Source organism: Trachypithecus francoisi, unplaced genomic scaffold (assembly GCF_009764315.1).
Source record: "Trachypithecus francoisi isolate TF-2019V2 unplaced genomic scaffold, Tfra_2.0 Lachesis_group4, whole genome shotgun sequence".
Lineage (NCBI taxonomy): Eukaryota > Metazoa > Chordata > Mammalia > Primates > Cercopithecidae > Trachypithecus > Trachypithecus francoisi.
In genome coordinates this window covers 9,351,460-9,418,200 of record NW_022681469.1, presented here as the reverse complement: position 1 = coordinate 9,418,200, position 66,741 = coordinate 9,351,460, and the positions used below count along the sequence as shown (strand labels likewise).

General features: G+C 48.3%; 2 long non-coding RNA genes, 3 other non-coding genes and 1 pseudogene across 5 annotated transcripts; 2 read left to right on the top strand and 4 right to left on the bottom strand.

Annotated features, from left to right (window-relative positions):
• The first annotated feature begins 22,365 nt into the window (after window positions 1–22,365).
• Window positions 22,366–22,437, top strand: TRNAC-GCA. The gene has a single exon. It is a non-coding gene; the product is annotated as a tRNA-Cys (tRNA).
• Window positions 22,438–26,251: 3,814 nt separating this feature from the next.
• On the bottom strand, window positions 26,252–50,652 carry LOC117072843 (annotated as a pseudogene).
• LOC117072844 lies at window positions 28,190–39,891 on the bottom strand. Its single transcript, XR_004432970.1, has 2 exons — window positions 38,377–39,891; window positions 28,190–31,878 (listed from the first exon to the last, which is right to left on the bottom strand). It is a non-coding gene; the product is annotated as an uncharacterized LOC117072844 (long non-coding RNA).
• LOC117072846 lies at window positions 32,381–36,022 on the bottom strand. The gene is made up of 2 exons (XR_004432972.1): window positions 35,474–36,022; window positions 32,381–35,153 (listed from the first exon to the last, which is right to left on the bottom strand). It is a non-coding gene; the product is annotated as an uncharacterized LOC117072846 (long non-coding RNA).
• On the bottom strand, window positions 37,802–37,873 carry TRNAC-GCA. The gene has a single exon. It is a non-coding gene; the product is annotated as a tRNA-Cys (tRNA).
• An 11,124-nt stretch (window positions 50,653–61,776) lies between the features above and the next one.
• Window positions 61,777–61,848, top strand: TRNAC-GCA. The gene has a single exon. It is a non-coding gene; the product is annotated as a tRNA-Cys (tRNA).
• The last annotated feature ends 4,893 nt before the right edge of the window (window positions 61,849–66,741 follow it).

The following is a 66,741-nucleotide window of genomic DNA, read 5'->3' as shown; positions in this document are numbered from 1 at the left end:
TGTTGGCCCCAAACCATTAGCTCAGCACAACTAGCAGAGCCAGGACTAGGCACGAAATCTATTTGAACCCTGAAGCTCAGGCCTCCAGTATCCTGAATTAGGACCAGGATCTCTCCCCCATCAGGTTGGCAGAAATGTAATTATAGAAACTGGGCAAAGACGTAAGGAAACAGGTTCTTCATAGCTGCTGCTGGGAGCACCCAGTGGCCCTGGGGTACACCTGGGGACAGCAATATGGCAACAGCAGAAACGAAATCAAGACAGCCTATGATGTGGTGAGGCCACTGCTGGGTCTGTTTCCTGGAGCAGCATCCCCACAGGGGCATAAAGAGGCAGGCCCAAGAACGCTCACTACAGTATCGCTTGTGAGCATGAAAAATCAGAAAAAGCTTAAGTGTCAATCAGTGGAGGAATGGAAAATAAGTTACAATATAGTTGCTTCTGGAATATTAAGCATCTGTTAAAAAGAATGAACTTGATCTACATGCATGGATAAGTCTGAAATACACAACAATGAGTGACAAATATAATGATATCTCTGTAATTTTTCAAAACACAAAAAACCATATAATACATTGTTTACAACTAAGAATGCACATGGCAGATGTTTTAAAATGTGGATAGAGGCTGGGTGCAGTGGCTCATGCCTGTAATCCAGCACTCTGGGAGGCTGATGCAGGCAGATCATGAGGTTAGGAGATCGAGACCATCCTGGCTAACACGGTGAAACCCCATCTGTACTAAAAATACAAAAATTAGCCAGTCGTGGTGGCACACGCCTATAGTCCCAGCTACTCAGGAGGCTGAGCCAGGAGGATCGCTTGAACACGGGAGGCAGAGGTTGAGGTTGAGCCGAGATCACGCCAATGCACTCCAGCCTGGGTGACAGAGGGGGAGACTCTATGTCAAAAAAAAAAAAAAAAAAAAAGTGGACAGAAAGAATAACCATAGACAATTCAGGACAAGTGGTTACTCTAGGGAGGCATGGGAGACCTAAAAAGAGATTTAAATGGTATCAGAAATTCATTATTTCACACACACACATCACACACACTTTTTAAATTACCAAGCATGGCATACATTCAGCAAATAGTTATTGAATTCCTAGTCTGTGCTAGGCAATATTCTAGGTGCCTAGAATGATTATATGAAGAAAATAGATTTAAAATTTTTGTACTTTTGAAACTGACATTCTCATGGGGAAGACCTCACATACGATGAATCTATAAATAGGAAACATATATATACATGATGCTGTCTGACAGGCAAGACCCAAAGCAGGAACGCAGGCCCAGTGTCCTGGGTGACGAGAAGAGAGGGAAAGTCTACAGAAGCAGCAAAAAGACGAGGCCTGAGACCCAAAGGCAGGGTCTCTAGAGAGGGAGTGAGGCTGGCAGAAGCGCAATCATGAGGGGCGAGGACCCTGTCCTGGGTGGGCCTGGGCTCAGAGGGAGGCAGGGAAGAGGATGACAAGCACTCAGAGGGCTGCAGTCCCCTGGAGCTCAGTCCGAGCAGGGAACCCTCAGGACCTGGCGGGTCTGCTGAGCCCTGAGTCCCACAAGGCTCGGTGGAGGGATGTGCAGGAGGTGAGGTGAGGTCTCACGGAGGGACAGGCCAGGCCAAATGTGGCAACAGATGAGCTGGGAGTCCTGGCTTCTCAGACAAAGGGGAGAGAGATAAAGGCCACACAGGATCCCTGCCAACAGGCTCAAAGTGGACAGTGCAGTTTGTGTCTACTCATCTTGTCTAATGGTGGGTAGAGGCCAAGGATGCTGCTGAACATCGTACGATGCAGACAGCGAGTGCTGTGGAGTCTTACTGTCTACTACCAAATTTCCAGACCCCTCTTTACTCTCGTTTAACGATGGTGTGAATGCAAGGGAAGCCTCCACACACAATGTAAATACAATGAAACCCAGTCACCCAGAACTTCCCACCCAGCCTAGGAAGCTGAACGCGCCTGGATTATAACCTTCTATTACAGCCCAAAAGTATCTGTTTTCGGCCATCTTTATGCCCTCTGGTGCTCAGCACTGTCTTTGACACCTAGAAGATTCTCAAAATGCATCTGTGGAACTAAACTGTCAATGTTCTGATGACGACTGGGAAAGCGGTCAGCTCGGAACATGCATCTGCCCTTAGGAAAGTGCAAATCTGACTGACATGAGATGATGATCATGGGAGATGCATTTAGTTTCACACAAGTGGAGCACAGGAAGGCCTCTGCGGAACACCACCTTTTTAAGTGTCAGACGAAAGCGAAAACCAAGGCGGGTGGGACGGTCAAGGGCGGGTCTTCTGGAGGAATCAAGTATTGAGCCTGTAAAAGATGTGGCCTCTGTGGTCAAATGACCCAGCAGGTCTTCACTTTAGGAATTTGGTTTTTCTCCTGTGTCCACCTGTCCTTCCCTTAACTTTCAAAGGTGCTGACTGGCTCCAGGGAAATCTGAGACACTGATATCTGGTAACCAGATTCACCTTAAATAAATGTGTGCTTCTAGTAGGGGTGTATGTTCCACACTGCTACAGGTTTAAATTAAGGTTAAGGCCAGCCGCAGTGGCTCACACCTGTAATCCCAGCACTTCAGGTGGCTGAGGCGGGAGGATGGCCTGAGGTCAGGAGTTGAAATCTAGCCTGGCCAACACGGTGAAACCTCATCTCTATAAAAATAAAAAACTCAGCTGGGCATGATGGCGGGTACCCGTAATCCCAGCTACTGAGGAAGCTGAGGCAGGAGAATAACTTGAACTTGGGAGGTGAAGGTTGCAGTGAGCCGATAACACGTCACTACACTCCAGCCTGGATGACAGAGTGAGACTCTCTCTCAAATTAATTAACTAATTAACATTAGTTATCAGAGGCAAGCCGGACTCTTTGCAAAGCTTTGAATTAACTTTGTCTTCAAGACACAGCTGTCCCTTGAACACCATGGGTTTGAACTATGCAGACCCACTTATAAGTGAATTTCCTTCTCCTCTGCCATTTGAGAGAGCAAGAACAATCCCTTATCCTCCTCCTCAGTCTACTCAATGTGAATGATGAGGATGATGACCTTTATGATGACCCACTTCCACTTAAAGAGTAATAAACATATTTTCTTTTCCTCATGATTTTCCTAGTAAAAAGTTTTCTCTAGCTTACTGTAAGTATACAATATATAATACATAGAGCATACAAAATATATGTTACTGACCATTCATATCGTCAATAAGGCTTCTAGTCAATAGGAGACTATCAGTAGTTAACTTTTTTGGAGAGTAAAGTTAGATGTAGATCTCCGACTGCTTGGGATTGGGGGCTGGCGCCCCTGGCCCCTGCGTTGTTCAAGGGTCCACTATGCTCCTGCCTTCCCTCTCAGTGCCCTCCTCTCCCTCCCCTCATCCTGTGCCCTGCCTCTGTCTCTTCCTAAAAGATCAGGTTTTCCACCTGTTTCCCTGATAGGAGGTGTTCGTTTCTGGAGCATTAGCTGAATAAGTTAGAGATTAAAACTCAACTATAAAAAACGCAGACATAAAACATGTAAGCTTCATGTTTCTCCTTGGCTCTCTCTGGAAAGATCACACCCTTCCTGGCCTTTCTGTCTCTGTTTCCCTTACATCACCTGATGCCTCCCTGGCCTTCTCCCAGCCCTTACCTGGACTCGGGTCCACAGGAACATCTGGAATCTTGGGGCCAGGGCGGCGCCAGTTGCAGGGCTCCTTCCCTTGTTCAATCTGGGAGAGGACCTCGGGCTTGGAGATGGCGTAGTCTGAGGAAAGACAGAAGGTTAGTTTTTGTCACATTCCAGTCAGAGCTGGGGACACTCAGCTTGGAAAACCAACAATGGTTTAGAAATGAAATCTCTTGATTGTCATAGAGCAGGAACTTTCAAACACAGGCAATTTGGCTCCGCAGGGGCATTTGGCAAAGTCTGGAGACAGTTCTGGTTGTCGTGCCCAGGGCTGGGGGAAAGGTGATTGGCATCTGGACGGCAGCGGCCAGGAAATGCTGCTGAGCATCCTATGATGCAGAGGATGGCCCCCGACACACAGAATCACCTGGTCCCAAATGTCAACAGTGCCGGGGTGAAGAAACTGCTGCAGAGCACGCACGTTAAACAGCAGTGCACTTGTGCTGACAAAACATAACCTCACATCTGCACCTGCTCCTGTCCTCTCTAACAGGCCTCGCTGCCCTCGGCTCCAGGGTCACACAGAAACCATCGGGAAGAGGAAATCAGCCCAGGAAGAAACAGAGTGCAGGCCCTTCCTGGGCAGGATCATATAAGGAGAGCAGCAGTAGCCCCAGGGGCTGACGGAAGCAAGGTTCTGAGACATGAAGAAAATGTCTGCTGCAAGCAGCACCGTCTGCCCATGTTCTCCACTGACCTCGAGGCACGTCGCCATAGGAGCCACGCATGTCTGCAGGAGAAGACTGAAAGAAAGAGTCTTTCTCTAACGTGAGTCGATTACATACTGGATCTGAGAGCAGAAGGGGCCTTCCTGCTCCAAGTCAGCACCAATAGAAAGGTCCACATCCCAGGCCTGTGTAGGAGGGAAGTCACTGCCATTCCCAGCCTGGTATTCTGGGACCCTGCGCACAGGCAAAGGGAGCTTTTAACTCCATCACCCAGGGCTCATCTTTCACAGGAGGCAACAACTTTCAAGGTCAACGTTTCTGGTGATTTACATATCACTGTCATGAAAACAACCATGTGGAGAGAGAAGTACAGGGACTTCCAAAATCCCATAATGAGTGTCAGGCCTTACCCAGGGAGACCAGAGTCTCACAGCTGCCCCTCACCACATGCCTGTAGAGCTCCTTCTGCCAGTCCTCCAGCTTGCCCCACTCCTGCTCAGAGAACTACACAGCCACATCATCGAAGGCCACGGGCACCTGAAACCACAAGTATCACACTCGCTCACCCACATGCTCACAGTCTCGGCCCCGTGGCGTCCCCAACCCCAGGGCTCCCCAGGGCGACCTTGGGGGACTCCCCCTTGCTGACCGGGGGCAGCCGCAGAATGCAGAAGTTCCTGGTGCACAGCAGGTTCTCCACATTCTCCAGCTGCCTCTCTGCAGCAGCCCGTACTCCTGCAGCAGAGTCCCCAGCACGGCCCATTTGTCCTCCAGCTGGTTCCTGAACTCCTCGGCTGTCTTCTCACAGTCGCCAGCTTCTTCTTGGCCATGCCTGTTTGACCTTCTAGGGAGAGCAGGCGAGCAACCTGCCATTCAGTCTTCCTCTCCATTGCATGCATGTTGGTTGCCATTGTCCACGGAGAAATCTTTCAAAAACAAGAGAGAAACCGGCATCATTCATTCCATCCATTGTCTTCACTGAGCCCCTCTCTCCCTAGGCATGGGGGAGCTGGGCTGGGAGCCCATATGTGTGGACAAGTGGGGCTATCCTGTACCACATGCCAGACCTCAGGCTGGCAATCACCTGTTTGGGTATGTTAGGTCTATGTCTGGGTAGATGCCTTTATTCCAGGCCTCTGCAGCACAGTGCAGACCCTTATCATGGCACTTTCCACTCTACAATTTCCTACCCATGCCTACACTGTGGTCTCTCTGAACATGGTATTGCATCTTTTCACACCACAGTCCTTGACACATGCCAGGCACTTGGTGCAGTCTTGCTATGTAAAAGTGACTTATCATTGCTAGGGCATTTTAGTGGAGAAATGGTAAAACACATTTGCTAGAGCCCAGTCTGGACCTCCCATCATGATTACACAGGAACTGTCTACAGATGATGACACAGCAAAAAAACAAGCTGGTTCACCGAAACGGCACAAACAAGAGCATGGCTCAATTTCTTTTTTTTTTTTTTAAACAAAAAGCATCTTATGTCCCCTTTTAATGAACATAAAAATCAGGCCGGGCACCGTGGTTCATGCCTGTAATCCCAGCACTTTGGAGGGCTGAGGCAGGTGGATCATGAGGTCAGGAGTTTGAGACCAGCCTGGCCAACATGGTGAAACCCCATCTCTACTAAAGATACAAAAAATTAGCTGGGCGTGGTGGCACATGCCTGTAATCCCAGCTACTCGGGAGGCTGGGGCAGGAAAATTGCTTGATCCCATGAGGCGGAGGTTGCAGTGAGCCAAGATCATGCGACCATGCTCCAGCCTGGGCAACAGGGTGAGACTCTGTCAAAAAAAAATAATAATAAAATAAAAACATTAAAAAAAAAACAAACATAAAAATCGACCAGGCACAATAGCTCACACCTGTAATCCCATCACTTTGGGAGGCCAAGGTGGGCGGATCACGAAGTCAGGAGTTTGAGACCAGCCTGGCCAACACAGTGAAACCCCGTCTCTATAAAAATACAAAAAATTAGCCGGGCATGGTGGCCCATGCCTGTAATCCCAGCTACTCAGGAGGCTGATGCAGGAGAATCGCTTGAACCTGGGAGGCGGAGGTTGCAGTGAGCTGAAGGTTGTAGTGAGCCGAGACCGTGCCACAGCACACTAGCCCCGCCAACAGAGCAAGACTCTGTCTCAAAAAAAAAAAAAAAAGTTAAAACTAAATAAATAAACATAAAAATCTAATAGCCAGTTCCTCTTTCCCCAGGATAGTCTCATTTTGTCCTCTTCCCATCTGCCCCTCCACACTAGCTAAAATCCCCATGACTGCAAATCTCCATCAGTCCAGAGTTTTTTGACACTGCATGAGCCATACAAGATTCTTTCTCTTTCCCAGTTCCCACCCGCTCAAGGTAAAAATGATGGTCTCGATCATTTTTGTAGCTGTACCAGGAGCAGTGACATACCCTGCAGTCTGGTCAGGAAAACAGACATATGCCACAAAGTTAGACTTGTATATGCGCAGCAACCATTTAATTAGAGACGAGGGGCTTCCCTGCCATTGGGCCTATCAGTGACTGGCAGCTGGGGATAAGAATGAGCACATTTTGCCTTGGTGGAGAGCTGGACTGCTTGAGCCACCCACATCTGAAAGTGGGATCTACAGGGCAGAGAGGAGCTCCCAGTATCTGTGCCCAAGAATCAATGCCTCTTTACAACAATATGCAAAATAATGCCTGAACAAAAGGTTGGTGACTACTAGAAACCAGTGTGGATTCACTTAGAGAAAGTCACTGAGAACTAGAATGTGCATGGACACCTCAAAAAATAGAGACAAAAGGAGAGTTTGAGCAGAGGCAGAAAAAAACTTGTCCAGGACAGTGCTGAAGAGATTGTCTGGCTGTTTGGTGGGAAGCAGGACCCAAAGAAGGTTGGACTCTAAGGGGTCTTTAAGGCTGGGAGGTTCTGGACAAGGTGAACCGTTTCCAGGTGAAAACCCCAATATGGGTGGGAGTCTTGCTCTCAAGGAGTAGGTGGTCCTGAGGGTACCTGGGTGAACCGGCTTGGTTCTGGGCTTGAGTCCATCCTCCACCTAGGGCCACTGTTCCTTCCCTCACCTCTCCTTTCTCAGATCAATCCCTGCCACGTGATCCCAGATGCCAAGAGTTTACTCCAGAAGCATCCTTGCACCTCGTCACCAGCTCCCCATCCACCAAAATCCTGCCCACCCTCCACGTGCATTATTACGGTCTTGGTATGAAAGGTACTACCTGTATAAAATATTAGTCTTTTAATATGGACAACAGGGTGCACGGTTTTCTTACAATTCTGATGGGGCCAGGAAGCCCTGTGCAAGGCCTTCACACTATGTGGTGGGAGGTGGCGACTGTGCGCTGCCCATTCCAGCCCAGCTTCTTACTGTCTGGTGGCTGGAATATGCAGGGCTGTCCTTAGACTCCTGCCAGGGGAGCCGAAACTCTGCTTGAGAGGAGTTGATGGTAAGAAGAGCGGGATCCCTCACCCACTGCCCACCTGCAGGATGAAGTCCAGCCATGCAGGCTCCTTCCTAGTCTGTCTGCAGACTCCTTTCCCACTGCCTCCAAACCAAAACCATCTTCTCCAGGTTCATGGACTCCTTTCTGTTCCCGAACACGCCCTGCACTGTCCCGTCTCTCTGCGCCTTTGCCCAGGCACTCCTCCCTCCCCGAAAGCACCACGGGTCTAGCTGGGCCTGAAATCCTAGCCTTCCCTAAAAGCCGGGCTCAAATCACAGAGGCGCAGAACAGTGGTACCAGGTGGACCCCTGACGCTCCTCCCCCTGGAGCCCACCACAAGCTTCCACCTGGGCGCCAGCACTCACCCCTGTTTTACACGATTATTGCCCACGTACCTCTGTTTGGTCCTTGAACACACGGAGTCATTGTGTGTCTTTTCGCACTTTCCACCAAGGTAATCTCTAGGCCCTGGGTTTTTCTTTTGTATGACAGAGGTTAACACCAGTTATCTCTTCCAGGAGGAAGCGCGGCCGCACATCCCCGCCCGCAGCCTGCAGGCCGGGAGGCGAACCCACCCGCACAGGCTTGCTGTGAGGACAGACTAACGCCTCAACAGGGCTTGGCGCAGTGTCTGCCTCTACACTCGGGAGCGCCTCTCTTTTGCCCTGACCACAGGGAGGTGGGCACGTAGTGGGTGTCGGTGTAAAAGGATTTGAAGCCAGCCACTCCCGAGGTGCCACCAGGCCACTGTGGTATCCTGGGGGAGGGGCCCACAGGCCGAACGTCAGGCAGAGAAAGGAGCGCGGGTGGGGGGCTTGCAGATGGAGGGGACAGTGGCTGGGGAGGGGCCAGGGAGTCCCAAGGAACGCAACGTGCTGCGGCTCCCGGCGTGCGGACAACCGTTCAGCCAGCGCTCGGGCTCCGCTCGGAGTAGGGGGCCCGGCCGTCGGGCGCCGTAGGGTCCCCGCGGACCCCACGCCCCGTTCGCCGGAGCCTCAGACCCGGTGGTCCGGCCTGGCCCCCCGGAACCACTCTCCAGGGCTTGCGGCACCGTGTGCCGGGGTCCAGGCCGCGAGTCTGTGCGCGCGAGGAGTCGCCCTTATGGGAGCTGCGACCGCCTCGGCCGAGGCCCTGCTGTCCCGCCCGGCCGGAAGACGTCGCTGCTGTCGGGCCCGGCCGTCCGGTGCTCTCCGCAGGCGGCACCCGCCCGGCCCTGCCTCCACTGCCGATACTCCCTGGTTGCCCATGCCCAGCATTACCTGCAGTGGCAGGCGGGGCCTCCGTCAGTGCCCCGCCGGTCCACACTGCATCCTGGGAGCAGGTGCCGCGGCTCGGCCAACTGAGGCCCGTGAGGCTTCCAGGAGGAAGCGCGGGCCGCACAGCCCCACCTGCAGGCCGGGAGGCGAACCGCAGGCGCGGCGCCTGCCAGCCCGCGACCTGGACGCGCACCACGAACCGGAGCTGACCCCGTGACCCCGGCCCCCACGGCCAAACACGCTCACGCAGTCACTGCGCTGGCCCCGCAGCCCGGCCCGAGGGACTCAGTTACCGAAAGGGTCCCCTTCATGGAACCAGCCTGGCCGCGCCCGCGTGGGAGCAGGGGCCTCTGAGCAGGACGCCCCCAAGGTGACGGTGGCCAGGGCGGCGCCCTCGCCCCGCGGGGCCTGGCGCGCCCTGGTTGGCACTTCTGTAGCCTGAGGTCCTTAGCCTAGAGGTTTGGGCTATTTTCGGAGGGCCACTGTAACTCACGCCCATCTGTGTTTGAAATGGAATTAAAACTTCCAACAATAAGAATATAGTTCGATAAACCCGGTTAGGCAGCCACTTAGCATTTTCTATAATGTGTTTGTTACAGTTAATATATGTTAATGGAATGAGCATGGAACGCAATGCACTCAATGAAAATTATTTTGGGGAAGAACTTGGTATGGACAGATGTTCATGATATTTTAAGAGAAAAAGCATGTCCAGAACGACATGCTTTTGTTAATTTTAAAACAATCTGACAATGTACGTAGCGTTATATTCTGTCTGCGTGTGTAATGCACTGTGTACGTCACATATATGACATATGTAGCATTATATACTGTGTACGTGTATAATTATAGGTCTGAAAAATTTGGAAGCATATATATCAACATGACCTAAGAAGTTTTCTTTAATAGACCAGGGGCTGTTAACACATTTTTCTAACTTTTTCCAATTCATCTTATTTTTCAGTAACAAGGATAGTATTATTAAACAAGGAGAGAAAAAAAAAAAATTTAAATGTCCTGAAGAGGTGAACCAAAGCAGGGGAAGGAGGGCGCCTTGGATGGGACCCCCCACATTACAGAGGCACATTGCCTTTCAGATTCCTGGGCTGAGTGGGGCTCTTTCCAGCTGGGGAAGCTGCTCCACGTGGTGCGGAGTCTATGGGGCTTGCCAGGCCTAGGGACCAGGATCTGAACATTTTCCCCTAGTTTCTCTTCATCAGCGTGGGCTGAACATACATCTCGGGCATCATCCGGGTTGCATTCTTGTTTATGTATAAAAATGGAATTGCCCCAGGAGTCTTGTGGGGGAAGACCTTACTCATAGTGTTGCCAATGCTCCTGCATCTGACTTCCTTCTTCAGGTCACAGGCACAACCTACCTGTTCTATGATGCCTCTCATCTCTGGGCGATTGTCCCTCAAATGCGGGGTTTAGAGATTTCCTGCCTGGAGCCCTTGGCATCGTTTGGTCTTTTGGAGTAAATCCTGCAAAAGGTAAAATCACCCTACTCATCCCATCAGCTGTAGGAGAATGTCCCCGGACCTGCACCCAGGGTTTTTCCTGTTTTTTCCCTTCAGCTCTTCCACGTGATTCCTTCCCCTCTCAAGTAACACATCTCCTCTGCTAGGGGCGGACCCACGTTTTATGGGTCTGAAGCTTGTGTAATCTGGGAGAACATTATTAACAAAAAGCCTCATAAAATTACAAATGTAGAAGGAGGCACAGAGGTGGTGCAGGGGAGGCACTCTGAAGCTTCCTTAGCTTCACTGTAATGTCCTGGATTAAAAAAAAAAAAAAAAAGCCAGCAGGGACATCAAACATACCCAAGTCTTGTCTAGGCTGGGGCATGTGCACCAGGGATGTTGTAGGGGGAACTGGGATTCAGGAGACCTGTCAGTTCTGTCATTAACCAGTCGAGATCCTTGGGCAAGTCAGTCAGCCCTTGCCTCATATGTAAAGTGAGGAGATTGGCCTAGATCATTCTGCAAATGTCCCTGAGTCCAGCCTTCCTTTCACCACTTGATACAGGACCCAACAGAAGACCACTGCTTCCACTCTCACTGTGGCCTATTTGCCACATGCACTCTGCATGATAATTTACTTCTATTATCAAGGCCACCATGTGTTGATCAGTCCCTATCATGGTGCCTGGAAGAGCTACTCCCGGACGGCCTTTGAAAAGGGGGTTTATCCCTATTTGAGGACACTGAGGTGTTATCTCCATGGCAATATGGCCCCTAGGGGAACTAGTGCTTTCATGGTATGTCAGAGGACATGAGCAGTGGGGCAAATGGCAGTCTGGACTTAAGTGACCATCTCTGTGTCCCTTGAAAGAATTTAATGTCGTCATAGAAATCACTGGGTAAGTCAATGTTTTCCAAGGCTCTCGGGCCAGGACCAGAGAGGGGTGGCTCACTGCTGGCTGCCTTCTGAGGTTGCCAAGGCTACCAGGTGAAGGCTTCTAGGTAAAGGAGAAAATTCCAGTAGGGGGCAAACACAGTTTGCAGAACAAACAGTTTACCAGCTCTGAGAAAACAGCAAAGGTGGATCCTTGGCACAGCCGAGGAGGTGAGAAGGGGCTAACCCAAGTGTTACTTTAAGAAGTGTTCCTTCTAAATGGAACAGGGCTCTGCTCGCCATCACAAAAGGTCAAGTGGGAGGCTGGACATAGTGGTTCATGCCTGTCATCCCAGCACTTTGGGAGGCCAAGGCAGGAGGATTGCTTGAGGCCAGGAATGTGAGGCCAGCCTCGGCAACATAGTGAGATATCTTCTCTACAAAAAATAAAATAAAATAAAATATTAGCTGGGTATGGTGACACACACCTGTGGTCCCAACTACTTGGGAAGCTGAGATGGGAGGATTGCTTGAGCCCAGGATTTGGAGGCTGCAGTGAGCTACAATTGTTTCACTGCACTCCCAGCCTGGGCAACAGAACAATACCCTATCACTTAAAAAAAAAAAAAAAAAAAAAAGAAGAAGAAGAAGAAAGAGTCAAGTGGGGTTGATCTTTGAAACTATATTAACATTGGCCATTTTAATGCTTTTGGGGATTCCACAACCTACCAGCTACCCACTTCTCACTATTCCTTGGAGTTGTTCCTGCTTCATCATTCTCTATTTATATTAATTAAAGAAGTGGAGTTGGAAAAATCATCTTTTGTCCTAGATTGTAGTTGTGTTGAATGTGCCCTGAATGGAATACTGAACCAGGAGAGCCAGACCCAACTCTGTCAAAAAGTGTGTTAGAACAGACACCTCAGTCACACAGTTTCCCTTGTATGTGCCCACCATAAAAGGCACTGGAAGTCGACTCTGAAAGCCATTCTAGAAGCCCGTAGCAGTGCTTTCCCAGGCTGCTGCCCTCAACCAAGCACTCAAGGCAGGGAAGACACAGGCTCTGGGGTATTTGAGGAGGGGGGGCACTGCCTCTTGTTATGGACAAGGCCAATGAATTTTCACTGAGGTAGGCCCGGCAGCTCCTAGGAGCTTCCACTGTGAAGTGGCAACTCATAGGTTACTGGTCATCTGGGTGACTGTAGAAGTCAAAGATATTAATTGACCCCCACAACAGCAGGAGGGGGTATAGCTCAGGGATACAGCACTGGACTGCAGAGCAAGAGGCCCCCAGTTCAATTCCAGATATCCCCTCCACAGCTTCAATTTTGACATTTTAGATAGGTGCCTACATTTTAACTTCTTCCTTATTACACACTAGGGTAAATATTTCACTTTTTCTGGAACCAACAAACGGTGAGGCTAGAATGTGTTGGTTCTTAACCCCAGATGTAATTTAAAATCACTTAAGAGTCCATAAAATTGCAATTTCCCAGGCCCCACCCCAGACCAATTAAATCAGAACATCTGGGCTGGGGCCCAGGCAAGGTAAAGCACCTCCGAGGGGGCTCTAGTCTGTAACTAAGGGCAAGACCCCGCTTCAGCAGAGCTTCCAAGAAGCCTCCTTAGCCCAAGGCTGCCTTATTCCCACTCTGCCTCTGCTTATTCATCCGCATGTGAAGCCTGAATATCCGAAACAGGTCTCAGTTAATTTACAAAGTGCATTTTGCCAAGGTTGAGGATGTGCACATCCTCAGGAGGCCTCAAAGACTAAAAGATGTGATGACGTTGTATGCTTTGGAGAACAAACAGCTTTTTTGGTATGAAATCTCAAAATTCATGAAGTTCAGCTATACAGCATAGAATTCAGAAATACAATTCATGATTTTTAGTACCCCTTACACTAATCATCTTTTATGAACCTTTTTCAAAATTACCTAAAATACATTGAATAATTCTCCAGATTTATACAAACAACAGAAGTTTCTACTTTAGATAGATTAAAAATAGGTTCTTGTAATAAAACTGTGTGACAGCAAGAAAGTCTTAATGTCTTTATGTTGAATGGCAGGAAAACAAAACAGAAATAGTCATTGAAGATAAGGGCTGGTCAAGTGTAGTCTCACTCGAGGCTCTAATTTGATCATTTAGCAAATGGTGCTTTGCTCTACTCCCGGAGTTGAAAAAATTCTGTATCCTCTGACCTTTCTTTTTAGTATAAGATGTAGGGGCTGAACTGGTTACCCGATTTATGAAAAAGGTGGCGCTAACAGGTGGGGAAAGACTGGTCTTTTTCTTTTTTTTTTGAGACAAGAGTCTCGCTCTGTCGCCCAGGCTGGAGTGCAGTGGTGCGATCTCGGCTCACTGCAAGCTCCGCCTCCCGGGTTTATGCCATTCTCCTGCCTCAGTCTCCCGAGTAGCTGGACCACCACACCCAGCTAATTTTTTGTATTTTTAGTAGAGACGGGTTTCACCGTGTTAGCCAGGATGGTCTCGATCTCCTGACCTCATGATCTACCCACCTCAGCCTCTGAAAGCACTGGGAAGAATGGTTTTTTAAAATAAATGATTCTGGGTCCACTGGATACCCATATTTTAAAAAAATTAACCTATTTCAGACCACATGCAACAATCACTTCCAGATGGTTTCATATCTAAAATTTGGAAGATAAATAATAATGCTTTCAGAAGAAACCATCTTCATGACCTTGAACCATGGGCGCAGGCAGTCATTTCTTATGGGAAATCAGACAGTACTAAGATTCATAATTTCTGCTCTTGACCGGAATCACTAAAAAGAGAAAGACAGAAAATACCATGTGTGGCGGCGTGGATATGGAGCGACTGGGTGATGGTAGTATAAACTTGAACAGTCACTCTGGAAAACTCCCGGGATTTCCTAAAGCTCAATGTGTACAAACTGTATTACCCAGCAAATTCTCTTCTAAAAATGCCTACATATTATATATGTTTACCAAAAGAAACATACAAAATGTTCATAGCTGCACCACTTGTAACATTCTCAAACTAGAATCTGCACTCACACACACAAGCTGTGAATTGGATCAATTGTGGTATATTCACAGGACAGAATATGAAACAGGAATGGGAATAGACATGCTACAACTACAGGCAGCAACGAGGATGAAAGGGAAAGGATCAAGATCAATGAAGACTATTTTTAAAAGAAAAACAAAGGCGATGACTTCCACTGTCAGGTAACAAGCCTTATCAAAAAGCTACAGAAGTTAAGACTTTGGGCTACTGGCACAAGAACAAACATATAATCCAATGGACCCAAACACAGACCCAAACTTATTTAAGCATATATTTATATAAGTTTCAATTGTGGTATATTCATATCATAGAACACTAGACAGCAATGGAAAAGAATGGGCTACAGCTACACACCAAGCTATGGAGAAACTTCTCAGACTCCATGTTGAGTAAAAGATTCCAGACACAAAGGTTACAAACAAATATCTCTTAATGGTAAAATGGGATAAGCAAATTGTGATTTGTACAATGAAATATGATAGAATAAAAATGAACAAAACATAGTTAAACACAACCAAATGATGACGCTCACAGAGATTATGTTGAGCAAGAGAAAAGTTGCAGAAGAATCCCTACAGTAAGATCCCTTTTGCATCAAGGTTTAAAACCAGCATACCTAAATGACAGTGTTTAGAGCTGCATTACACACGTGGTAAAATTATTAATAAAAGCCAGTAGACACTTTGCACAGAAATCAAGATAGAGCCAAGAAGGAAAGATGTTGTGATAAGGAAGGGAGCACTCAGGGATCCTGGGGCTGGGATGGCAATGTTCAATTTTTGACCTAGGCAAATTTTGCCTAGGTCAAATTTTAATTTAGGTGGTTAATTAAATTGCACATATATGTACATATATTCTATTCTGTATGTGTATCTCATAAGTAAAAATTCCACTGGTTGGTACTTTCACACACTACTGGTGGAAGTGCACACCCATGTGGCTTTTCTGGAGACAGATTTGGCAATAGAGACGCTCAAAATATGCATACACATAAATTCCATGTCTAGCAAATTATGCTAAAAGTAAAACCAGATGACAGACAGATGCATTTTTAGTAAGGTCCTTTGCAGCATTGTAAGAGTAGAAATTAGAAACTGCACAGATGTCTTACAATGGAACACTGGCTAAATAAAACTGTAGTGCCAGCCATACAGAGGAAAACAATGCAGCCATGAAGAAAGCTTTCCTAAATTTAGTTTTGCAAGAAAAAATAATCCAGACTTTAAAAAATGTTAAAATAGGCCAGGTGCAGTGGCTCATGTCTGTAATCTTAGCACTTTAGGAGGCCGAGGAGGGAGAATTGCTTGAGCCCAGGAGTTTAAAACCAGCTTGGCCAACACAGGGAGACCGCATTTCTATTTTTTTAAAAAAGTTGAAATTATCATAAACAAGAATAATTTCACTTTTGTAAGTTACATATGTTGTATACATAAATTCTCCCTAAAATGATCTATTTGCTTTTCTCTAAATATATTAGTTTTGTTATTAAAAGAAGCAACAATTCCAGTTCTGTTAAACAAGAGATACCTTTATCTGAAAAGAAACTGATTCAAACAGGAATCATAATGGGTCAGTGAAGGCAGGTCCCGACTGTCAGAATTCCATCTGCTCTCTTCCTGAGGACCCAGCATCCAGGCTGGTGGGTTCACAGAACAGTGACATCTACATTCTGCATCTCTCTTTGGCAACCCCAACGGCTTTATTATTTGGGAGTGTTTTAGCATTTCTGCAGAAGTAAATAGGGGTTACTCACAAAAAGCTACCATCCCTCATCCACAGGTCAGTGAAAATACATTGCTCTTCTAGTTACTGACATGTAAAAAGAGACTGAAGGTAGCTGTATCCGTTTGTGTTTTTCAACAAACTGCTGAAAAAGACTGCTTAATTTAAGAAGAGAATTTATTGGAAGAAGTGTTAGGAGGCAGAGAAGAAGGCTTCCTAAATGCAGGGCTAAATTAGCCTCAGAGATTCTGAGGGCGCAGCAGTGATCTCACCATGAGGCCAGGATGGTCCAGGATGGCATTTGCCTGATCCAGAGCCAACCATTCTGGGAAACTTGTCCCTTGTCCAAGGTGCTCAAGATCCAAGAAGAGGGCATGTGTATAACCCAGCTAACATTGGGGCATGTCCCCCCTCAAGTTGATAGAAGGTCCTGCATTCTAGTTTCCTCAGACTGTACACAAGGGAACCAGGATATTTATTATTAGGAAGGGGAAACGGATCTTGGGCAGCCAAGAAACCTCCCACATGTCCACTACATCAGTATCTTTGAGACATTTGCATCAAGAAATGTTGCCTCAAGGAATGGTTGCTGTGCTGACAATACAAACATTGTTCCTGTCACAGCCAGACATGTGAGACAACAGGCAATTTAAAAGCACATTGCTTTCCTGTTCTTTTTCTTTGGCTGTGGCATCTGCCAAATATCCTTTTGAACTTAGTGCCAAAGATGTTTCTCTTATCACAAAGTTCCACTTAGCTTTAGATTAAAAAAAAAGAATAGGCCACCATAGACACTCAAAATAAGAAATGTCAAATGTGTATGTGCACATAACTGTTAGAAAAAAGTTCTGGATCATTAGAAATATAGAAATATATATATACAGGTAGGTAGAATCTGGCAAGTAGAACCCATTCCCTAGTGTTCTAGGGAGACCCATTCAACCTAAGCATTTTCTCCTCCCTGGCACCATGACCTCAGGAACAGAAACATATCCCAATAAAGGCTAATGTGCGAGTACAGCGTAGCAACTTCTCTCAAGTTTGAGTTCTCCTGACATCTTCCAAAAATGCCCTGCAGCTATCACTGATGTAGCAAGTCATAACACTAGAGATGGGGAAACTGAAACCACCCAGAATTGCAGATCGGCAATTCTGCCTTTTCATTTTTCAGCAATCTCAGTTATTCAGCAGCAAGAGCTGAGTGTTTTGGTGTAGTCGTGGAGACATCTGCACATTCCATCTGTGTCTGGAGAAGGCGTTGTAGACATCTGAGCTTTCCATTGTATGTCTTTGAGCTTCCCAATGCTGTCAGACTCAGCTGGGCCCTTCATAATGCTCTGTAACAACAGCTGGTCCCTACAAGTTTTGTCCTTCAGTGGGAACTTTATTCCAAGAAGTGACACTTGATATATTTAACCATAGCTACAGCACAGACACTGACCAATCAGAATGAAGGCCAGCCATAAGCAGCCACTGAATGCCTACCAAGTGAATAAGCAGCCTTGAATCTGGTGATCAACTGAATCCAGGTGATCAAGTTCTCAGTTACTTTACCCCTGAGACCCTTGGGCTCCCAGATTGTCAACCCTGAACAATCAACTGGATTTCGGCCGGGCGCGGTGGCTCAAGCCTGTAATCCCAGCACTTTGGGAGGCCGAGACGGGCGGATCACGAGGTCAGGAGATCGAGACCATCCTGGCTAACATGGTGAAACCCCGTCTCTACTAAAAAATACAAAAAAACTAGCCGGGCGACATGGCAGGCGCCTGTAGTCCCAGCTGCTTGGGAGGCTGAGGCAGGAGAATGGCATAAACCCAGGAGGCGGAGCTTGCAGTGAGCTGAGACCCGGCCACTGCACTCCAGCCTGGGCGGCAGAGCAAGACTCCGTCTCAAAAAAAAAAAAAAAAAAAAAAAAAAAAAAAAAAATCAACTGGATTTCTACTTTCTGCAATCCCCATCATGACAAAGTCCATCCTACACTTACCCCATTTGCTTTGGGATCTTTTGGCTGCAACCCTCTCCAATTGTGGTAGCTGCATAGGTACATCGTTACAGAAACTGGTTCTGTCCAGTGAAAGAGATGAGACTGTCACTGTCCCTGTGTCAAGGAGCTCGAGCTTCTGAAACGGGGTGGATCCAGGCCACCCAGGTAGTCCGGCTCTCGGGAAGTCACACTGGTTAGGGAGCTGCTGGATGGTGCCTGAGCTCTGCCAGCCCGGGAATGAATGCTAAGCTGTCTCTGCCTCTACAAGTCACTCACTCTGCATGCATAGTATCACTCAGGGCCACGTGAGTGGCTAGAAGTGCCAGGAAGACAAAGAGAAAGTGGCTTTTTCCTTCAGCTTCGGGGGCTGCAAGCAGAGCCATGTCTTCCACTATGCCTCACACAACTGGGGATCCTCAAAATGTGGACAGAGGGTTCACAGGGTGGGGAAGAATAGGAAGAAAAACAAGAAAACACAAGAGAAATGCTCACCAAAGAAAAGCAAGATAAGACTGATCAGGCCTGCAGAGCAGAGCTGGGCAGGTCACATGGGGCAGCAGGAAAGTAGAGAGTAGCATGGGACAAACAGACCTCCTCCTTACCCTCTCATCCTCCTTGCAGGAAGAGTCAGCTGCAGGGGCCTCAGGAGGTGAAAGGAAACTGTGTTTGAATACCCTGGTCAGTATGGGAAGAAATTAGTGTAGTTAGGGAACATATGAATTTGAGTCAGGGACCTGTGGATCATCAATCAAATGCTTTACTCAAAAACAACTAGTGTTGCTTTGAGCATGCTTCAATTCTGAACTTTAATGCAGGGAGTTGAGTAATCACTCATGGCCTGCCACCACCCCTAGCTGACTGTGCCACTGCAATTGGTCACCCTCCTATCATGTCCACAGCTTCATTCTGATTTCCCCTACCTTTCCCACACTCTCCCACCTCTACACCCCTGGCCACTGCTTATGCCTGCAGCTCAGCACGCCACATGCCCTCAGTGATGGACTGAAGGCAGGCACTAGCTTGAATGTCATTGATGCTTCCCACCGGGATGTTGTGTAGAATGACAAGTTGTTGTAGGTTCCAAAAAAATTTTCCAGCTGTTTAGAATTATTGGATGTTAGAACAGGTATTAAGAGGGGATTATGCTCCAAACGACCCTCAAAAGTAGAAGTTCTCTGATTCCTCCTCAGTTCTACTACACTGGAATTTCTAGGGAGTAATCTGTATTTTTGATATGTTCTGTCAGTAATGCTGATGCAAAGTCAGACTACGTAACCGGTGATTCAGCCTGTCCTGCCATAATATAAACTTCAAAGAAGAGCAGCTGGTTAGAACTTTTGAAACACACACAAATTATTACTGACTTGACCATGACTTGTGCCAGAAAAATGAAGTCACAAGAAAACTGACACAAGATATAGGAAGGACAGTGGTGAAGATGACTAGCAAGCTCAACATCAGGAAAAGAGGACCTACAGCTAAGTGGCAGCAGGAGGCACCTGGATTTGAACGAGGGACCTCTTGATCTGCAGTCAAACACTCTACCCCTGAACTAAACCCCACTGCTTGGTAGATACTCCTCCTTACATATGTCACCTGTGTCGCCACACCCAAGGATGCTATGGTGCACTGTAAATTGTATTCATTCCCAGCCAGCTTATGGAAATTAGCAACTCTACCACAACTGACTAGAGACTGCTCTTCTGGTCATGAGTTCACCTCTCCATTTCCCAGAGACCCTTCACTGGTCTAATGGTACTTTTCTACCCTGAAGCCACAACCTGAACTCCTTCAACTGTCTCCTCCCATTCCCTCACTCAGTACCTGATGGGCATAGGGGATGGGGGTTGGGGGAGAGGCAGGGGTAAGAATCAGGGCTGTATTAGTCAGGTATTTCCACAACAATGTGTCACAACAAATCATCCCAGAATTCGGCCGTATGAAACCATAAGCATGTACTCTCGTGCTCATAGGTCAGTAGCATGGATGCCAATCAGCTGATGTAGGCTGGGCTTGACCTGGTGTCTGCTTCAAGCTGTGGCTCCATCTGTGCTTGGTTTCTGTCTGAGCTGGGCTCAAGTCTGCCCATGTGTGTTCCTTCTACAATCCCAGCTGGAGGAGTAGCAGCTAGCAAGGGGACATTCTTCTTGTGACAGCAGAAATGCAAAGGGGGAGGCCCAACTATGCAAGCAGCTTTCAAGCCTCTGTTTGCATCACATGTGCTAACATCTCATTGATCAAAGCAAGTCAGCCCTAACTCAAGAGCAGGGAAGCAGGTTCCGCCTCTAGTGGGAAGATCTGCAAAGTCTCATGGTGAAGGTCACAGATGCAAAAATAAGGGAAGCTCCAGGGCCACTTCCAAGTGGTTCACTTGTGCCTTGTAACCCCCGAACCCCCAAGGCAGGTTGTTTCCTGCCTGCTTTGAAACGGGGGGATTGATTTGATCAGACCCACCTGCCCTGCTTGCTTTTTGTTGCTTGCTTCTTGTTATTATTTTCCTTTTTCCATGAAGCTGAAGGCCGCTGTACCTGAAAGCCTCAATGCTGAATGCAGAAACTTAACTTTCACAGGAGGCTGTATAGATAACGTTCATAGGTCACATGGTGATGGTCACTTCAGTTGTTTTTCAGGCACTTGGGCCAGCTCCTGTCCAGCTAAAACTGGTTGAGACAACTGACTCTTCAACTGGGTCTGTGCAAGTGCCTGAGGTGGCCTTTTGACATCAGAGGCCCAAAAACCTCACCCTCAAATCATGCTAATGCCACCATTTTCTGCGCATATGTCCTGTGAAATGTCATGAGCCTAGGTGTGATGGTATGTACCTGGAGTCCCAGCTAGAGAGCAGGCTAAGGTGGGATGGCTTGAGACTGTAGTGAGCTATGATCATGCCACTGCACTTCAGCCTGCATGACAGAGCAACACCTTGTCTCAAAAGAAGAAAAAAAAAGGAGAGAAGAGAAGGAAGAAGGGAAGGAGGGAGGGAGTGAAGGAAAGGAAAGACAGAGCAATAGAGAAATGCCTTTGGTCTTTGATGTTGGTGACCTTCGGATGGGGTTTTTGCATGGTCGTCCTTTTTGTTTATGTTGATGCTATTGCTTTGTTTGTTAGTTTTCCTTCTAACAGGCCCCTCTTCAGCAGGTCTGCTAAGAGTTTGCTGGTGGTCCACTCCAGATGCTGTTTTCCTGGGTATCACCAGCAGAGGCTGCAGAACAGCAGACTGCTGACTGCTCCTTCCTCTGGAATCTTCATCCCAGAGGAGCACATGCCAGATGCCAGCCGGAGGTCTCCTGTATGAGGTGTCTCCCCATCAGGAGGCACGGGGGTCAGGGACCCACTTGAGGAGGCAGTCTGTCCCTTAGCAGAGCTTGAGCACTGTGCTGGGAGATCTACTGCTCTCTTCAGAGCCGGCAGGCAAAAAAGTTTAAGTCTGCTGAAGCTGTACCCACAGCCACCCCTTTCCCCAGGTACTCTGTCCAAGGGAGATGGGAGTTTTACCTACAAGGCCCTGAATGAGGCTACTGCCTTTCTTACAGAGATACTCTGCCCAGAGGAGGAATCTAGAAAGGCAGTCTGGCTGCGGAGGCTTTGTGGCACTGTGGTGGGCTCCAACCAGTCAAAACTTCCCATAAATTATAAAAATATATGTAACATTAAAAACAGTCATGCACCGGGAATGGAGGTATAGTTCAGGGTAGAGTTTTCCACCCTAGCACAGGAGTTTTCTGGCCAAAACCTGGAGGAGCTGTGTGGTCCTCATGCTATGCTGTCTCCATGATGCTTCCCAGGACTACTCTCCGATCCATGTCAGGGCCGGGGAACTTCCCCAACTGTTTCATGAACTGGATTTAATGCAAAGATCCCAGACTAAGAGATATCTTTATGTGTCAGTATTGCATGTGTCTCAATTTGTGTCTCCAAACTGCTATTTTGTAAACAAGAAGAAATGAGACATGCAGACCTAAAGGCTGTTCCAGCAGTAAACGGGAACACTCCTCCCAGCTGCTCCCGTCACCACAGACTGAGGGAAAGCGGGGAGATGTGCAGGTATGTGAGCAGGGGCTAGGGTTTGGGAATTGGGGATGGACTTTTCTGGGGTGAGTTTGTGGTAAAATCCGCTGCTGGTCTTACTCTCTAAAAGCAAGCAGGAACTTTCAATGTGCTGTAGGACTGCGGGGTGTGATTACCAACATGAAAGGTGCTTATTAAACACTCATGACAAGTAGGGGGTATAGCTCAGGGGTAGAGCATTTGACTGCAGATCAAGAGGTCCCCAGTTCAAATCTGGGTGCCCCCTACTGCACTTTTTCTATTCATACAAGCTGTTATGTTCTTCACAGAAGCTGTTGGTCATATTCCAGTTTCTTTTCATCCATTCCACCTATGATTTTCCCTGGAACGGGAAGCTATAGATCAGGCCTACTCAGCTGCACCTTAGCTGGATAACTTCTCATCTCGTCTAGCACCAGTTCCATGGGTACCCCTCATATTCTTGGTATCCAGCTCCCTGCTCCCCCTATACATGTAATTTCTCCAGCTGTCATGCAGAATGCCTCTGGGTTTTTCCAGGGCAGACCAGAGAGTAGTACTACAGCAGGTTTCCCAGAAACAGACAGGGAATGGTATCCCAAGTTATCACCCTCCTGGCTCCTTCCCACAGCAACAGTTTGTGCACTGGAGTGGTGGCCAGACCTGGGGAGACACATCACAGCACGCAGCGTTCCCATATAGGGCAGATATTTTCCCCTGGAGAATTGGTTTCTCCCACGCCAGAGCTCACTCACACCCTTGCTTCAACCTTGTAGGCCAAAAGCCTGGCTCAGCGACTCTAACAAGGGAGATAGAGGTTCTGCAGTGCTGCCCCTGCAGACCCAACTCCTGTAGCTCTGCGGCTGCAGTTGAATTTCAGCCCACTCTGTGACTGTGGCCCAAGGCTTGGAGGTAGGGGATTAGACTCAAGAGTCTGTTCGTATGAGATGATTTGGAATTCCAACTTTGTTCTGTGGGCCACAGGGAGTCCTGTGTGCTGCAATGAAGAACCAGGTCAAGTCCTTTGTCTAAGGAGGTCATTTAGGAGACATAACAGATACTGGTTTGGGGGTTTGCCAAAAGACAAGGACAGGAACTGGTGTTACTTTTTGAACGCTTACTATGCACTACTATGTGCTAATATCATGCTAGGCAGTTTATCATCAGTTATATTTGTCCACTCTGTCTTCACTGCCGGAAAAAGGGAGCTAGGCTGGGAGCTTGGGTCAGAGTCTGTGGAGTGTTTTGGAGACCAGTCGCCAGCTCTTGGGTTAACCCCAAAAAACAATGGGAAATGACTGGGGGTTCTGCAGGCAGCTTCCATCCTTTTCTCCTGTTCATGGCTCCACCCAGGGACAGGCCTGGTGAGCGGCAGAGCTGAGGGAAGGTGTCCAGCTGTGAATCAGATCTGGCAGCTTCCAGAAAGTCAGTCCTGGAGGGAAGCCATCATTTAATTTCACAAAGCTGAGTGCTCCCATACTGATAAATATATTAACTAGTTAACCTCAGTGTGCCATGGGGGCATAGCTCAGGGCTACGGCTTTTGACTGTAGAGCAAGGGGTCCCTGATTCAGATCCAGGTTCTCCATTCTTTTCTTTATGTTCAATTTTGGTAGCTAACTTTATCCACATACATCTTAGATTGGCATGGGCCACACAGAGGATGGGGTCACCTTCTCAGCCTCATTCTCCACATTGCCTCCAAACCCCAACTCCTCCTCCACCATCCCTCCATTCTTCTGCTCTCTCAAAGCCATCTCCTTTCACCACTCTCTCCTCTCACCATTCATGTCTTCTCTGATATACGGGACTCCACAAACAGTGGACACTTTCAGAACCAGGCTAATAATCCTATTTTCCTCACCTCCCTCTCCTTCTGTCCTCAGGAATGTCAGACACCATGGCAATGTGCTTCCAATGCTAAGGCCTCCCGAGATTTCCATCCTGCTGCCTCTACAAATGTTCACAAACTCCACTCACTGTGGCTCTCAAGGAGTGTGGTGAGGCAGAGTCAGCGTTTTCCACCAGTGTCTTTTACCTTGCTTCTTGAGGCAGGAGAATCGCTTGAACCCAGGAGGCGGAGGTTGCAGTAAGCCAAGATCTCGCCATTGCACTCCAGCCAGGACAACGAGAGCAAAACTCCGTCCCCGACGCAAAAACAACAAACAAACAAAAAAAACCTTTCTCTTACTACAACTTCCTCAAACATAGTTTACTATGACATCTGTATTCCCATTGCCAATGCTCATTCCCTAAATAAGTTACATTGCTTTTCAGAGAGCTTCTCTCTGCCTGTTATTTAGATTGACACCACCTTTTACTGGTTTCTTTGCTTTCTCTGTCTGACTTCCCACTCCCCACTGGTGTTTCCTGAACTTATCTTCCAAATTAACTACTTGTTCTTACATTTTAGTTTCAGAGTCTCTTTCTAAGAAATCTAAACTAAGACAACAGATTAAAGGAGAAAAATCACGTCATTCAAGTAGATGAAGAAAAACATCCAATCAAATCCAACATACCTTCATGATTTTAAAAAAATTCTTGGCAAGCGAGGACAAATATTCTACCTCCTTAATATGCTACTAGCTGCCTACCTAACATATAAAAAGAAATATTATTAAATGGTGGGGTGATGAAAGCTTTGAATTGAAAACTGAAAGACAAAAATGTTCTTAAATAAAAGGGAAATGGAAACTGAATTGAGGAGCAAAAGACTCTAAAAAAATCACCAAATATGTTTTTTAAATGAATCAACTAAGACACTCCAGAAATGAAAAAAAGTATCAACATCTTCCTTTTTATTTACTTTAACCTGAAATATAACTTACATAAGGTACAGAAATCTTTAACGTACAGCTCAATTAATCTGTACACATACACACAAATGTACCCACCTCCTAAATCAAGATATAGAAGATTGAAAGGAATGTTGCTATGAACAAGAATCTTGCACGTACATAGACACTCTTTAATCTCTGTATCTAGGAATACAATTGTCGAGGAAGTGGGTGTTTCTATTTTTGGCTTTAGCCAATAAGGTCAGACGGTTTTCTAAAGTGGATAGAGCAAATGACACTATCACCACTAGCAGGGGATGAGAGTTACTATGGCTCCACATATCATCACTGAGTAACATCAGTCTCTTTCATTTAAACCATCCTAGCACCAATTCCAGCGATAGTTCACTGTGGTTTAACTCGCACCTTTCTTTCCTTTTTGTTTTGAGATGGAGTTTTGCTCTTGTTGCCCAGGCTGGAGTGCAGTGGCGCAATCTCGGCTCACCACAACCTCCGCTTCTTGGGTTCAAACAATGCTCCTACCTCAGCCTCCTGAGTGGCTGGGATTACAGGCATGTGCCACCAAGCCTAGCTAATTTTGTATTTTTAGTAGAGAGGGTTTCTCCATGTTGGTCAGGCTGGTCTTGAACTCCCGACCTCAGGTGATCCAGCCTCCTCGGCCTTCCAAAGTGCTGGGATTACAGGCGTGAGCCACCACGCCCAGCCTAATTTGCACCTTTCTAGACTCATGAGGTTTGAGCATCTTTTCATAGGCTTATTGGTCACTTGGATGTCCTCTTCTGTGAAGTGACTGCTCAAGTCTCTTCTTCCTTTTTTATCTTCATTAAGATAACTTATCTATTTTTTAACTGTCTTGTGCAATGCTTTATGTATTTTGGGAATAAACCCTTCATCAGTTATGTGCAATAGATACCTTCTCCTGCCATGTGGGTTTTTATTCTCTTGTGTTTATTGGCTCTCATGAATGTTACCTGATTTCCCTCTGAGCTTTTTATCTGTTCAGCAAAACGGTATACAGAATTTACTACGTGCCAGTACTGTTTTATGTGCTTTACCCAGCTTAGCTCATTCAATCTACACAACAATCCATGAAATATACACTTTTTTTTTTTTTGAGACAGAATTTATCTGTCGCCCAGGCTGGAGTGCAGCAGTGCGATCTGAACTCACTGCAACCTCCGCCTTCCCGTTTCAAGAGATTCTCCTGCCTCAGCCTCCTGAGTAGCTGAGATTACAGGTGCCCGCCACCACGCCCAGCGAATTTTTGTATTTTTAGTAGAGATGGGGCTTCACCACATTGGCCAGGCTGGTCTCCAACTCCTGACCTGGTGATCCGCCCACCTCAGCCACCCAAAGTGCTGGGATTACAGGTGTGAACCACCGCGCCCGGCCATTGCTTAGCCCTTCTTGTATCTGCCTTTGTGCAAGGCTGTCTCCTTCCTGATTCCTCATCACGGGTGGGGCATAAGACTTCCTCCTGGAAATGCCCATTCATCATTGTACTACTGACATCTGGGCCTCCAGCATCCAGCGATATCCAGGGTCTCCTGCGACTTTCTGGACTTTGTTCTTGTTGCCCAGGCTGGAGTGCAATGGCATGATCTTGGCTCACCGCAACATCCGCCTCGCAGGTTCAAGCAATTCTCCTGCCTCAGCCTCCCGAGTAGCTGGGATCACAGGCAAGAGTCACCACGCCCGGCTAATTTTGCATTTTTAGTAGAGATGGGGTTTCTCCATGTTGGTCAGGCTGGTCTCAAACTCCCAACCTCAGGTGATTCGCCCACCAGGCTGCTGCCCAGGCCCTGCCAGTGGGGAATGCTGTGCTCTTGCAGGCTCATCAATCCTCCTCATCTTCCTTGGCAGTCCACCCTACTGCAGAAAAGGGAAAGCCAGAGGATTTTAACATTATCATAGAAATCACTGCGGAAGTCAGTGTTTCCTGAGGTTGTTGGGCCAGGAGCGGAGAGGAGTGGCTGGCTGCTGGCTGCCTTCTGAGAAGGTGCCCAGGACTACAAGGCAAAGGCCTGTGGGTAAAGGAGAAAATTCCAGTAGGAAAGAAAGGCAGTTTGAAGAGACAGTTTACCAGCTCCTGTGACAAGAGCCTTAGCAGGGCCTTAGCACAGCTGAGGAGGTGAAAAGGAGCTAACCCAAGTATTACTCCAAGTGTTCCTTCTAGAAGGGACAGGGCTCTGCCTGCCATCAGAAAGGTCACGTGGGAGGCTGGACACACTGGCTCATGTCTCTCATCCCAGCACTTTGAGAGGCCAAGGCAGGAGGATCGCTTGAGGCCAGGAGTTTAAGACCAGCCTGGGCAAAAGAGTGAGACTTCACCTCCACAAAAAAATAAAAAATATTAGCGGGGTATGATGGTACACACCTGTGGTCCCACCTACTTGGGAGGCTGAAGTGAGCTATAATTGCTTCACCGCACTCCAGCCTGGACGACAGGAAAATACCCTGTCACTTAAAGACAAAAATGAGTCAAGTGGGGTTGTTCTCTAGCAACATATTTTAGTCCTTGAAACTGTGTTAATGTTGGCCCTCTTAACGCTTTTGGGGATTCTGAAATCTACTCTGCTACCGACTTCTCACTATTTCTTGGAGTCGCTCCTTCTCTATCATTCGCCATTAAATTAATTGAAGAAGTGAAAGTTGGAAGAATCACCTTCTGTCCTAGATTGTAGTTGTGTTGGAACACTGGACCAGGAGAGCCAGGCCCAACTCTGTCACTAAGTGTGTTAGAACAGACACCTCTGTCACACAGAGTTTCTCTTGTACGTGCCCACCATAAGAGGTAATGGAGGTTGACTCTCAAGGGCATTCTAGCAGCCACTGGCAGTGCTTTTCCAGGGTACTGCCCGCAACCAAGGACCCAAGGCAGGGAAGACACAGGCACGGGGGTATTTGAGGAGGGGGAACTGCCTCTTGTTATGCACAAGGTCAATGAGCTTTCACTGAGGTAGGCCTGACAGCTCCTAGGAGCTTCCATTATGAAGTAGCAACGCATAGGTAACTGGTCATCTGGGTGTGACTGCACAAGTCAAAGACATTAACTGACCCCCACAACAGCAGGAGGGGGTGTAGCTCAGGGTTAGAGCATTGGACTGCAGACCAAGAGGCCGTCAGTTCGATTCCAGACACCCCCTCCGCATTTTTAATTTTGACATTTTTACATAGGTGCCCACATTTTAACTTCTTCCTTATTAGACACTAGAATAAACATTTCTTTCTTTCTTTCTTTCTTTCTTTTTTTCCTGAAACCAGCAAATGGTGAGGCTAGAATGTGGTGGTTCTTACCCCAGGTATAAACTAGAATCACTTGAAGAGTCCGTAAAAGTGCCATTTCCCGTGCCCCACCCCAGACCAATTAAATCAGAACATCTAGAGTGGGGCCCAGACATGGTGAAAGCTTCTCAGGGGGCTCTAGACTGTAGCGAAGGGCAAGACCCCACTTTAGCAGAGCTTCCAAGAAGTCTCCTTAGCCCAAGACTGCATTGTTCCCACTCTGCCTCTTCTTATTCATCCTTAGGTGAACCCCAAATATCTAGAGAAGGGTCTCAGTTAATTAGGATTAGTTAATCAGTTAATTTTTCCAAGGCTGCGGGTGCACGTCTGTGACACCGCCTCAGGCGAGTCCTGACAACCTGTGCCCAAGGTGGTTGGGGCACAGCTTGGTTTTATACATTTTAGGGACACATGAGCTATCAATCAATATGTGTAAGATGTACACTCGTTCTGTACGGAAAGGTGGGACAATGCCAGGCGCAGGTGGGACAACTGGAAGCTGGGAGGGGGCTCCCAGGTCATAGGTAGAGAAGAGACAAACGGTTGCATTCTTTTGCATTTCTGATGAGCCTCTCTAAAACAGGCAATCTGATACAGATTTATCTCATAAGCAGAGGGGTGACTTTGAGTAAAATGGGAGGCAGGTTGACCCTAAGCAGTTCCCAGCTGGACTTTTCCCTTTAGCTGGGTGATTTGGGGGACCCAAGATTGATTTTCATGTCACACTTATGTGGACAGCACTTAAAACTGGACCAGAACAGCATCTCTCAGGAACAAAGGCTCTTTCAGCATTTCCTAGTTGTCTTAATTTTACCCCTTCTGGATCCAGTCATTCTGCCTGGGATGGGGTGGTATTGGTCTTCTATTTACAAAACAAACCACCAAGATCTGTCACTCAATGAGTAAACCCTTAGAAGGCCAAGACGGTTTGCAGAGGATTAAATGTCAACATGTTGAAGTATAAGGAAAGTGCTATATTGTGTTCAGATGTTCCAACTATCAGAGGCAATTTTTGTCATAGTTAAGCTTTAAAAGCAAACTTCTGCAGAAGGGATCACTGAATTATATCAACCATCTCAAAAACTAGAGGATGTCATGGCATCCTATGCTTTAGACAACAAACAGCTTTTTTGACACAAATCTCAACATTCATGCAGGTTCAGCTATACAGCATAGAATTCAGAAGCACCAATTCATGATTTTTAGTATTCCTTATACTAATCATGTTTTATGAACCTTTTCAAAAAGTACCTAAAATACATTTAATAATTCTTCAGATTTCTGTACACAACAGTAGTTTATATTTTAGATAGATTAAAAAAATGTTCCTGTAATAAAACTATCTGAAAGCAAGAAAGTCTTACTATCTTTACACTGAATGGCTGGAAAACACAACAGAGAAGCAGGCACTGAAGAGAGAGCCTGGCCAAGTGTAGTGTCACTTGAGGCTCTAATTTGATCATTTAGCAAATGGTGCTTTGCTGTACTCCCCTGAGTTGAAAATATTCTGTATCCTGTGACTCTCCTTATTAATGTAAGATGTAGTGGCCTGAAAAACAGAGCTTCTTTTATTTTCAATGATGCGCTTCATAATTTCCTATTCATTAAAGTAGATTCCTTTTGTTAACAAGATATGTGAACTTTTTATTTAGTACTTTTTTCCGCCCCCCTAAAAAGTGGCATTGGTAACTCAGAGGATAAATGCTAGAGGGGATGGATACCCCATTCCCCATGGTGAGCTTATTTCACATTGCATGTCTGTTTCACAACAGTTCATACACCCCGTAAATATATATGCCCACTAGATACCCACAAAATCTTAAGGATTTTAAGAAGCAGCTTTTGCTGTTCCAGTTTTACAAACACTTAGAGCTTTGGCCTAGAACTTGGGTACTTGCCCCTTTCGCGTCCCTGCCGTCCAATGCCTTCTGTTAGTGTAAATGGTCTCTCGGGATAGTCTCCTTCCTGTATCCCCACTACTGTTTCAGCCCCTCCACCCAAGCCCGCCAGCCCTCCAGTTACTCTGTAAACAGTCTCCTTCCTCCTTAGCCTTTCTCTGCAAGTCTGCCTTTTTATCCATCCTTGTACACCTGAAGGCCAGCTTTCCCCTGAAGCCATCCCTCCCCTTCAACCTCTGGAATGGACAGGGTGGGGTCACCTTCTCAGTCTCATTCTCCACATTGCCCCCCAAACCCCAGCTCCTCCACCATCTCTCCCTGCTTCTCCTCTCTCAAAGCTATCTCCTTCCACCACTCTCTCCTCTCACCATTCATGTCTTCTCTGATATACGGGACTCCACAAACGAGATCTTTTTAGAACCAGGCTAATAATCTTATTTTCCTCACCTGCCTCTCCTTCTGTCCTCAGGAATGTCAAACACTATGGCAATGTGCTTCCAATGCTAAGGCCTCCCGAGATTTCCATCCTACTGCCTCTACGAACGTACACAAACTCCACTCACTGCTGCTCTCAACGGGTGTGGTGAGGCATAGATTCAGCATTTTCCAGTAGTATCTTCTACTCTGCTTCTTGGTTATCAGCTGGGCACATGGCTTCCCAGAAGGAAATCTGCATTTCCCAGACCCTCTTGGAGCTGTAAGGCCACAGGCATAAGGCTGGTCAATGAGATGCAGGTGAAAGTGATGGGTGTCCCTACAGCAAAGACTTGTCTTTTCCATCTCCTGCTGCCTGGGAGGTCGATGAGATGCTAATATGGCTGATGGCATGCTGGGATGAAAGCCAAGCCAGACAGTCAGTCAGAAAGGAGAACTCGGATTCTTGACCCTATGAAAAGTCATGCCCGGACCACCTAGCTGTGGACTTTTACGTGGTAGCTTTTAAGCTTCTGGTTTGGTTGCTTCTTTCCATTTTGCTTTAATCCTTTGTTATTTTGGTTGTTCAGCATTCATAGCCAAACTTGATCATCACTTATTCTCTTTCGGGATCTTAGAATCAGAAAACTCCTTCAATGACACCTCTTCTGATGTTTACTTGTCCTTACTGTTACAGAAAATGGTTCATTATCCTCATTTTGACCTTAATCTTGTCTACCTCTCTCTGTTCCCATGACCCCAGAGACACCTTGGGGTTCAGCTATCTGCCTGCCTATTATGAACCCCATGTTTGGCCTCTCAGTCATGATTCCGGCTCCTCTGAGGGCTTGGCCTGTGGTCTGTCTACCTCCCTCATGAGCCCTTCTGCTTCCGCGGACACACTCGCCATTGGCCTTTCCCATCTTTGCTCTGGGGGAGCCAGTCTTTGCTGGAGTAAATTGTACAGCCAGACAAATGGTCCCACTGCAAATCTATGCCAGTCTGACCTCAACCAGTGCCTCTCTCCTAATGAGTAATGATTCCATTCCTTTCTAATTCACCTCTTCTCCATTTCCCACCATGCCTGGTTCACACTTTGCCCTTCTTCCCAAGTAATGATTCCCACCTTACCTCCTCGATTCTCTTTGGATGACTTGTTTTCTACCTGACTCAGAAGACCAAGGTATAGAGTCCCCTCAGCATCCTCTGCTTCTCTGCATCTCCACCTTCTCCTCATCCCCTCCAGGGCAGAAGACAAAGCCTGGTTTTATCCAGTTCCCTGCCAATGGATATTTAGATGGTCTCCAGTGTTTGCTGTGAGGAATTTAAAAACCGCTGTCCACGAATCTCCACATATATGTGTCTTCATGCAATTATAGGAATATTTTTGAAGGATAAATTCCTACAAATGGTACACTGTAGACATTTTTTTTTTCCTAACTTTATTTTAGGTTCAGGGGTACATGTGAAGGTTTGTCGCATAGGTAAACTCATGTCACGGAGGTTTGATGTACAGATGATTTCGTCAGCCATGTACTATGCATATGTATTTTTTCTGATCTTTTCTCCTTTCACCCTCAAGTAAGTGCAAGTGTGTAGTGTCCCCTTCTGTGTCCATGTGTTCTCATCATTTAGCTTCCACTTGTGAGAACATGCAGTATTTGGTTTTCTGTTCTTGTGTTAGTTTGCAAAGGATAATGCCCTGCAGCTCCATCCATGTTGCTCCAAAGGACATGATATCATTCTTTATTATGGCTGCATAGTATTCCATGGTGGATATGTGCCACATTTTTAAAAGACTTATTGTTTGAGTATCTTTTTTTTCTTTTTTTTTAATTTGCTTTTCACTTAACAAATTAACACGAACAGTATTCTATGTCAAATACAAGTCTCCAGACACAACCACTGGGTCTCCTTTCAGGGCAGGGAAAGGTGGTGTCACCTAGTTACAGTTCTGTCCCCAGCCTAGCACACCTCACATGATGCTCAACAATTGCTACTAAGAGAATTCTCTGGATGACTTGAAGGGTCTCTCCATTTATAAAGGTCAATGAGGACACCAGGGTGTCCTCAGCCAGGTGCACACAGAAGTGATGATGGAGAAACAAGTATTAGTGACAGGAGGGCGCCGGAGTTCAAAGAAACAGAACTGGCCTGGACATCCAAACTGGCAGAGCTTGGCCTTGCTCTTGGTGTGTCAACACATGAAAATGGTGTTAATTACACTACCCTCCTGTGACTGGAGGTATGGTTCCGGGGCAGAGCATCTGACTACAGATCAAGAGGTTCCTGGTTCAAATCCAGGTGCCCCCTACCCTGTTTTGCTTTTAATCACCAAAGTTGATCCTGGGTCATAAGCCCCACCCAATCCACCCACTTGGGGGAAAAATGACACAGCCTATCTAATCCCTGACCCATAGCATCTCTGAAGTGCAGACTCAACAGTCCTCAAATGATTTTACAGACTTTACAGTTTGTAAGGCACAGACCCCTGCCTCCTCCAGCCCTCTGGGTACCACTCCAGCACTTTTGCAGAGTTCTCCAGAATCTCCCCAGGCACATCCATGTGATCCCCAAGAGAAAGCTGGCCATGTCCCTAAGTCCTGCTGTATTCTCCACAGAACCCAGCTTCCACTGTGGCACGGGAGTACATGAACCAGCCACAGTCTCATGCCCGCCTTCAATGGGCATGAGAAATCTAATGGGCTTAGATTTTTGAGCTTAGAGTGCCGCACCCTGGACTTTAGCTCTGTGTCCTCAGGTTCGGGATTTCCCATCTGGGGCTGCTGCAGACTCACACCCTGGCCTACCCAGACCATGGATTGAGGAAAAGCAGGATTCTGGGAGGCTCTGTGAGACTACGGGCAGGGAGCGAGATGATGGAGGAAGTCAGCTGGGACTTCCCAGAGGACTGACCTGATCCCATCAGCCTCTTCTCTCTCCTCCATGCAGACACATACAGATCATGGGCTCCAGCAAGGGAAAGGAAGCTGGAGTCAGATTCCAAAATCAGTAAATAAAAATAAGAATAGGTAAAGGGTAAACTGTTTGGAAACTTTTGGTCTGTCCTCTAAGGCTCATCTCATTATTATGTGATGAAAACCTTGCAGTCTGTAGTCTTTTGCATGGGAGCAGCACACCACAGGTAGTAACTGTGGTCTCTCGAGCCACCTCTGATGGTGGTAGCTAAATAAAGCAAGATGCAGGATGTGGTCTTTTCTGGGATGTTCTGATGTTACCCAAATTACTGGATCTCCAGAAGCTTCACAGATGCAGCAGAGCCACCAATAATCCAAAATTAGGTGGATATTTCCCACTTCCCCATGTAGTTTCCAGGCAAATGACTGAAAGGCCTAATATGGGAAATCGGGCGGAAGGATTCACTGTCCATGACTGGGTATTTTGGCAGAGTCCTTTTCTCAAGCTTGGCTTCCCCATCAAGGGAGGCAGGTTCTTTGAGCAGATTCAGACCTGGGGAATGGGTCAGAGGTAAGGAACCTCCATTGTGCCGGCTATGGTGGTAGCTCAGATCTATCTACACGTCCAGGGGACCACGATGGGCTCCCCATTCTCAGGCCTAAAATCCTCACCACTGATGAGTCACAGCCAAGACCTGTATGGCACAGACCAGAGAATAACACCCAAACTTCACTTCGGGCTAAAGTATCACACTGCTTGGACTCTGACACCCCAGGATCCTCCTAGCCCCACTGAAATCAGGGGCTCCCTTTCCGCTATCATCCCTCCCACCAGCATCTCTGTCCACAGAGAACAGCTACCAGAATTCTTTTTACGAATGTAGAAGCTCCACACATCTACGTATTTTCTAAGCCAGGGTAAGTTGTATGTGATAAATCCCCTCTAACTTACCTACCACCTGAAGCCTATGGATTCTTCCTGCATTATAGCAAGAAATCCCTAGTATCTCAAATGCATTTAGAATTGGCTTCCTGTGAATCCAGGCTTAGGTCCACCCACGGAGCAAACAGTTTTATCCCATCTGCTCCAGCTATGGTATCTTAAATAGAATTTTAATTGGGTATATGCTTAATAAAAAATTCAGACTCATTTAAAATTAGTCTTTCTACTTTATGAAATACTCCAGTAATCTGTATCCACCCACGGTCTTGAAGTTTTGCTGACATACATTAACCAGTTGGAAATGATTTTGGTATCCGAGTCTTCACCTCCCAGCAACTGGTGCCCAGGCTCAACTAAGACCTTACTCTCACTGTAGGTCAAGGGACAATGGGCAGTGGGGAAACCAATCTCTTGCAGTGAAAATCCTTCCGTCTGGGCTGGTCGGCTTTCAGGCAGGAAGAAGGGGCAGGCTTGGAGATTAGGTAGAGTTGGTGATTTGGGATAAATCAAGTTTTCCAAATGCTCCCATAAATCCATCTTAGAATTCCTGAAGTTCCACCCTCTTAATCGCTGACCTATGTTCAGCTGGGAGACTGGGGGAAGCTGCAGATTCCATGGACATCAAAGTTTGGCAAGCCACGGGGATCAGCCCTGGCTCTCATTTTCAGCTAGTTCAGTTATTTGGTGGCAGGAGATCAGAGAGTTTTGTTATACAGTCAGAAAAAGACCTGAGTTTCTTTTTTTTTTTTTTTTTTTTTTTGAGACGGAGTCTCGCTCTGTCGCCCAGGCTGGAGTGCAGTGGCCGGATCTCAGCTCACTGCAAGCTCCGCCTCCCGGGTTTACGCCATTCTCCTGCCTCAGCCTCCCGAGTAGCTGGGACTATAGGCGCCCACCACCTCACCCGGCTAGTTTTTTGTATTTTTTAGTAGAGACGGGGTTTCACCGTGTTAGCCAGGATGGTCTCGATCTCCTGACCTCGTGATTTGCCCGTCTCGGCCTCCCAAAGTGCTGGGATTATAGGCTTGAGCCACCGTGCCCGGCCTAAGACCTGAGTTTCACCCACGTAGGACAGATCATATAGGGTAACACGTGAGCTATTTGCTTTCTTTAAACTGGTAGGACCAGCCATCCTGCACAGAGGCCATTTATAATCTGGGAACTACAAATGGGTCCTGATGGAACTGCAGGCAAAAGTTACTCAACTTTTCTACAGTCTGACGTGAGCTTCTGGATTTCTATCCCCCCAAACTACTTAGATTGTCATTACCTTCAAGTTTAATGGTGCCAGATTCCCAATCCACATTCCCTTCACGTTTCTGTAATCACTTGTTACACATCCCTAGTACCGGTAAGGGTACTTTAATTAAAGACGTCATCTAAGGTTACTGTAGACACAGGGGGCAATCGCTCACAGGATGGCAAGAAGCTCATGTACCTCAGAGAAGCCTGCAGAGCCAGGCTTATCAAACACGCAGGACCGGCTGGGCACAGTGGCTCACGCCTGTAATCCCAGTACTTTGAGGGGCTGATGAGGGTGGATCACGAGGTCAGGTGTTTGAGAGCAGCCTGGCCAAGATGGCATAACCCCGTCTCTACTAAAAATACAAAACTTAGCTGGGTGTGGTGGTGGGTGTCTGTAGTCCCAACTACTTGGGAGGCTGAGACACAAGCATCACTTGAACCCCAGAAGCGGAGGTTGCAGTGAGCCAAGGTCGTGCCACTGTACTGCATCCTGGGCAAGAGACAGAGACTCTGTCTCAAAACAAACAAACAGAAACAAACCAGGCAGGACCTCAGCCCACCCTGGCCTGGAAGCCGTCACTGCCACCACAACAGACACTGGCTGCAGCCTCTGGCCCTACTGCCATTGCCAGAGCTCTGCCATCTCCACAATGAATTCCAAATTCACCCTGCCTCTATGTAGGATTTATTCAACATTCATAGTCTTGTTTAGGGGAATATAGTTGGCCAAACTGAAGCCATTCCCAAGTGTGCTGGTTAGGTTTATGTGTCAGCAGGGAACAGTGGCTCATGCCTGTAATTCCAGCAGTTTGGTAGGCTCAGGCATGTGGATCACTTGAGCTCAGAAGTCTGAGACCAGCCTGGACAACATGGTGAAACTCCATCTCTACAAAAAACACAAAAATTAGCTGGGCGTGGTAGTGCACACGTGTGGCCCCAACTACTTGGGAGGCTGTGAACCCAGGAGATGGAGACTGCAGTGAGTGGAGATCACTGCACTCTAGCTTGGGTGACAGAGGGAGACCCTGCCTGTCTCAAAAAAACATTTTTTTTTTCCTTGAATGTGTCAACTTGGCTAGGCCGTGGTGGCCAGATGTTTGTCCATAGCAATCTGGATGCTGCTGTGGAAGTATGCTTTAGATGTGATTAACATTCGATCTACAGACTTCGAGTAAAGCAGATTACCCTCCAAAATGTGGGTGGGCCTCATCCGATCAGATGAAAACCTTATGAGGAAAGGTCTGCTGTCCCCTTAGGAAGGAATTTTGCCTCCACGCTGTCTTCAGGCTGGAGCTGCAACCTCAACTCTTCCCTGTTTCTCCAGATTGCTGCCATGCCCTGGAGACACGACACTTGCCAGCCCCCACAATGGCATGATCCAATTCCTTAAAATCTCTGACACACACACACACACACACACACACACAGCCCCTATTGGTTCTGTTTTCTCTGAGGAACCCTCATTTACAAAACCAACAGTCAGGGAGAGGACATTATCTGACCTTGTTTTTTCCTTAACCAGAGACAGGATCCTGTCTTCCACCAAGACTTACACAATTGTGAATTCCCCAAATGAAGAGGCTTGGGATGTGCAAAAAAAAAAAGAGTTCTCGCCAGACCTGGCACTGATTTAGCCTTCAAGAAATTGGGTTTCTCTAGAGCTTCTAGGGTCAGGGGAGGCTTTCTAGTGAAGACCTGACCTGCTTCCTATCTCTCCTCCTTTGCAGAATGAATCCATGTGCTGAAGAAAAGCTAAGAGTAGAACATCCTATTGTGATCAGCAAGTGAAAAGATATTGGGAGAAAAGCCGAGTGTTAGGAGAGAAGCTGAGGCAGGGCTTGCATGTCTGGCTAGACTTGCTGGCTCCTTGCTTCTAGCACTCCATTATCCTGTTTCTCTTCACTTGATACACTGTTTCCTTTCCACCCCCACATCCTCACCACCTGTTTGTTTGAGCACCAATAAATAGCATGGGCTCCCAGAGTTCTGGGCTTTCCCAGCCTCCACACTAGCGATGGCCCCCAGAGTCCCACTTTCTCTCTCCAACTGTCTTTTTCTCATTCCTTTGACTCTGCCGGACTTTGCCGACCCCACGACCTGGTGCTGGGTCTGATCACCCCATAAGAAAGTAGGGAGGGGGCACCTGGATTTGAACCAGGGACCTCTTGATCTGCAGTCAAATGCTCTACCCCTGAGCTATACCCCCAGTTAATTGCCTGTCTCCAGTAAGAACTATAAACCTGTATGGCCACACCCTGACTGCCACCATCATGAGATGTGTACTTCCTTTGTCACGATACACCCCCTTCCTACTCCACACCTGCTTGCCAGCTCTACTTAACAACCAGCTTCCTTCCTCCTCCAGTGTCTGACTGAAGGCAGGGACATTAAAATCACTGAGGTTTTGCAGCCAGGACATCCTTCAAACTTGCCGAGAAGGGCAGGACTCAAAGAACTGGTTGCTCAACAGACCCTTTAAAGGTGAGGCTGGGCTGGGCAGAGCTGGGTAAAAGCCAACGTTCTTGAGCTTCACTTGAGGACTCCTAAGCCAGACTCTCTGGGAAAGGACCTAGGGACAATGTGTGCTTCTAACCAACTCCCTGCAGCATTCTGACTCATGGTTTGGAGCTACTGGTTTAATGTGCTCCCCTACATGGTACAGATCTAGAAAAATGACAGTATTTAAAATCATGCCCAAACAAAACACACCTGATTAATGACCAAGTCATGACTAGAATCCACGTTCATGATAAAGGGCCTCTTTGCACTCAACACTCTGAGGTAGGAGTTGAACTGCCTTTTCCTTTCCTCTTCTTTCCTCTTATCCTCCATTCGCTGAATCCCACGATGTGTCAGATAAAAGTTAGTAACCAGAAGACAGGATCCAATCCATGGAAAAGTGCTGAAGTGGAGAATCTGAGAAATCTGGGGTCACTGGTACATGACACGGGACGGAGTGATTGAAAACATGTGGGCACAGTGAAAGGAAGGGGCAACAAGTGTCACCGTCTTGAACCAGGGACTACTTGACATGCAGCCAGATGCTCTGCCCCCAAAATGTGCCCTCTTATCTGTTTAGACCTTCCTGACTGACACTGTTTCACCTATGTTCCCAGGCCCAAGGATCTAATATACACTGTAATTTCTCATCATTTTCAGTGAACCACTGGCAACTGACTTCATCCAGACAGACCTCTATCTGGCTTTGAACTTACCCTGTCCTTCCCCATGGACCTATCAGAGGAGTTCTAGAAATCTTTCCTGCCTAGAATCCTGCAGCCTCCTCCTCAGTCTCTGTGTGGGGCAACAATTTGGAGAATTGCTGTTTACAGCTGGAAGCTTCCTCTCTCCTTCTCTCCTACTTCAGTTTTATCTTCTCTAACCTACTTCCCATACTCTCTCCACTTCACTTTCACCCTCTGCACAGTGGGGTTACTTTGGGCCTTGTCCTACATTTTTTCAACTGTCTTCTCTTCGTCCCTCTCCTCACTTATTAGTCCTTGCCTTTAAAAGGGAGACACCTTAGCAGAGGGGACCCAGTCCATGTTGGCCCCAAACCATTAGCTCAGCACAACTAGCAGAGCCAGGACCAGGCACGAAATCTATTTGAGCCCTGAAGCTCAGGCCTCCAGTATCCTGAATTAGGACCAGGATCTCTCCCCCATCAGGTTGGCAGAAATGTAATTATAGAAACTGGGCAAAGACGTAAGGAAACAGGTTCTTCATAGCTGCTGCTGGGAGCACCCAGTGGCCCTGGGGTACACCTGGGGACAGCAATATGGCAACAGCAGAAACGAAATCAATACAGCCTATGATGTGGTGAGGCCACTGCTGGGTCTGTTTCCTGGAGCAGCATCCCCACAGGGGCATAAAGAGGCAGGCCCAAGAACGCTCACTACAGTATCGCTTGTGAGCTTAAAAATCAGAAAAAGCTTAAGTGCCAATCAGTGGAGGAATGGAAAATAAGTTACAATATAGTTGCTTCTGGAATATTAAGCATCTGTTAAAAGGAATGAACTTGATCTACATGTATCATGGATGCGTCTGAAATAAGAATGAGTGATAAATGTAACGACATCTATGTAATGTTTCAAAACACAAAAATCCATAGATTGTTCACAACTACCAATGCACACAGTAGATGTTTTAAAATGTGGATAGAGGGTGGGCGCGGTGGCTCACGCCTCTAATCCAGCACTTTGGGAGGCCAAGGCGGGTGGATCACGAGGTTAGGAGATCAAGACCATCCTGGCTCACACGGTGAAACCCTGTCACTACAAAAAGTACAAAAAACTGGCCGGGCGTGGTGGCGGCGCCTGTGGTCCCAGCTGCTCCAAAGGCTGAGGCAGCAGGATCGCTTGAATCTAAGAGGCAGAGATTGCAGTGAGCCAAGATCGTGCCACTGCACTCCAGCCTGGGCAACAAAGCGAGACTCTGGCTCAAAAAAAAAAAAAAAGTGGATAGAAAGGATAAACACTGACAATTCAGGACAAGTGGCTGCCCTAGGGAGGCCTGGGGGACCAAAATGGTATCAAAAATCCATTATTTCACAAACTTACATCACACACATACACACACACACACACACGTTTTAAATGACGAAGCATGGCATACATCCAGCAAGTAGTTACTGAATTCCTACTCTATGCTGGGCAATATTCCAGGTGCCTAGAATGAATATATGAAGAAAACAGTTAAAAAGTTTTTGTACTTTTGAAACTGACATTCTAATGAGGGAGACCTAAGATAAATGTATAAATAGGAAACATATATATTACACGACGCTGTCTGACATGGAAGACCCAAAGCAGAAAAGGAGGCCCGGAGTCCTGTGTGGGGAGGGGCTGCAGTACTGATGACAGGAAAGGCCTGAAGGTGGGATTTGCCTGAGGAGCACTCCCAGCAGAGGGCACTGCGAAGGCCCTGGCACAGGGCGCAAGGGACAGCAAGGGGGATGGTGCAGCTGGGCAGAGTGTGAGAGAAAAGCGGAGGTGAGCCAATGGTGCGGGTCAGATGGAAAGCCAGGATTGGGTCTAAAAGGGATCACTCTGCTGGGCTGAGATGAGACTCGGGGATCAGGGCAGGAGCAGAAGGGCTGGTGACAACCTCAGCAAGAGACAATAAGCCTGGGCGTCAGAGTGGAGGGGACGAGGCGTGGACAGACTCTGAGCAAACCTGGCAGGGAGGGCCAATAGGGTTTCTGGTGGAGTGGATGGGGGTGTGGAGGAGGAGGTCAGAGAGGACTTCTCAGGTTTTCACTGCAAATGGAAGGATGGAGCTGCCATTTACTGGGATGGGGAGAATGTGGGAAGAGCAGGCTATTCAGAGAAGACAGGAGCTCAGCTCTGGGAATGTTTAGGGGGAAGTCTATGAGACACTCAGGTAGAGATGCAGGCCAAGCAGCTAGATGTGTGGAATCTGGGGCAAAAATCCAGGTTCGAGGCACACATTCCTAGACAGTACGTGTGGCCCCAAGACCCTGGGAGACAATGGGAGTGAGGAAATGCAAGGAGTAGAGAGGGGGTGTGAGAACCAAGGGCGCTCTGGGGCTGAGAGGCTCCACAGGGCAACAGGAACCAGGGAAGAAAGAGTAGTGAAGGTGGGTGGCAGGTGCAAGGAAAGTGAGCAACATGGCAAGTGTTATCAACAGGCCAAGTAAGAAGACAGACCATTCAGCACCACGGAGGGCCCTGGTAACCGAGGTTGGAGAGGTTTTGGTGGAAGGGGTAAAAGAGTGGGAGGGAAGGGGCAGGAGACAGCAAGCGCAGATGTCCCCGAGGTCAAGACAGGATTGCTTGTGTTGCCCTTGAGGAGGCACGGGATGGGATGTAGCGCCAGGTGGAAGGGGGGCTTTGGCTGGAGAGTTGACAGTTTAGCAGTCAGAGGAATGAAGGCAGAGAAGGGGGCACAGGTGCAGGCAGACGGCATGGGGAGGGCTGTGCAAGTGAGTGGCGTATTTCTCTTTAATTAAAAAAAAGCGGGTTAAAACATAAAACCATTCTCAGCTGTGGGACATACAGAAACAGATGTGGTAAATTTGGCCCTCAGCCACAGTTGGCCGGCCCCTGGGCTAGGGAAACACAGTGTAATCGCGTGGCAGAGCACCCACTGAAGTCACTGGTCATGGATGTCATGTGACACCAGCAGCCAGCTTACCCGGTTCTCTGCAGTCACGTGCAGCTGCTTGGCTGCAGGTGCAGAATACTGATAGATTTCATCAGGTGGATACAATGAACAAAACAGGGGCAAGGGCACTGACGCTGTGTGCAAAGGGGGACCACAATGGTGGACATGGAGGGGAATGAGGGGTGAGGGCAGTGAAAAGGCAGCAGGGTCGATGGCTTGCAGGTCTTGAAAGACTGGAAACTGCTGAAATCAGGACACAAGACAGGGAATTGAAGGGACGGCAGGAAGCGGCCGGGGAGTGGTGTGCTGGAGATGGAGATGGAGGTGTGGTGCAGTCACTGTCATCACAGTCATGGATGGCCATGGGATGGGTGGAGGGGCACAGGACCATCCGCAAGTAGGCTGCCACGGCCAAGAGTAAGGGCAGGGAGTGACGAGAAGAGAGGGAAAGTCTGCAGAAACAGCAAAAAAGACGAGGCCTGAGACCCAAAGGTGGGGTCTCTAGAGAGGGAGTGAGGCTGGGGGAGATGCAATCATGAGAGGCGAGGACCCTGTCCCTGGTGGGCCTGGGCTCAGAGGGAGGTAGGGAAGAGAATGACAAGCACTCAGAGGGCTGCAGTCCCCTGGAGCTCAGTCCAAGCAGGGAACACTCAGGACCTGGCGGGTCTGCTGAGCCCTGAGTCCCACAAGGCTTGGTGGAGGGATGTGCAAGAGGTGAGGTCTTATAAGGGGATGGGCCAGGCCAAATGTGGCGAGGGATGAGCTGTGATTCCCAGCTCCTTGGATAAACGGGACAGGGATAAAGGCCACACAGGATCCCTGCCGACAGGCTCAAGGTGGACAGTGGAGTTTGTCTCCTCATCTTGTCTACTGGTTGGTAGAGGCCACGGATGCTGCTGAACATCTGATGTAGCCAAAGAGTGTTACGGGGTCTTACCAGCAACCAGCATATTTCCAGACCCCTCTTTACTCTCGTTTAATGATGCTGTGGAAGTGAGGGAAGCCTCCACACACGGTGTGAATACAACGAAACCCACCCACCCAGAACCTCCCACCCAGGCTAGGAAGCTGGACGCCCATGGGTTGTAACCCTCTTTTCCAGCCCAATAGTATGTGTTCTCAGCCGTCTTTCTGTTCTCTAGCGTTCAGCACTGTCCATGACACCTAGAAGATTCTCAAATTGCACCTGTGGAACTAAACTGTTGTTGCGGGAAGTCAGGGACCACAAACGGAGGGACCAGCTGAAGCCACGGCAGAAGAACATAAATTGTAAAGATTTCATGGACATTTATTAGTTCCCCAAATTAATACTTTTATAATTTCTTACGCCTGTCTCTACTGCAATCTCTGAACATAAATTGTGAAGATTTCATGGATACTTATCACTTCCCCAATCAATACCCTTGTGATTTCCTATGCCTGTCTTTAATCTCTTAATCCCTTCATCTTCATAAGCTGAGGAGGATGTATGTCACCTCAGGACCCTGTGATGATTGTGTTAACTGCACAAATTGCTTGTAGAGCATGTGTGTTTGAACAATATGAAATCTGGGCACCTTGAAAAAGGAACAGCATAACAGCAATGTTCAGGGAACAAAGGAGATGGCCTTGGACTCTGACTGCCGGTGAGCCGGACGGAACAGAGCCATATTTCTCTTCTTTCAAAAACAAATAGAAATATCACTGAATTCTTTTTCTCAGCAAGGAACATCTCTGAGAAAGAGAATGCACCCTAAGGGTAGGTCTATAAATGGCCCCGTTGGAGGCTGCCATCTTTTATGGTCGAAGCCCAAGCCGAAAGCGCTCCCAGGCTTATTAAGACAGGAAATTCCCGCCTAATAAATTTTGGTCAGACAGGTTGTCTGCTCTCAAACCCTGTCTCCTGATAAGATGTTATCAATGACAATGTGTGCCGACACTTCATTAGCAATTTTAATTTTGCCCCATCCTGTGGTCCTGTGATCTTGCCCTGCCTCCACTTGCTTTGTGATACTTTATTACCTTGTGAAGCATGTGATCTCTGTGACCCACACTCTATTCGTGCACTCCCTCCCCTTTTGAAAACTGCTAATAAAAACTGGCTGGTTTTATGGCTCAGGGAGCTTCACGGAACTTGTCGACATATGATGTCTCCTTCGAACATCCAGCTTTAAAATTTCTCTCTTTTGTACTCTTTCCCTTTATTTCTCAGACCAGCCAAGACACTTGGGGAAATAGAAAAGAACCCATATTAACTATCGGGGGTGGGTTCCCCTGAGAAACTGTGAATGTCCTGATGACGACTGGCAAGCGGCCAGCTCGGAACATGCTTCTGCCCTTAGGAAAGTGCAAATCTGACTGACATGAGATGACGAACATGGGGGATGCGTTTAATCTCACACAAGTGCAGTACAGGAGGGCCTCTGCGGAACACCACCTTTCTCAGTGTCAGACGAAAGGTAAAACCAAGGCGGGTGGGACGGTCAAGGGCGGGTCTTCTGGAGGAATCAGGGGTCGAGCCTTGCAGAGATGTGGTCTCCATGGTCAAATAACCCAGCAGGTCTTCATTTTAGGAATTTGGTTTTTCTCCTGTGCCCACCTGTCCTTCCTTAACTTTCAAAGGTGCTGACTGGCTCCAGGGAAATCTGAGACACTGATTTCTGGTAATCAGATTCACCTTAAATAATGTGTGCTTCTAATCATACCAAACCATAAGGCTGACCAAGGGGTGTATGTTCTACAACTGCTACTGGCTTAAATTAAGGCTGAGGTCGGATGCAGTGGCTCATATCTGCAATCCCAGCACTTTGGGTGGCAGAGGTGGGCAGATGACCTAAAGTCAGGAGTTCAAGACCTGCCTGGCCAACATTGGGGGTGAGACCCTGTCTCTACAAAAATACAAAAATTAGCTGGGCATGATGGCGGGTACCCATAATCCCAGTTACTCGGGAAGCTGAGGCAGAAGAAATGCCTGAATCCAGGAGGTAGAGGTTATAGTGAGCTGAGATCGTGCCACTGCACACCAGGCTGGGAGACAAGAGCAGGATTCCCTCTCAAAAATAAATAATAAATAAATAAATTAGACGTTGGTTCTCAGAAGCAATGCCGACTCTTTGCAAAGCTTTGAATTAATCTTGTTTTCAATACACAGTTGCCCCTTGAACAACATGGGTTTGAACTACGCAGGCCCATTTATAAGTTAATTTTCTTCTGCCTCTGCCACGCCTGGGACAGCAAGACCAACCCCTCCTCTTCCTCCAGTCTACTCAATCTGAAGATGACAATGAGGAGGATGACCTTTATGATGCTCCACTTCCACTTAATGAGTAGTAAATATATTTTCTTTTCCTTATGATTTTCCTAATAACATTTTTTCTCTAGCTTACAGTAAGTATATAATACACAATACAAGAGCATACATAATATGTGCTATTCCCTGTTCATAGTATCAAGACTTCTGGTCAATAGGAGACTATCATTAGTTAACTTTTTGGAGATTAAAGTTAGATGTAGATCTTCGGCTGCTTGGGACTGGGGGCTGGTGCCCCTGGCCCCTGCATTGTTCAAGGGTCCACTATGCTCCTGCCTTCCCTCTTAGTGTCCTCCTCTCCCTCCCCTCATCCTGTGCCCTGCCTCTGTCTCTTCCTAAAAGATTAGGTTTGCCACCTGTTTCCCTGATAGAAAGTATTCGTTTCTGGAGCATTAGTTGAATAAATTAGAGGTTAAAACTCAACTATAAAAAACTCAGACATAAAACATGTAAATTTTATGTGTCTCCTCGGCTCTCTCTGGAAAGATCACACACTTTCTGGCCTTCCCATCTCTGTTTCCCTTACATCACCTGATGTCTCCCTGGCCTTCTCCCAGCCCTTACCTGGACTCGGGTCCACAGGAACATCTGGAATCTTGGGGCCAGGGCGGCGCCAGTTGCAGGGCTCCTTCCCTTGTTCAATCTGGGAGAGGACCTCGGGCTTGGAGATGGTGTAGTCTGAGGAAAGACAGAAGGTCAGTTTTTGTCACGTTCCAGTCAGAGCTGGGGATAGTCCGCCCAGAAAACCAACAATGATCTAGAAACAAAATCTCTTGTCATAGAGCAGTAGCTCTCAACCACAGGCAATTTTGCTCCCCGGGGACATTTGGCAAAGTCTGGAGACAATTCTGGTTGTCGTGCTCAGGGCTGGGGGAGAGGTGACTGGCATCTGGAGAGTAGAGGCCAGGGTTGCTGCCGAACATCCTATAATGCAGAGGATGGCCCCCAACACACAGAATCACCTGGTCCCAAATGTCAACAGTACCGGGCTGAAGAAACTGCCGCAGAGTGTGCATATGACACAGCAGTGCACTTGTGCTGACGAAACAACCTCATGTCTGCGATTGCTCCTGTCCTTTCTAACAGGCCTCACTGCCCTTGGCTCCAGGGTCACAGAGAGGAAATTAGAAGAGGAAATGAGCCCAGGAAGAAACACAGTCCAGGCCCTTCCTGGGCAGGATCAAACAAAGAGAGCAGAGAGCAGTAGCCCAAAAAAATGAGGGAAGAGTAGTTTTGAGGATGAAGAAAATGTCTGCTGCAAGAAGCACCATTGGCCCATGTTCTCCACTGACCTCGAGGCATGTCGCCGTAAGGGCCATGCACGTCTGTAGGAGAAGACTGAATTAGAAAGAGTCTTTCTCAAATGTGAGTCGATTACACACAGGCTCTGAGAGCAGGTGGGGTCTTCCCTGCTCCAAGTCAGCACCAATAGAAAGGTCCACATCCCAGGCCTGTGTAGGAGGGAAGCCACCACCTTTCCCAGCTTGGCATTCTGAGGCCCTGCGCACAGGGCGAAGGGAGCTTCTAACTCCATCACCCAGGGCTCATCTTTCACAGGAGGTAACAACTTTCAAGGTCAACGTTTCTGGTGATTTACATATCACTGTCATGAAAACAACCATGTGGAGAGAGAAGTACAGGGACTTCCAAAATCCCATAATGAGTGTCAGGCCTTACCCAAAGAGACCAGCGTCTTACAGTTGCCCCTCACCACATGCCTGTAGAGCTCCTTCTGCCAGTCCTCCAGCTTGCCTTACTCCTGCTCAGAGAACTGCACAGCCACATCATCAAAGGCCATGGGCACCTGAAACCACAAGTGTCACACTCGCTCACCCACATGCTCACAGTCTCGGTCCCGTGGCCTTCCCAACCCCAGGATGCCCCAGGGCTACCTTGGGGGACTCCCCATTGCTGCCCAGGGGCAGCCGCAGGATGCAGAAGTTACCGTTGCGCAGCAGGTTCTCCACGTTCTCCAGCTGCCTCTGCAGCAGCCCGTACTCCTGCAGTAGAGTCCCCAGCACGGCCCATTTGCCCTCCAGCTGGTTCCCGAACTCCTTGGCTGTCTTCTCGCAGTCGGCCAGCTAATTCTCGGCCATCCCAGTTCGACTTTCTAGGGAAAGTAGGCGAGCAGCCTGCCGTTCAATCTTCCTCTCCATGGCATGAATGTTGGCTGCCATTGTCCACGGAGAAATCTTTCAGAAACACAAGAGAAACCGGCGTCATTCATTCCATCCACTGTCTTCACTGAGCCCCTCTTTCCCTAGGCACGGGGGAGCTGGGCTGGGAGCTCTACTACTCTATTAAGAAAATATTAGTGGACAAGTGGGGCTATCCTGTACCACATGCCAGATCTCAGGCTGGCAATCACCTGTTTGGGTATGTTAGGTCTATGTCTGGGTGGGTGCCTTTACTCCAGGCCTCTGCAGCACAGTGCAGACCCTTCTCACGGTGCTTACCACCCTACACAGTCATTTCCTACCCACGCCTATACTGTGGGCTCCCTGAACATGGTATTGCATCTTTTCATATCACGGCCCTTGAACCAAGCCTGGCACTCAGTGCAATTTTGCTACGTACATAATGACTTAGCATTGCTTGGTATTTTAGTGGGGAAATGGTTAAATGCAGATTTACTATAGACCAGCCTGCACCTCCCCTTACGATTACACAGGAACTGTCTATTGACGATGATGCAGCAAAACAAACAAACAAACAAAAAAAACACAGCCAATTCACTGAAATGGCACAAACAAGAGTACTGCTTATTTTTTGTCCCTTTTTAATAAACATAAAAATCTAATAGCCAGTTCCTCTTCCCCCAGGATAGTCTCATTTTGTCCCCTTCCCATCTGCCCCTCCCCACAAGCTAAAATCCCCATGACTGCAAATCTCCATCAGTCCAGAGATTTTTGACACTGCATGAGCCATACAAGATTCTTTCTCTTTCCCAATTCCCACCCGCTCAAGGTAAAAATGATGGCCTCTATCATTTTTGAAGCTGTACCAGGAGTGGTGACATACAGTCTGGTGAGGAAAATGGACATATGTCACAAAGTTACACTTATATATGGGCAAAAACCATCTTAATTAGAGATAAGGGGCCTCCCTGTCCTTGGAAACATTCACATGGCGTATCAGTGACCGGCAGCTGGGGACAAGGAAGAACAAGCACATATTGCCTTGGGTGGGGAGCTGGACTATTTGAGCCACCCACATCTGAAAATGGGACCTACAGGGCAGAGAGCAGCTCCTGGTATCCATGCCCAAGGATCAACACCTCCTTACAACAATCTGCAAAATAATTCCTCAACAAAAGGTTGGCGATTATTTGGAAAACGAATAAGTGGCTACTAGAAACCAGTGTGGATTCACTTAGAGAAAGTCACTGAGAACTAGAACGTGGATGGACACCTCAAAAAATAGAGACAAAAGGAGAGTTTGAGCAAAGGCAGAAAAAAAACTTGTCCAGGACAGTACTAAAGGGCCTGACTGGCTGTTTGAAGGAAAGCAGGACCTAAAGAAGGTAGGACTCTAAGGGGTCTTCAAGGCTGGGAGGTTCTGGACAAGCTGAACTGTTTCTAGGTGAAAACCCCAATGTGGGTGGGAGTCCCGCTCTCAAGGAGTAGGTGGTCCTGCAAGTACCCAGGTGGGCTGGCTTGGTTCTGGGCTTGAGTCCGCCCTCCACCTAAGGCCACTGTTCCTTCCCTCACCTCTCCTTTCTTAGATCAGTCCCTGCCACGTAAAGTCAAACGCCAAGAGTTTACTACAGAAGCTTCCTTTCAACTGGTCACTAGCTCCCCATCCACTGAAATCCTCCCCATCCTCCACAAGCATTATTACGGTCTTTGTGTGGCATGAAAGGGACCTCTGCATAAACTACTCTATTAAGAAAATATTAGTCTTTTACAGATGGACAACAAGGTGCATGGTTTTCTTACAATTCTGATGGGGCCAGGAAGCCCTGTGCAAGGCCTTCACACCATGTGGTGGGAGGTGGCGACTGTGCGCTGCTCACTCCAGCCCAGCTTCTTACTGACAGGTGGCTGGAGTATATGGGGCTGTCCTTAGACTCCTGCCAGGGGAGCTGAAACTCTTTGCTTGAGAGGAGCTGATGGTAAGAGGAGCCGGATCCCTCACCCGCAGGATGAAGTCCAGCCATGCAGGCCCCTTCCTAGTCTCTCTCTGCGGACTCATTTCCCACTGCCTCCAAACCAAAACCATCTTCTCCAGGCTCATGGACTCTCTTCTGTTCCAGAACACGCCCTGCACTGTCCCGTCTCTCTGCGCCTTTGCCCAGGCACTACTCCCTCCCTGAAAGCACCACGGGTCTAGCTGGGCCTGAAATCCTAGCCTTCCTTAAAAGTCCGGCTCAAATCACAGAGGCAGAGAGCATCAGGAGAGCATCAGGCCAGGAGGGGTGGACGGCGGTACCAGGCGGCCCCCTGACGCTCCTTCCCCCGGAGCCTACCGCAAGTTTCCAGCTGGGCGCCAGCACTCACCCCTTTCTGTTTTGCACAATTATTGCCCGCGTACCTGTCTGCTTGGTCCTTGAACACACAGCCACTGTGTGTCTTTTCACACTTCCAGGTGTGCCAGCCTGGGCAAGTTAACTTCTCTAGGCCCCGGGTTTTTCTTTTGCATGACAGAGATTAACACCAGTACCCATCCCACTGGCTTGCTGTGAGGACAGAAGGACAGACTATCGCCTCAACAGGGCTTGGTGCAGTACCTGGCTCTATATCCCCTTCCGCGCCGACCCCGGGGAGCTGGGCACGTAAGGGGTGTCGGTGTATGCGGATTCGAAGCCGCACAACTCCCAGGTACCACTAAGCCGCTGGGAGGAGCTGGGGAAGGACCCACAGGCAAAGCGCCAGGCAGAGAAAGGAGCCTCGGGTGGGGAGACGCAGACGTAGGGTACAGCGGCTGGGGCGGGTGCAGGAAGCCCCGGAGGGGCCAAGGAACTTGGCGTGGGGCGGCCCGGGGCGGGGGACAACCGTTCCGCCAGCGTTCGGGCTCGGCCCGGAGTGGGGGTCCCGGCTGGCAGGCGCAGTAGGCCCCAGCGGACCCCGCGCTCCGGTTCCCCGGAGCCCCAGGCGCGTTAGTACGGTCCGACAGCCGGAGCCCCCATGTGCCGGGCCCGGGTCGCCCGGGGCACCCAGGCCGCAAGTCCGTGCGCGCGCTGATCGCCCTTACCGGAGCCGCGGCCGCCTCCTCCATGGCCCTGCGCTGTCCGTCGCGGCCCGAAGAAAGTCGTCGCGGTGCTGCGCGCGGCGCCACGCAGATCCCGGCTCCCAGTGCTCTCCGCAGACTGCGCCCGCCCGGCCTTGCCCCCGCCGCCGCTCCTCCCTGGCTACCCCTGCCTGGCGCCGCCCGCAGTCGCGCCAACACCTTTAGCGCCCGCCAGGTCCACGCTGTATCCTGGGAGCCGGCGCGGCCTACTAAGGCACGTGAGGCTTCCTGGAGGCAGGCAGCCGCACGGCCCCACCTGCAGCTCCGGAGGCGAACTGCAGGCGCGACGCCCGCCTGGCCCGCGACCCGGCGCTGACCCCGCGACCCCTGGCCGACCCCTCACCCATCCCCCCGACTGCCGAGTGCGCGCGCGCAGTCACTGCGCTGGCCCCGGTGCACTGGCAGGGCCCTCCCCGGTGACCTTGGGCAGTGTGGCCCCCTCGCCCAGCTGGGCCCTGGCGCGCCCGAACAGGCACTTCTGCCGCCTAAGGTCCTGGGCCTGGAGGTTTGGGCTGTTTTCGGGGGGCAACTGTAACTCACGCCCCATCTGTGTTTGAAGTGGAATAAATACTTCGAACAATAGGAATATACCGGTAGATGCCACTTAACATTTTCTACCATGTATTTATTACAGTAAATATTTTTTAATGGCATGAGCAATGGAACGCAATACCATCATTGAACATTTTGGGGAAGAACTTGGTATGGACAGATGTTCATGATACTTTAAGAGAAAAAGAGATATTTAAGAGAAAGAGATAATTAAGAGAAAAAGCCTGTCCAAAACAATCCTGTCTTTGTTTTGAAATTAACACTTTAAAGCAATATATGACATCATATGTAGCGTTATACTCTATATATAACGTATATATATAACGTTATATATATCTATAGTTTTGAAAGTTTGGAAGCATACATATATCAACATAGACTAAGCAGTTTAATAGCTCACAGGCCTTTTCCCAATTCATGTTTTTATTTTGCAATAACAAGGACAGTATTTTTAAACAAGGAGAGAAAAATAAAAATTTAATGTCGTTAAGAGGCTGGGGATGGAGGACGCCTTGGACGGGGGCCCCCACGTGGTTACAGAGGCGCATTGCCTTTCAGATTCCTGGGCTGAGTGGGGCTCTTTCCAGCTGGGGAAACTGCTCCATGTGGTGCGGAGTCTATGGGGCTGGCCAGGCTTAGGGACTGGGATCTGAACATTCTCTGCTAGTTTCTCCTTTTCTTTTCTTTTCTTTCTTTTTTTTTTTTTTGAGACGGAGTTTCACTCTTGTTGCCCAGGCTGGAGTGCAGTGGCGCGATCTTGGCTCACTGCAACCTCCGCCTCCAGGGTTCAAGCGATTCTCCTGCCTCAGCCTCCTGAGTAGCTGGAATTACACCACCACGCCAGGCTAATTTTGTAGTTTTTTAGTAGAGACGGGTTTCTCCATGTTGGTCAGGCTGGTAGCGAACTCAGGACCTCAGGTGATCCGCCTGCCTCGGCCTCCCAAAGTGCTGGGATTACAGGCATGAGCAAAGTGCTGGGATTACAGGCATAAGCCACCGCGCCCGGCTGTTCTCCCCTAGTTTCTCTTCATCAGCGTGGGCTGAATGTACAGCCCGGGCATCATCTGGGTTGCATTCTTGTTTGTATATAAAAATGGAATTGCTCCAGGAGTCATGTGGGGGAAGACCTTACTCATAGTGTTGCCAATGCTCCTGCATCCGACTTTCTTCTTCAGGTCACAGGCACTACCCAGCTATTCTCTGATGCCTCTCATCTCTGGGCGATTGACCCTCAAATGAGGGGGTTTAGACATTTCCTGCCTGGAGCCCTTGGCATCATTTTGTCTTTTGGAGTAAATCCCACAAAGGGTAAAATCACCCTACTCACCCCATGAGCTGTAGGAGAATGTCCCTGGACCTGCACCCAGGGTTTTTCCTGTTTTTTCTTTTTTCCCTTCAGCTCTTCCACGTGATTCCTTCCCCTCTCAAGTAACACATCTCCTCTGCTAGGGGCGGACCCATGTTTTATGGGTCTGAAGCTTGCGTAATCTGGGAGAATATTATTAACAAGAAGCCTCATAAAATTACAAATGTAGAAGGAGGCACAGAGCTGGTGCAGGCAAGGCACTCTGAAGCTTCTTTAGCTTCACTGTAATGTCCTGGATTAAAAAAAAAAAAAAAATCCAGCAGAGGCATCAAACACACCCAAGCATTGTCTAGGCTGGGGCATGTGCACCAGGGATGTTGTAGGGGGAATTGGGAGTCAGGAGACCTGTCAGTTCTGTCATTAACCAGTCAAGATCCTTGGGCAAGTCAGTCAGCCCTTGCCTCATATGTAAAGTAAGGAGATTGGCCAGATCATTCTGCAAACGTCCCTGAGTCCAGCCTTCCTTTCACCACTTGATACGGGACCCAGTAGAAGACCACTGCTTCCACTCTCACTGTGGCCTTTTTGCGGGTCACCCTGCATGATAATTTACCTCTGTTATCAAGACAACAATGTGCTGATCAGTCCCTGCCATGTTGCCTGGAAGAGCTACTCCCGGATTACCTTGGAAAAGGGATTACCTCTTGTTAGAGGAGACAGAGGTGTTATCTCCATGGCAATATGGCCCCTTGGGGAACATGGTGTGTCCCATGGTGTGTCCTGGAGGACATGAGCAGTGGGGCAAAGTGCAGTCTGGACTTAAGTGACCATCTGTGTGTCTCTTGAAGGAATTTATCATCATCATAGAAATCACTGTGGAATTCAGTGTTTCCCAGGTCCTCAGATCAGGAGTAGAGAGGAGTGGCTGCCTTAGCTGCCTTCTGAGAAGGTTGCCAGGGCTACAAGGCAAAAGGCCTGTGGGTAAAGGAGAAAATTCCAGTAGGAGGGAAAGACAGTTCACAAATGGGACAGTTTACCAGCTCCTGTGACAAGAATAGAGGCAGGGCCTTGGCATAGCTGAGGAGGTGAAAACGAGCTAACCCAAGTGTTACTCCAAGTATTCCTTCTAAGAGGGACAGGGCTCTGCCTGCCATCAGAAAGGTCATGAGAGAGGCTGGACGCAGTGGCTCATCCCAGCGCGTTGGGAGGTCAAGACAGGAGGATCGCTTGAGGCCCCGAGTTTCAGACTAGCCTGGGCAACATAGTGAGACGTCTGCTCTACAAAAAATAAAAATAAAAATAAAAAGTATTAGCTGGGTATGGTGGCACACACCTGTGGTCCCAGTTAGCTGAGAGGCTGAGGCAGGAGGATTGCCTGAGCCCAAGAGTTGGAGGCTGCAGTGAGCTATGATTGTTTCACTGCACTCCAGCCTGGGTAACGGTGTAATACCCTGTCGCTTAAAAAAAACAATGAAAGAGTCAAGTGGGGTTGTTCTGCTGCAACATTTTTTGGTCCTTGAAACTGGGTTAACATTGGCCATTTTAAGGCTTTTGGGGATTCCAAAATCTACTCAGCTACTGCCGTCTCACTATTTCTTGGAGCTGCTCCTTCTCCATCATCATCATTCTCCATGTATATTAACTGAAGAAGTGGAGCTGGAAGAATCATCTTTGTCCTAGATTGCAGTTGTGTTGAAAGTGCCCTGAATGGAATACTGGGCCCGGAGAGTCAGACCCAACTCTGTCATTAAGTGTGTTAGAACAGACACCTCAGTCGCACGAAGTTCCTTTTGTGGGTGCCCACCATGCCAGGAACTGGAGGTTGACTCTGAAGGCCATTCTAGCAGTGCTTTTCCAGGCTGCTGCCCCCACGCAGGAACTCAAGGCAGGGAAGACACAGGATCCGGGGTATCTGAGGAGGAGAGACTGCCTCCTGTTATACACAAGGTCAGTGAGTTTTCACTCAGGTGGGTCTGGCAGCTCCTATGAGCTTCCATCATGAAGTGGCATCTCATAGGTTCCTGGTAATCTGGGTATGACTATAAAAGTCAAAGATATTAATTAACCCACACAATAGCAGGATAGGGTATAGCTCAGGGGTAGGATATTGGACTGCAGATCCAACAGGACACCAGTTCAAATCCAGGTAACCCCTCTGGCTTTTCAGTTTTGACATTTTAAATAGGTGCCTACATTTTAACTTTTTTTCTATTAGACAGTAAAGATTTCACTTTTTCTGGAACCAGCAAATGATGAAGGTAGAATGTGGTGGTTTTATACATTTTAGGGAGACATGAGACATCAATCAATATGCGTAAGATATACATTGGTTCAGCCTGGAAAGGTGGGACAACTTGAGGTGAAGGCAGGACAACTGAAACGAGGGAGGGGGCTTCCAGGTCACAGGTAGATAAGAGACAAAGTGTTGCATTCTTTTGAGCTTCTGAGGAGCCTCTCCAAAGGAGGCAATCAGATATGCATTTATCTCAGTAAGCAGAGGGGCGACGTTGAATAAAATGGGAGGCAGGTTTGCCCTAAGCAGTTCCCAGCTGGACTTTTCCCTTCACGTTAGTGATTTGGGGGCCCCAAGATTTATTTTCCTTTCACACTTAAGTGTACAGTACTTGAAACTGGACCTGTGGCTGGGTGCGGTGGCTCACACCTGTAATCCCACCACTTTGGGAAGCCGAGATAGGCGGATCATGAGGTCAAGAGTTCGAGACCAGCCTGGACAACATGGTGAAACCCCATCTCTACTAAGAATACAAAAATTAGCTGGGCATGGTGGTGCATGCCTGTAATGCCAGGTACTGTGGAGGCTGAGGCAGGAGAATCTCTTGAATCCGGGAGGTGGAGGTTGCAGTAAGCTGAGATCATGCCGTTGCACTCCAGCCTGGGCAACAGAGCAAGACTCCATCTTGGGGAGAAAAAAAAAAAAAAAACTGGACCAGAACAGCATCTTCAGGAACAAAGGCTGTTGCAGCATTTCCTAGTTGTCTTGATTTTTCCCCTTCTAGATCCAGGCATTACCCCTGGGTTGGGGTGGCACTGGTCTTCTAATTCCAGACAAACCACGAGGATTTATAGCTCAGTGAGTGAGCCCTTATAAGGCCAAGAGAGTTTGCAGAGAATGAAATGTCAACAGGTTAAAATATAAGTAAAGTTCCATGTTGTGTTTAAATTTTGTAACTATCAAAGGCAATTTTATGTCATATTTAAGCTTTAAAAGCAAACTTCTGCAGAAGGGATTATTGAATTATATCAACCATCTCAAAAGCTCAAGGATGTGATAGCATTCTATGCTTTGGAGAACAAACAGCTTTTTTGGTACAAAATCTCAAAATTCATGGAGGTTCAGCTATACAGCATAGAATTCAGAAGCACAATTCATGATTTTTAGTATCCCTTACACTAATCACCTTTTATGAATCTTTTTCAGAACTACCTAAAATATGTTTACTAATTATTTTGATTTCTATGAACAACAGAAGTTTCTACTTTAGATAGGTTAAAAACAGGTTCTTGTAATAAAACTATGTGACAGCAAGAAAGTCTCACCATCTTTACATTGAATGGCAAGAAAACACAACAGAGAAGCAAGTATTGAAGACAGAGCCTGGTCAAGTGTAGTGTCACTTGAGGCTCTAATTTGATCATTTAGCAAATGGCACTTTGCTCTACTCCCCTGAGCTGAAAATATTCTGTATCCTGTGACCTTTCTTCTTAGTATAAGATGTAGGGGCCTGAATAACAGCACTTCTTTTATGCTTCATAATTTCCTTTCCATTAAAGCAGATTCCTTTTGTTAACAAGATATTCGAATTTTTTATTTAGTATTTTTTTTCCTCCAAAAAGTGGCACTGGTAACTCAAACAAGAAATGCTAGAGGGGATGGACACCCCATTCCCCATGGTGAGCTTATTTCACATTGCAGGCCTGTTTCACAACAGTTCATATACTCCGTAAATATATATACCACTTTCTACCCACAAAAACTTAAATTTTTTAAGAAGTGGCTTTTGCTGTTCCAGTTTCACAAACACTTAGAGCTTTGGCCTAGAACTTGGGTACTTGCCCCTTTCCTGTCCCTGCCCTCCAATGCCTTCTGATAGTGAAAATGGTCTCTCCAGACAGCCTCCTTCCTGTATCCTCATTACTGTTTCAGCTCCTTCACCCAAGCCCGCCAGCCCTCCAGCTACTCTGTAAACAGTCTCCTTCCTCCTTAACCTTGCTCTGCGAGTCTGCCTTTTTATCCCTCCTTTTACACCTGAAGGCCGGCTTTCCCCTGAAGCCATCCCTCCCCTTCAACCTCCAGAACTGAGAGGGTGGGTTCGCCTTCTCAGCCTCATTTTCCACGTTGCCCCCAAACCCCGGCTCCTCCACCATCCCTCCCTGCTTCTCTGTCAAAGCCATTTCCTTCCACCACGCTGTCCTCTCCACATTTGTGTCTTCTCCACAAACTTAGTGGAAATTTTTAGAACCAAGCTAACAATCATATTTTCCTCAGCTCCTCCTGCTTTCATCCTCAGGAATGTCAAACTCCACAGCAATGTGCTTCCAATGCTAAGGCCTCACCAGATTTTCATCTTCCTGGCTCTGGGAATGTTCACAAACTCCGCTCACTGTGGCTCTCAAGCTGTGTGGTGAGGCAGAGGTTCAGAGTTTTCCACCAGTGTCTTCTACCCTGCTTCTTGGTTATCAGCTGGGCACACAGCTTCCCAGAAGGAAAACTGCATTTCCCAGACCCTCTTGGAGCTGTGAGGCCACAGGCACAAGGCTGGTCAATGAGATGCAGGTGAAAGTGATGGGTGTTCTTACATGGAGAGGCTTGTCTTTCCTCCTTCCTACTGGCTGGGAGGTCGATGAGATGCTAATGTGGGTGATGGCATACTGGAATGAAAGCCAAGCTGGCCAGAGAGCCAGAAAGAAGAACTCGGGTTCTTGACCCTATGGAAAGCCATCCCTGGACCACCTAGCTGTGGACTTTTATGTGGGAGAAAAGGAAGCTTCCGGTTTGTTGGCTTGTTTTTGTTTTGCTTCCATCCTTTGTTATTTTGCGTGTTCAGCATTCGTAGCCAAATCTGATCATCACTTAAACCATTCCCTTTCAAGATCTTAGAATCAAAAAAGTCCTTTTATGACATGTTTTCTGATGTTTACATGCTCTTACTGTTACCGAAAGTGTTTCATTATCCTCATTTTGACCTTAATCTTGTCCACCTCTCTCTGTTCCCATGACCCCAGGGCCACCTTGGGGCTCAGCTATCTGCCTGCCCATTACTGACCCCATGTTTGGCCTCTCAGTCATGATTCCGGCTCCTTTGAGAGCTTGGCCTGTGATCTGTCTACCTCCCTCATGAGCCCTTCTGCTTCTGGGGATACACACGCCTTTGGCCTTTTCCACCTTTTCTCTGGGGGACCCAGATTTTGCTGGAGTAAATTGTAGGGCCAGGCAAATGGTCCCACTGCAAATCTACACCAGTTTGACTTCAACCAGTGCCTCTCTCAAATGAGCAATGATTCTATTCCTTTCTAATTCACCTCTTCTCCATTTCCCACAGTGCCTGCTTCACACTTTGCCCTTCTTGCCAAGTAATGATTCCCACCTTACCTCCTCGATTCTCTTTGGAAGACTTTGTTTTCTACCTGGCTGAGAAGACCAAGGCCATAGAGGCCCCCCAGCATCCTCTGCTGCTCTGCATCTTCACCTCCTCATCCCCTCCAGGCTAAGAGGAAAAGCCCGCCTGCTCCTCTCTAGAGCACATCCTGTGTTCTTCATCCACCCTTTGGCTTTCCCTGAGATCTCATTCCATCAATATATCCTCTCTTTTTTGTTGACACATTTGAGCACATTCATATATGTACTGGCCATTCACAATATACAGGGAACCCTACAGGCACATCTTTGCAGCAATTATGGCAAACTGTGTGTGCTTTGATAGGCATACAGGTGCCATGGGAGCATGTGGCCAGGGTCCCACCCATCAGGAGGGTCAGGAGGGCTTCCCGGGAGAACACCCACCCAAGTGCTCCACTTCACTGAGATTGTGCTTGTCACAGTCCTTGGTGACCATGTGTCATGGGTGATTCTCATCTTTAACTCGAGCCCTCAGTAGCATTATTTTTAATCGACATTGGGGCTGTCACTGTTTTTCTGTTGTTTTCTTTGTACTTCTCTGCCGCTTTTCCTCAATCTCTTTTGCTGGTTTCTCCTTAACATCCCCATTTTAAGGGCCCAGGTCTTAGTTCCTAGACCATTTTTCTTTTCACTCACACTTCCTCAGTGATCTCATTCCATCCTGTGGCTTTAATGGGATGACGACCCTCAAATTTATATCTTCAGCTAACTCCTCCCCTTCGAATTCCAGCTTCATTTTTGACATCTCCATTAGACCATTTAACAGACAGATTCAATTTAATACATCACAGATTGAACTCCTGACTTCCACCACCCCCTCAAATTTCATTTCTGCTGCAATGAGAATGGCCATCTCAGAGAATGGCCACCCCATCCCGCTGGGTGCTCAGGACAGAAAAGCTTGGCATTATCCTTGACTTTTCCTTTTTTCTCACACCCTGCTCTCAAATCATCAGCAAATCCTGTTCACACTGCTTCAAAATCTGTCCAAAATCTGACCACTTCTCATTGCCTCCACCATCAGACAAAGCTATAATCATCTCTCATCCAGGTTATGGCGACAACTTCCTGAACTTGTGTGCCTGCTTCCATACATGTGCCCTCGTGCCCTCAAGCCAGCCAGAGGACAAAATCAGCTTATGTCATTGCTCTGCAAGAAATCCTCCAATCGCTCCCATCTAATCCAGAGTGACAGCGCATGTCTGTATGCAGCCTATCCCAATAGCAAGTGAAATAGACATGGGCTCTTGAAACTAGAGGAGTAGATCAAGATGTACAAATGTTCACAGAAGTTAAACATGGAAAATATAAGAAATACTACATGGTAAGATGCAGGGATATTATAAGACTATTACTGGGATATCAAAGCGACTGCAGGAGGTAAGGACGTTTTCCTTGAGGAAGTGTTGTTTCAGTCATGGCGTACTGGTAAGGTAAAATATTCGTGGTAGTTATGATGCATAAGTAGTGTATATCCCATTGGGGCTGATGTGAAAAATTCTCTCTCTTGGGTAGTGAGGCCATCCTGCTGGCTTTTTTCAGGGCACCTACTGTCCATTTTAGCCATAGAAGCTGGTGCTGGAGTTCACCTCCTTTGCCCAGGTAAGGCTTCTGCACAGTGAGATAAGGCAGGTAGTGACTCCCGCCCCGGGAAACTCTCACTGATCTCTATGGTCTCCTTGGGCTGCCTCTGTCCGTGCCTTGTGTGTATTTCACTCTCCAAACCCCTTTTAGGACTCCCTGAGAGAAGAGTATTCTAGAGATTCTATTATCTAGACAGTCTACATAGTCCTAGACATGCCCTAGACTGCCATGTTGGGACACCTGGAGCCAGTCTTCACCACATCATGCTCACCAGAGGAGACAAGTTCTCTTTTATGAAGGTGGAACTGGCCATCACAAAAGAGGCTTGCTGGTCCGCTCTCTCCTTCCTTGCTGAGGGCAACATTGCATAGTTTCTGGAAGGTGGGGCAGGGAAATTTGAGAGGAAAATTTGCCCAACTGCCTTCTTTTCATCTATTCTCTTACTTTCTTGGCCTTAGGTCTTCTTACTACCTCTGGTTTTGTGAAGAGCCACCCCTGGGCAAGGTCGGTCACGCCTGGAGTTCCCATGCCATGTGCAATTGTCTATATGCTGGTATAAGTACTTCAACTATTGCTAACCCTCTAGTCTCCTTACAGTTAGCACATTGGTCTGAGTAATTTATGTAATTTCCCTATTGGAAGCTTAGGGCAATTTCCGGGGCATTCTAATGTAGGAGGAAGAGGGGACTCTGGGCTAGGGTGGCCACAGTGTGCAGTCGATTCCTTGTTGACGTTTGCTCCAGCATGAGCTGCACACCGGCTGGCTACTTCCACAGGCACACTCAATGCAGGAAGCTATCTCCCAAGGACTGTCACTGACTCCTTTTAGGGCTGTCACAGTGAGATCCAGAGAAGACAGGAGCTCGCCCAGTACTGGGGGTCGTAGGACCATTTCAGGCAGAGGGGCCTTCAGATTCCTCCTCCTCCATATGGGGGCCATTGGAATCACACAAGAGCCGCATTCATTACTCTCTTTCTTGCTCTCCAGGAGGGCTTCCTAGCAACTGCCCTGCTGCCCCCACCCCAACTCAGCCATCTCCCTCATATAGGAAAGATGACTTGTCTATTTCTCTTGCCATATATGTGGTTTCATCACTGAGTGAGGGACTTATCCCTTCCTTGATTGTCTTCCCCCAGGTATGACTGGAAGGACTTTTCTCTGCCTTTAACCATGCTGTCACCATCACTTTGACCTTTTTGTGAGCCCCAGCTGACTTGGGAGGGCAGCACTGGCATTTTTATTTTCACTGATTCCTGCACAGTTTATAAACCTCCTTGGGCATGGCACTACCCAACTATACTAGGTCCTCACCATCCAAGAGGCCTCTGGGGAGGCTGTAGGTCAGGGTGGAGAAGGCAGGTGTGGAAGAGGGTGCCATGGGACTCAACTCAAGTGTGGCTGAGGGGATGGGGGTCAGGGCCTGGGTGCTGGGCACAGGACACAGGCAGCAGGGATGCCCCTGGCCCACTGTGGGTGCCTTTTGCCCTCAGACTCACCACCCCCATCGTGATGTCCCAATCTGGTGGACAGTGGACAACTGCTGTGTTAAAAAAGAGTGACAGCATCAGAGGGGAGGTGCTGAACACCAGTGCTGCCTGGAAGGAACGGCACAGAGGAACTGGATGAGAGAAAACCCGGGAGGGTCTGAAGGAGGAGAAGGAATTAGGACAATGCCAGCTGCAGGAGGCAGAGAAGACTTCCTGGGGAATGTTTTACCAATTTCTCTCTTTTATTTTTAACCACTCAGACGGCTCAGTACCTGGAAGGCTGGAAACATGGACATTTGAGTTATCACGTGTGTAAATCGGAAAAAAGATTCCCCCACCCACTCCCTACTCTCTTCACCTGCTCCCAGGGGTTACCATTAACTATTGGTCTATTATCATTCTTTTTTATGGCCACATAGTATGCCATGGTGTATATGTGCCACATCTTTTAATACTGAGTATTATTATTTAAGTAACTTTCTTTCACAAAAGCAATTTGCTTATCGCTTGGCAAATTATCATGAACAGTATTGTATGTCAAATACAAGCCCCAGACACAGGCATTGGGCCTCCTTTCAGTGCATGGGAAGGTGGCATCACCTGATTAGAGTTCTGTCCCCAGCCTAGCACGCCTCACATGATGCTCAACAACTGCTACTAAGAGAATTATCTGGATGACTTGAAGGGTCTCTCCAGTTATAAAGGTCAACAAGGCCACCAGGGTGTCCTTAACCAGGTCCACACAGAAGTGATGGGAAAAGAAGTGTTAGTGACAGGAGGGAGGCCAGAGTTCAGAGAAACAGAACTGGCCTGGACATCCCAACCTGCAGAGCTTAGTCTTGTTCTTGGTGTGTCGACACATGAAAAGGGTGTTAATTACACCATCTTCCCAGGCCTGGGGGTATAGCTCAGGGGTAGAGCATTTGACTGCAGATCAAGAGGTCCCTGGTTCAAATCCAGGTGCCCCCTACCTGTTTTAATCACCAAAGTGGGTCCTGGATCACATGCTCCTCCCAATCCACCCTGGGGAAAAATGACATAGCCTACCTAATCTCTGACCCACAGCATATCTGAAGGGCAGACTCAAGAGTCCTCATGTGATTTTATGGACTTTAAAGTGTGTAAGGCACAGACCCCTGCCTCCTGCAGCCCTCTGAGTACCACTGTCCCACTTTCCAGAGTTGTTCAGAATCTCCCCATTAAGATCCATGCGATCCCCAAGAGAGGGCTGGGCCATGTCTCTAAGTCCTGCTGTATCCTCCCAACAGCACCCAGCTTGGGCTGTGGCACAGAACCCGAACCAGTGGCAACATCATGCCCACCTCCAATGGGCATGAGAAATCAAATGAGCATATATTTCTGGGCTCATTGTGCTGCACCCTGGACTCTGGCTGTTTGTCCCCAGGTTCTCGATTTCCCACCTGGGGCTGCTGCAGACTCATACCCTGGCCCACCCAGACCATGAACTGGGGGCGAGAAAGATTCTGGAAGACTCTGGGAGACTATGCGCAAGGAGTGGGATGATGGAGGAAGTTAGCTGGGACTTCCCAAGGACTGACCTGATCCCATCAGCCTCTTCTCTCTCCTCCATGCAGACAGATACAGATCATGGGCTCCAGCAAGGGAAAGGAAGCTGGAATCAGATTCCAAAATCAATAAGTAAAAATAAGAATAGGCAGAGGGCACCCTGATTGGAACCTTTTAGTCAGTCCTCTAAGGCTCATCTCATTATTATCTGATGAAAATCTTGCAGTCTGTAGCTGAGGATGTCAGCACAAAAGCCATGGCTGCTCCATGGAGGGCCTCTGGATTGACCTAAAGCTGCTTCCCCTGCTGGCCTGTCCACTGCAGCACTGGGCATATGTGGTCATGAGAGCACATTTGCTTGCATGAAAATAAAGGCTCATAGGCTCCACTCAGACCGCCTGAATCAGAATGCTTGGGAGTGGGGCCAAGGTGCAGTTTTTAACAAGCTCCTCAGATGATCCCAATGGAAAGTCAGATTGGCAACTGCCACTTTAGCTTGGTGTGCTATGTTATAGGCTTGAAGAGAGGTCATAATTAAGAAACATGCCAGAGCACACACATCTGAGTAATAAAGGGGTTGTGACCAAATTCCACGTGGCTGGTCTTGGGCTCTCTCTATTAACCCAACCCTGAGCAAGACATGACCAGGCCTGCTGCCCTCTCTGCTCCCACTCCCCATCTGCTGAGCCCTTGACAGGCCCAATGAGATGCCCTGTCCCCAGGAATTACCCAACTGACTTCCAGTTGGAAGTCTAGCACTAAGAGGCACCAAATTTGCACCATGGACCTCTTGACCTGCAGGCAAATGCTCTTCCTCTGAGCCAGAAACCCACTTCAGATGCGTTCCCAAAGGACACTGCTTAAGGATGTGGCCTGCCCAGGGAAGGGATCCTCCTGAAACCTGCAATAGTTTCTGTTTACTCCAGGTCAGGTCCCATGTCCTGGCAGACCTATCTCACACCAGCCAACCCTCTCTGGCCATTGGCTCTGTCCCTCTCCCACTGACCCCTCATTTGAGTCCCAGAGCCTCCTTTGTACTGTGTGGTCCGTTCTCCTCATTCTGTCTCAAGCTGAGTGCATGAGCTTTGACATTGCTTCTTGCTGGAATGATCATCCACTACATCTGTCCTTCCTTTGCCTATTCCTCATGCACATTTATTCTAAAATCAACCCCCCTCCACCCCACACTCACCCTCACCCTTTAGACCATGGCTAGATTTTACTGCCTCCTCCTCCTCCTCCTCTTCTTCCTCTTCCTCTTCCTCTTCTTCTTCTTCTTCTCTCCTCCTCCTCCTCCTTCTTCCTTCTTCCTCCTTCTCCTTCTTCTTTTTATGGAGCTTGTTCTGTAGCCCAGGATGGAGTACAATGGTGTGATCTCTGCTCACTGCAACCTCTACCTCCTAGGCTCAAGCTATTCTCCTGCCTTCGCCTCCCAAGTAGCTGAGATTACAGGCATGCACCACCATGTCTGGCTAATTTTTGTATTTTTAGTAGAGACGGGGTTTTGCCATGTTGGCCAGGCTGGTCTCAAACTCCTGACCTCAGGTGATCCGCCTACCTCGGCCTTCCAAAGTGCTGGGATTACAGACGTGAGCCACCCTACCTGGCCCGTTTTTTCTATTTTCTACCTTTTCCTCTTCTTTTATCCCAAGAGCTGCAGGGCTGACCCTAGGGGAGGTGGAAGCTGCCCTCCTGGTGAGCAGCCCAGTTGTCTCAGAAGGCGTCACTCAGCAGGTCAGCACATATGAGGGACAGGGAGTGGGCATAAGCCTGCCTGTCTGGGGATCCAAAGCCCAGGCCTAAAGGGGCTTCTGAACTAGGAGGAGGAATCCCTCCCTCCAGTGGCTGAGCGACAGCCCCAGGCACATCAGAGCCCAGGCAAACCATCAGAGCCCAGGCAAACCGTCAGAACCCAGGCAAACCATCAGAGCCCAGGCAAACCGTCAGAACCCAGGCAAACCGTCAGAACCCAGGCAAACCGTCAGAACCCAGGCAAACCGTCAGAGCCCAGGCAAACCGTCAGAACCCAGGCAAACCGTCAGAACCCAGGCAAACCATCAGAGCCCAGGCAAACCATCAGAACCCAGGCACATCAGAGCCCAGGCAAACCATCAGAGCCCAGGCAAACCATCAGAGCCCAGGCAAACCATCAGAGCCCAGGCAAACCGTCAGAACCCAGGCAAACCGTCAGAACCCAGGCACATCAGAGCCCAGGCAAACCATCAGAGCCCAGGCAAACCGTCAGAACCCAGGCAAACCGTCAGAACCCAGGCAAACCGGGCACCTTCCCTGACAAGACACACCCACAGGGACACATGGTGTCTGTCCCTTGCTGTAGTCAAAAGCCACGTAGATTCCAGACTTGTGGCACAGGGGTCCCGATGGGTGGGAAAGCCCCTAGGTATTTTCTGTTACTACAAGGAGTGGGCAGCTTTGGCATTTGGTGGGCAGGGGCCAGGGCTGCTGGGCATTCTGGGAGATGCTTCATCAGCTGGGAGAGGAGGCTGCTTTTGCTGTCATGGAGATTTGGCAGAGTTTGGAGTTTGTTTGGATTTTTGTTGTGAATTCTCCACATCTTCTCGTAAATTCTCTCTACAGTTCTTCGATTGCTGTTCTTTCCTGAAAAATGACCCAGCCTTCACACGCGAGCCCAGGGAGGCTGTGCATTTAACTGAATGTAGCAACTGCAGGATCCGATTTTGCCTCTGGTTTTCTGCTATGTCACGCAGGAGCCTTAGAGAAGATTCTCTCAGCATAATGCTGGAAGCTCTAGGAGCCCTTCCATGCATTGCATGGAGAAGCTGGGCCTTTGCTTTAGCCTAGTAGTTCTCCATGCATTAGAATCAGCCCCCACCTGCAGCTTCTCCTGTTTTATGGCAGCTGGGTCTCTTGCCCTCAATGGGCTCCATTTCAGCCAATCACAGGCACCAGTGTATGTAGTTCTTCTGTTGTTGTGAGCCCTGGTCTGCTGGATTCCCATCCAGGAAGAACCAGCTGGATTTTTATTGACTTCAGTACAACTAGATCTGACAATTAACTCCAGTGTCCTCCCACATACCCATTTCTTGAGGATCTCTTGCTTGCAGATCACATCTGGTACCAATTTCTGTTCTAGTCACAGACACAGGCACAAAACTAGAACCTGACTTTGTCTAATGGAAACAGATGAAACCATCGCTGACAGTACTAGGAGCTCACAGCACTGACGGGAAGGTGTGAACTTAGAATCACAGCAAAGTCATAGCAGAGAGTGTGCTGGCCAGGGGTCACTGCAGCCCTGCCGGATGCTGGCTGCAGCCACTAGCCCTGGTACTAGACCAGAGCTCTGCCATCGTGGGATGCAGTTTGTCAGCTCCACCCTGCACATAGTCCACATTCAACATCTGAGCAGGCCCTTACCACCCGAGGTTGAGGCAGGAATATTTGGCACACCTATTTGATGCAGCATGTTGCAGAGCTATGCTTTCCTCCAAGACTCACATTATTTTGGGTTCCCAAAGTCATATAATAATACAAACATCCACCTCAAGCCACAGGAGAGGGACTGAGTCAGCACCAGAGGGCTGGGTGACAGCGCCCATTGCCTTCCTCATAAGCTTTCAGAACAACAGCTGGCTCAGGGGATAAAAGCATAAGAGCCAGGGGACAGCTGGCTTTGAGCCAGGGACCTCTTGGTCTGTAGTCAAATACTCTACTCCTGAGCTACACTTTCTCTCTGCTGTAACTTAGGTTTAGCATATTGACTACTGTGGCCTCACCCACAGACTCCAGCACACTATAACTTCCATTTGCTGCTCTTAGTCTACCCCTGGCACCCAGCAGATTGATCTCACTACACACTGCCCGTTTTGGGCCATGAGCTCACCCTGTCCTGTGCCTCCTGTGAACTCCAGAAGTCTCCTCTGCCCCGACCTGAGGTTTCCCTCCCTCAGTACCCATCTGGGGTTACCACTACTTCCCTCACCCCAGGACCACTGGATGCACTTTTGGGTTTCTCTACCATATACTCCTCTGCGGTCTTCTTCCCTCACCCTATGGCCAAGACTTGGCAGAGTCTGCAGAGACTTGCTTGACACTGTGGGAGACATTTATCCAGAAAGGCTGCCATCTCCATGCTAGGCCAGGATGCAGCCCCGTCTCTCACAGGAGGCCCCACACTGGCAGGTCAGCACAGCTGGGGAGGCAGCAAGCCTGGATGCCTGGAGGACTTAAAGACCAGGCCCTAAGGGCCTCTGAACTAGGACTAAGGACCCTCTCTTTGTCCTGCCCAATCCCCTGGCCTCCCTGGCAGCAGGGCAGACTACACTGAAGAATGTGCACCTTTTCTCTGGCAGG